At 43.0% G+C, this 72,089-nt stretch overlaps 5 protein-coding genes across 5 annotated transcripts in view; 2 read left to right on the plus strand and 3 right to left on the minus strand.

Annotated features, from left to right (window-relative positions):
- Window positions 1-14,592: 14,592 nt before the first annotated feature.
- LOC133897167 (uncharacterized) lies at window positions 14,593-23,116 on the minus strand. The gene is made up of 5 exons (XM_062337781.1): window positions 22,702-23,116; window positions 22,524-22,584; window positions 17,829-17,936; window positions 16,099-16,408; window positions 14,593-14,827 (listed from the first exon to the last, which is right to left on the minus strand). The coding sequence occupies exons 1-5, from the start codon at window positions 22,840-22,842 to the stop codon at window positions 14,806-14,808; spliced, it is 642 nt and encodes a 213-aa protein (XP_062193765.1). The 5' UTR covers window positions 22,843-23,116; the 3' UTR covers window positions 14,593-14,805.
- Window positions 23,117-25,045, plus strand: LOC133897168 (cytochrome c oxidase copper chaperone 2-like). Its single transcript, XM_062337782.1, has 2 exons — window positions 23,117-23,303; window positions 24,370-25,045. The coding sequence occupies exon 2, from the start codon at window positions 24,439-24,441 to the stop codon at window positions 24,661-24,663; it is 225 nt and encodes a 74-aa protein (XP_062193766.1). The 5' UTR covers window positions 23,117-23,303; window positions 24,370-24,438; the 3' UTR covers window positions 24,664-25,045.
- Window positions 25,046-29,024: 3,979 nt separating this feature from the next.
- On the plus strand, window positions 29,025-31,211 carry LOC133897229 (ubiquitin-NEDD8-like protein RUB1). Its single transcript, XM_062337873.1, has 3 exons — window positions 29,025-29,240; window positions 30,492-30,751; window positions 30,946-31,211. The coding sequence occupies exons 1-3, from the start codon at window positions 29,148-29,150 to the stop codon at window positions 31,052-31,054; spliced, it is 462 nt and encodes a 153-aa protein (XP_062193857.1). The 5' UTR covers window positions 29,025-29,147; the 3' UTR covers window positions 31,055-31,211.
- Window positions 31,212-31,463: 252 nt separating this feature from the next.
- Window positions 31,464-36,708, minus strand: LOC133897227 (BTB/POZ domain-containing protein NPY1-like). The gene is made up of 4 exons (XM_062337872.1): window positions 36,320-36,708; window positions 34,206-34,275; window positions 32,521-33,690; window positions 31,464-32,353 (listed from the first exon to the last, which is right to left on the minus strand). The coding sequence occupies exons 1-4, from the start codon at window positions 36,379-36,381 to the stop codon at window positions 31,802-31,804; spliced, it is 1,854 nt and encodes a 617-aa protein (XP_062193856.1). The 5' UTR covers window positions 36,382-36,708; the 3' UTR covers window positions 31,464-31,801.
- A 27,944-nt stretch (window positions 36,709-64,652) lies between these two features.
- LOC133897523 (kinesin-like protein KIN-7I) overlaps window positions 64,653-72,089 on the minus strand; it is a 9,783-nt gene continuing 2,346 nt past the window's right edge. Inside the window, exon 3 of the mRNA XM_062338286.1 lies at window positions 64,653-64,868. Coding sequence (XP_062194270.1) covers window positions 64,798-64,868 — 71 coding nt within the window. The 3' untranslated portion in view covers window positions 64,653-64,797. The remainder of the gene's footprint in view (window positions 64,869-72,089) is intronic.

Below are 72,089 nucleotides of genomic sequence, written 5' to 3' on the forward strand. Positions count from 1 at the left end.
ATGAGCAAATCAACAAAAAACTACCACCCAAATCAGGGGGATTCAAAGTAGCAGCGAAGAACTACTCTAAAACTACCCTAAAGTGTAGAAAAGTAAAGTAGAACGAAAAGTAGATGCAATAATTGCGATTGGCTGAGTTGTTGCAATCAGCCTCCACCTCCTCAACTATATATAGGGTGGCTTGAGCTTTACCATTATGGAAATAGGGCTATCAACCCTAAAACCTATTGTCATGTCCCAAATCCTTAATCACGTAATTAAGCATAATCATGTTTTTAAGCATTATATTTAATTTTGCGTAATTGTAATTGGGAATACTAATGCACTTCGTTAAAAGTCAATTGGATGAGAGAAAAGAAATTAGGGAGGAAAAAGAATGAAATTCGCAGTCAAAACGGACCCTTTTCTCTAAAAATATGGGCCCCACATGTGGGCCAACCACCCCTCCCTCTCCCTCACGTGCAGCCACCTGCTCCCACCACCTCTCTCCCGTGCCCTCACTCCCAACCGTGAAACAGGAGTTGTTGCTCCTCCCTCTCTCTCCCTCCCCTCTCAAGCACTCTCTCCCTTCCTCCCTCAAATCCGCGCTCTAGGAGCCGAATCAAGGTGAGCATGTGATACTATTGCGATCCTGAGCTCATAAGCTATCCATTCCTCCAATTCATTTTCGTTTTCCTGGAGGATTTGAGCCGGATTTGGTGTCTTTTGGTGTTTAGGGTTGAAATGTGAAGAACACCATATTTCTTTGTCTCCCGAACGATTTCCTCCATTTCCTTCATCCCCCGGGGGTCACCCAACTTCACAAGCACTTTGGATAAGTCTCTTAGGCTTCCCATGGCATGAATGCAAGATTTGTTTGATAGATTTCGAGTTTTAGTGAAGTTCTTGAGTTCTTGATGAAATTAGAGCAAAGGAGGGTTTTGTATGAATTTGAGTTAGGAATTGAGTTTCTAGGTTGGGTAGTGAGTTCTAGGACTCTTGAATTAGCTCTAAGATGTTTCCTTTTGGTATAGAGAAGTTCGCAAATCATTTTGGCCAAGTTTCCCCCTCTCAAATAAGCTGTTCTAGAGCCACCCGGGAGAATCCGGGTTAACCCGAAGTGTCTGGGCGACTCCCAGCCAAAAATAACAGAGAGCTCCGCCCGGAGGGTCATCCAGAGACTCCGGTACCCGGAGTACTCGGGTTGACTGTTCATCAGCCTTTTTTTCTTTTGTGCTGATAACTTGTAAAATTCATAGTAAATTCTCCGTAGGTCCAAAAATTATGAAACCAATTTTGTTGGTTTGCTGATAAACTACTCTATCTACTGCAAATATCCCCAGCCATTAAATGTTGAATTAAATTTCTGAGATTAATTAATTATGTTAAAGCTTCATTAATTCACCGATAATTCTTCACAAGTCCAAAGTGGGTGAGTCCAATTTTGCTAGTTTTCTTATGACTTGTTCTAGCTAGAAAAAATATTTTCATGCATTGTAAAGCATATTTTTATGGCATTTCATCTTGTGCATATTGTGGCATGCATTGTTGCACTTTATTTATACTCATGGCATTACACGCGTTATTCTTTTTAGAGAACATCGAGCCGGTGATCCAGGAGAGCGAGGGAAACTTTGGGCAGCCACCTGAATTGCAAGGCAAGCATCTAACATATTGCACCTTGTCAGTTGAATTGAATGAACTCTAGATATTGATAAATTATGCTTATGTATAGGTTTGCATGTATAGGGAGTCGATGTCGGGAACAAATGGGTAGAACCTATGCCAATTATATTCTTCTACCTCGATGACTTGTTCATCAACGTTCCTTGTAGCTTTGACATGATGTTATGTCTAGGTACAACTTCGACTTATATGCTTAGCCATGCTTAGGTCTTTCAGTATAAGTCGAACGACGGCGTTTTCCATTGTTCGCGAGCATAGGATTTACTTTTGTCGCACAAATACAAGATTGAGGTTGTTATGGTTGGTTGAGTGGTGAGTATGAGATGAGATGTGGGCGGTGTTATGGGTGTCATTTGCGCTCAAGAAAAGTCCGGGGGTAGTTCGGGAAGGGAACCCGGACACTGTAGGCCGCTTGCATCGTTTAAGACCGATCGTCGGGGTAGTTGGCTTTAGCACTTACCTTACTCACCACATGCTGATCTAATGGTAAGGCGAGCCGAATACCTTCGTAGTTGTGGCTTTGTGGGGCCTAAACATCGACAGTGTGAGTGGGCGGGTTTGTAAGTGGTACTAGTTTGCTATGGGAGTAGTTCTAGTACCGCCGCGTCGAGCGATGCATGTCACACACGGTTGGGGCTAGTTGGGAAAGGTTGACACGGGTACCCTCTTGTGTACACTTTAGCGGGTTGCACAAGCCGTATGGTCCCCGAGTCGTGTGGGTCCAAGAGTATCCCCCTACAGGGTGTATAAACAGTTCGAACTGCCGCGCTCTCGGTCATGAGCATGATATTGTTTCATTTGCACCTGGTCGTAGAGTTCTCGTGGTTGGTTCGGTTATGATGGTTCGGATATGTGGTTTGTGGTTCAGATATGTGGGAGGTGGTCGAGATGGCACTTGTTATACATTGATACTATTATGGTTACAGTTTTATATGATCAGTTGGTAGTTGCAGGGTAATTTTATATATGTTGGTTAAGTTAGTTGCTCACACATATGTCTAGTTTGCTTACCGCTTTAATTAACTTAACCGCATGTTTATATTCTTGCTCACAGCTCAATGCATAATTGTTGGAGCCAGGGTATTAAATACCCATATTGTGTAAGTCTTACGGGTACCTTCGTACTCAGGGTGCTGCCCTTAAGTTGATGCAGGTACTCCGGCTGCTGAGGAAGGGGCAGTGTTCGGCTACTTTGTGCATGCCGATCAGGGTGGCGGGCAGGAGTAGTGCATGCTACTCCGAAGCTCGAGCTTTTGGAGTGGAGCCTAAGGGCATGTGGCTCCACTCTCTTTTGTTGTCTAGTTTATTCTTTCCACTGCGTAGATCTTTGGATAGTTAGGAGTTGAGGGGTTTCTGTCTCCTCCTAGCTCGCTTTTGTTATAAATTGTTGGAATCAGTTGCATGCTTAATTTTTGTAATATAAATATTTATTACTTGCTCTTTATTAAGCTATGTTATGATGTGCTATGTTAGAGGTATGTGTTCTGATTCTTGGCACAAAATACGTACCGGGACAACTGAAACAGGATTGTGGTTAATTGTCGAGGTTGGATTATGAATAATGATCCTCCTGATGATTAATTAGAATACTGTTTGGACGGTTCCTCACAGCATGGTACCAGAGCTTGGTTTAATTAAGTAGCCTAAACACAATTAGAACGTTGTTTAGTAAGTGTGTCAAACCCACTAAGCAACCAACTAAAGTTTACTTATGCATTTTCCTGTCAATATGTATAAATCTACTATATTATGCCCCTAATTGTAGATGCATTCGAGAAAGATACGTGTAGTTCAGAAGCGAGCATACTTTCATATTTCATTGCTCATTTTGCATCATATCTTAGGACATGCATTTTCATCAGTATATAGTATACGGATCCAAGTAAACGAGATCCTACATAGCAAAGTAGCATTAGTTGGAGTTTGATTTTTCACTATGTCAGAAATTAACCTTTGCCTCTCTTTCTTCTCATCGTCACAACAGGATGAGAACCCGTGGTAGTTTGGGAGATCTTCTCGAGGGTTCTAATGAGAACAACCCTCTGCCGCCTCCACCGTCGAGCATGGCGGAAGTGCTCATGTGAATTGAGCAAAATTGCCAAACGAATCAGGCGCTCCTTGAGGCCCTCGTGCGCAACACGGCTCCTCATGGAGGTGGAACCGGGTGCCAAGATGACTTCTCGAATTTTCTAAGGACTCAGCTGCCTACCTTCACGCGTGCTAAGGACCCGCTCGACACCGACCATTGGCTTTGCACCATCGAGTAGAAGCTCGCTCTCCTTCGATGCGAGGACCACGAAAGGGTGCTCTTCGCCGCTCATCAACTTCAAGGTCCAGCGGGCGCGTGGTGGTCCAACTACTTGACCATGCACCCCGCCAATCATCGGGTGTCTTGGGCGGAGTTCGCCAGGCATTCCGGGATTTCCATATTCCTAAGGGCCTTATGGAGATCGAAAGAAGGGAATTCATGGACCTCAAGCAAGGAGGCAGATCAGTGATGGAGTACGTGCAGGTGTTCAACCACCTTGCACAATATGCTCAAGATGAAGTGAGCACCAATGAGCGGAACAATACCGCTTTGTTAACAACCTCAATTCGAAGATGCAAGACCGGTTGTCGGCGCACGAGTTCACCGATTTCAACAAATTTGTGAGCACCTCGCTCACGGTAGAATTCAAGTTGAAGAACCACCAAGAGGAGAAGAAGCGCAAGAGGAGTCCGTCGCCTTCCGTGGGTGGGAGTTCTCAACGTGCCCACACGGAGAGTCAACCTCCACCATCTCATGTGTCGGCACCGACTACTCCACGACCGATGTGGTTGGTGCAGTGTCCGGCTTTCTCTGCCCCACAAGGGTAGCCTGCAAGACCCGTCGACTCTCAAGTGAGCGTGATAGGTGGTCACGACAGCCCGTGCTACAACTACGGCCGTGTCGGCCACTATGCGCAGGATTGCCCGTACCTGCGGCCGGGAGCCGTGGTGACCGCTTCCAGGCCACCGCCAGCTCAGTTTGTTCCATAGTCCTCTCAAGCGACCCACGTCCCCAAGCGTGGCCAAGCACACCACACCAACGCCGACGAGGTTCAGGAGGGTGATACCATCCTGATGGATACGTTGAGTATGAGTTTCAATTATGTCGTCATTCCTGCATTGGTTCTGTTTGATTCCGCAGCCTCTCACTCCTTCATAGCTATGAGATATACCTGGCAGCACGGGCTGAAAGTCAATTCCACCACTTCACCGTATGTCATCGATGCACCCGGGGCCAAGATTCTAGTGAGTCAGTGTGTGCCCAGAGAGTCGGTCATTGTCAATGAGACGCATTTTGGTGCAAACTTGCTGGTGATGGACTCAAAGGGGATAGATGTCATTTTGGGAATGAACAGGCTCACCAAAAATGAAGCTGTCATAGATTGTGCTCGGCAAACCATCACCCTAAATGGTCCGTCCTGCACTAGGATTCAGTTGAAACTTGAGGGTGTCGGTTCTTGTCTCTTTGCTTTGAAGGCTGTCCTCACCATAGACCTGTTGAGTATTCCTGTGATGTGGGAATTCCCGGATGTCTGTTCGGATGAATTGCCAGAAATGCTGCCCGACCGAGCAGTTGAGTTCTCAATTGATCTCATGCCTGGAGCGGCTCCAATTTCCAAGAAATCTTACAAGATGTCGTCAGTTGAGCTAGTTGAGCTGAAGAAGCAGCTTCAGGAATTGCAATCCAAGGGATTCATTCGTCCGAGCTCCTCACCCTAGGGATGTTCGGCACTCTTTGTGAAGAAGAAGGATGACACTCTACGGATGTGCGTTGATTACCGCCCACTGAATGAAGTCACAGTGAAAAACAAGTATCCTCTCCCTAGATTGATATCTTGTTCGATCAGCTAACAGGTTTCCGGGTCTTCTCGAAGATCGACTTGAGACTGGGCTATCATCAGATTAAGATCCGACCGGAGGATATCCCAAAGACAGCTTTCTCGACCCGCTACGGGCTATATGAATTCACCGTCATGTCCTTCAGATTGACACTGGGCTATCATCAGATTAAGGTCCGACCGGAGGATATTCCAAAGATGGCTTTCTCGACCCGCTACGGGCTATATGAATTCACCGTCATGTCCTTCGGATTGAAGAATGCACCGGCATTCTTCATGTACTTGATGAACACGGTGTTTATGGAGGAATTGGATAAGTTCGTTGTGGTTTTCATTGATGACATTCTCATATACTCCAAGACAGATGAAGAGTATGTTGAGCACCTCCGTATTGTTCTTGGCCGCCTCAGAGATCATCAGCTTTATGCCAAGTTCAGCAAATGCGAGTTCTGGCTCACGGAAGTAGCTTTTCTGGGTCATGTGCTGTCAGAGAACGATGTTGCAGTTGACCCAAGCAAGGTGCAGGATGTGCTCAATTGGGTTCAGCCCAAGAATGTCACTGATATCCGAAGTTTTCTTGGACTTACGGGTTATTATCGCCGGTTCATTGAGAATTTCTCCAAGATAGCCAAGCCGATGACTGAGTAATTGAAGCAAGGAAACACATTTGAGTGGTCAGTTGAATGCGAGTCTACTTTCCAGACTTTAAAGAAGCTACTCACGGCCGCTCCCATTCTCACTCAGCCAGATATGAGCAAGAGTTTCGATGTCTATTGCAATGCTTCTCGCATGGGCCTCGGATGTGTCCTTATGCAAGAAGGCAGGGTTGTCGCTTATGCCTCACGACAATTGAAGCGCCACGAGGAGAATTATCCGACACATGACTTAGAGCTGGCTGCAGTCGTGCATGCTCTGAAGATTTGGCGTCATTATCTAATGGGGAACTTGTGTCGTATCTATACGGATCATAAGAGTTTGAAGTACATTTTCACTCAAGCCGATCTGAATATGAGGTAGCGAAGATGGCTCGAGTTGATCAAAGATTACGAACTGGAGGTTCATTATCATCCAAGCAAAGCGAATGTGGTCGCCGATGCACTAAGCCGAAAGGCTCATTTTCATTGCCTTAGAGTCGAGCCTGGAAATGCCGCACTTTGTGATGATTTTCGCTGACTTGGGCCCAAAATGGTTCCGGATGGCTTCCTTGCCAATTTGGAGATCAAATCCACTCTCCTGGATAATATCAAAGCAGCTCAAAAGGATGATAAGGGCATGGCCAGAATCCGGGTTAACCTGGAGGGTCCGGGCGACTCCCAGCAGAAAATAACAGAGCACTCCGCCCGGAGGGTCATCCGGAGACTCCGGTACCCGGAGTATCCGGGTTGACTGTTCATCAGACTTTTTTTCTTTTGTGCTGACAACTTGTAAAATTCATAGTAAATTCTCAGTAGCTCCAAAAATTATGTAACCAATTTTGTTGGTTTGTAATAAACTAATCTATCTATTAAAAATATCCCCAGACATTAAATGTTGAATTAAATTTCTGAGATTAATTAATTAGGTTAAAGCTTCATTAATTCACCGAGAATTCTTCACAAGTCCAAAGTGAGTGAATCCAATTTTGCTAGTTTCCTTATGACTTGTTCTAGATAGAAAAAATATTTTCATGCATTGTAAAGCATATTTTTATGGCATTTCATCTTGTGCATATTGTGGCATGCATTGTTGCACTTTATTCATACTCATGGTATTGCACGCGTTATTCTTTTTAGAGAACATTGAGCCAGTGATCCAGGAGAGCGAGGGAAACTTTGGGCAGCCACCTGAACAGCAAAGCAAGCATCTAACATATTGCACCCTGTCAGTTGAATTGAATGAAGTCTAAATATTGATAAATTATACTTATGTATAGGTTTGCATGTATAGGGAGTCGATGTCGGGAACAAATGTGTAGAACCTACGCCAATTGCATTCTTCTACCTCGATGACTTGTTCCTCCACGTTCCTTGTAGCTTTGAGATGATGTTATGTCTAGGTACAAGTTTGACTTATATGCTTAGCCATGCTTAATTCTTTCGGTAGAAGTTGAACGATGGCGTTTTTCGTTGTTCGCGAGCATAGGATTTACTTTTATCGCACAAATACATGGTTGAGGTTGTTATGGTTGGTTGAGTGGTGAGTATGAGACAAGATGTGGGCGGTGTTAGGGGTGTCATCTGCCCTCAAGGAAAGTTTAGGGGTAGTTCGGGAAGGGAACCCGGACACTGTAGGCCGTTTGCATCATTTAAGGCCGATCGTCGGGGTAGTTGGCTTTAGCACTTACCTTACTCACCACATGCCGATCTAATGGTAAGGCGAGCCAAATACCTTCATAGTTGTAGCTTTGTGGGGCCTGAACATCGATGGTGTGAGCAGACGGGCTTGTAAGTGGTACTAGTTTGCTCCGGGAGTAGTTCTTGTACCGTCACGTCGAGCGATGCATACCGCACACGGTTGGGGCTGGATGGGAAAGGTTGACACGGTACCCTCTTGTGTGCATTTTAGCGGGTGGCACAAGCCGTATGGTCCTCGAGTCGTGTGGGTCCTGGAGTATCCCCCTGTAGGGTGTATAAACAGTTCGAACTGCCGCGCTCTCGGTCATGAGCATTCTATTGTTTCATTTGCACCCAGTCGTAGAGTTCTTGTGGTTGGTTTGGTTATGATGGTTCGAATATGTGGTTTGTGGTTCGGATATATGTGAGGTGGTCGAGATGGCACTTGTTATACATTGATACTATTATGGTTACAGTTTCATATGATCAAATGGTAGTTGCAGGGTAATTTCATATATATTGGTTAAGTTAGTTACTCACACATATGTCTAGGTTGCTTACCGCTTTAATTAACTTAACCGCATGTTGGTTAAGTTAGTTAGTCACACCTAAGGGCATGTGGCTTCACTCTCTTTTGTTGTCTAGTTTATTCTTTCCGCTGCGTAGATCTTTGGATAGTTAGGAGTTGAGAGGGTTTTGTCTCCTCGTAGCTCGCTTTTGTTATAAATTGTTGGAATCAGTTGCATGCTTAATTTTTGTAAATAAATATTTATTATTTGCTCTTTATTAAGCTATGTTGTGATGTGCTATATTGGAGGCATGTGTTCCGATCCTTGGGCACAAAATACATGCCAGGACTACCAGAACAGGATTCTGGTTAATAGTCGAGATTGGATTATGAATAATGATCCTCCTTATGGTTAATTAGAATATTTTTGGACAGTTCCTCACACCTATGCAAACACGTCCTATTCGGCCAAAAACACGAAAAGAATATGAACAGATCTACAAATCTAACTTGATTCGATTTCGGACTGAACACCAGATGGTCCGATAAAAACAAAAATGTTAACATCAGACCATCCAATGATTTCAATTGGCTGGAACCCTATATTCTTTCCTAATCTGCACCGGATGTTTCGACGTGTGAATTGTACTCACCAGAGTCTCTCGCTGGACTATATTTCCTAGAGAGCAAACTCTCTGCAAGAAATTGATTAACCTCGTCGGATGGTCCGGCACTACCACGGATAACACACCGGACTAGTTTTTCTAGAGAGCAAACTTCTTTGCACAAAATCATCTTTACATTTACCGGATAATCCGATGTATTCTCTGGAACATGCGCCGAACTGATTTTTTTTCCAGAGAGCAATTCTCTCTGAGAAATCGTCCATACGCTCACCGGATAATCCGGCGTTCACTACATACCTCACCGGACTAATTCTTGCAGAGAGCATGTTTTCAGCAAGGATTAAGCTATGAGCACCGGATAGTCCAGCGTCTGTCAGACTAATTTGTCCAGATAATATGTTTTCGGCACAAACTTGAGCTACGTTGACCGGATAGTCCGACATTCCCTTCATGCCTCACTGGACTATTTTCCAAAGAGCATTTTTTTGGCAATAATAGACTTAACTCACCGGATAGTCCGGCGACTTCAAATTCTCCACACCAGACTATCTGACATTCACACAAAACTTGGGTCATTCCATTTTTTTCTATCAACACATGCCCCCTATTTTTTGGTAAAGTTTGCGTACCGAAAACACTCTTATGCACTATAATCATGAATATCTCATTATCTACCTTAGACTATGACTTAAGGCGATACAAACAATATATCGGCTATGTACATATGTTTTTAGGGCGATGATGACTACATCGGCCATGCACATCTATATTTCTTAGGATGATAGATTATATCGGCCATATACACTTACCTCCTCAAGCATTTTCCCTCGAATAATATTTCTTTATGTACTTCCCATTGAGAGCTCTATGAAACATGTCTCATTGTAAATATTGCAACATATATGAATTTCCGAGTATGATTCCTGCAATCTTAAAAGGACCTTCCCAACTAGGAGATCACTTCCCAAATTTATTATCTTTGGACCCAATAGGTAAAATCATCTTTCAAACCAAATCTCCTACTTGAAACAATTTTGCCTTCACTTTCTTATTGTAGGCTTTATCTACTCTCAATTTATCCTTCTCAATTTCTCTCAAAGCTCTAAGCCTTTCATCATTGAGATAATCTATCCTATCTACCATAACATTATAATAATCCACGGCCGACAAGTCATTTTGTCGTGCCACTCTCAACGCTCCAAGATTTACCTCAACAGGCAAAAGAACTCTTGTCTGTACACTAACTCAAAAGGAGTAACTTTGGTATCACTATGCTTAGATATGCGATGAGCCCACAATGCTTCACTCAAAACCTTATGCCATCTTTTTGGATGTTCTTCTATCTTCTTTTTTATGATCTTAATCAAAGTTTTATTACTTGACTCGGCCAGTCTATTGGCCTGAGAATAATATGGAGAGGAATTGAGAAGCTTAATTCTAATTGATTCGGCAAACTCACGTACTTGATGAGAAATAAAAGAAGATCCTTGATCAATAGTTAAAGCTTATAGGATACCGAATCTATAAATGATATACTCCAAAATAAACTTGATTACCTCCTTATGTGTCATGTTCTTCAATGGAACAACATTGGTCCACTTTGTAAACTAATCCGTAGCAACCAAAACAAAGCGACGACCTTTGGAAGATGAAGGATGAATTTGGATGATGAAGTTCAAAGCCCATCCTCGAAATGGCTATGGTTCGATGATATGATTCAATATAGCAGTAGGAGCTAATTGTATAAAACCAAACTTTTGACATGCTTAACATCATTTGTAATATATAGAGCAATCATCAAACATAGTCAGCTAATAAAAACTAGCTCTCCTTAGCAACCATATCATTTTGTGAGCCGACTGATGCGTACTACAAATACCTTCATGTACTTCACCCATAACAATTTTACTTTGCTCCGAACCCAAACACTTTAAAAACAACCCATCTATGGTTTGGCGATATAATTCACCATCTAACATCACATATTTTAAAGCTTGTCGCCTAATCTTTTTATCTACCGATGAACTAGAATTTTCTAAATACTCAATCATCGGCTTTCTCCAATCACTAAGTGTAGGAAAATCTGATTTTTGGGGCAAAACCGAACTTCCTTCTTGCTGTTCGGCCAAATGAATACTAGCACAAGCCAACAATGGTCTTTCTAACACAAAGAACATCCCTCTACTTACTCTATAACTGGATGTTTGCTGCGCTAAATTATTTACCCTCATATTCTCTTCTCTAGATATGTGAGTGATGGTGAAATCATCTAAATTTACTATGATATCAAAATATTTATCCAAATAGCTATTTAGTGACCCATCAAAGTATTGAAAAATCTTAGAAATCTGTTGTACCACTAATAATGAATCACCAAATGCTTCTATATGTTTAACACCCATGAAATCTAAAATTTGCATACCTAACAAAAGAGCTTCAAACTCGGCTTGATTGTTCATAAAAAAGTATTCTAAACGAACCGATGTTTCAAAAATAGCACCTCTAGGTGAAATTAAAATAATACCGACACCTTAACCTTCTCTACAAGCCGAGCCATCAAAATATAGTTTCTATAGACATACACTAATAACACTAACTAATGCATCATTATCAATGAAATGATCAACAATAAAATTAGCAATAATTTGGCCTTTCATATATCTTAATGGTTCATAAACCAAATCATATTCAATTAAAGCATACGCCCACTATCTGATTCTACCACTAAAAATCGGTTTTTGCAACATGTATTTAATATCGTCGTTTTGGCACGTAACCACACAAGTACTAAAAAGCAAATAATGTCTCAACTTGGTGCATGTATAATACAAAGACAAACATAATTTTTCAATAAACACGTACCTCATTTTCGCATCCAAAAGACGCCGGCTTAAATAAGTGATAACATATTCTTTCCCTTCACTTTCTCGTGTAAGAACAACACCCATCACCGTCTCTTGTGCCGCAACATATAGCCGAAATGGAATCCTAGCTTTGGGCGTCCTCAACACTGGGGTAATGACAAATATTTTTTGATCTCATTAAAGGTTTTTTACTATTGTGCCCCCAAGTAAAATCGGTTTTTTACTTTAATCGAAGTATACGAGTAAAGACACTAATCTTGCCGGACAAGTTAGATATGAACCGCCTCAAGTAATTGACTTTTTCTAGCAATTTTTGGATATCCCTTTTTGATTTTGGCACCCCCAATTTTTCTATAGCTGGTATCTTATTGGGATCTATTTCTATGCCTCTCTCATATATTATGAAACCCAAAAACTTGTCTGTTGATACACCAAAAGCACACTTAAGTGGGTTCATCTTTAAACCATACCGACACATCCTTTTAAAATCTAAACGCAAATCGGCTAAATGACTACTATAGCATCCGATTTGACAACAATATCATCAATGTATATCTCTAAGATAACACCAAGTAAATCATGAAATATGAAATTCATAGCTCTTTGATAAGTAGCACCGATATTCTTTAAACCAAACGTCACAACAACCCATTCAAATAAACCAACAAAGCCCAGCCAAGGAAAAGTTGTTTTAGACCTATCTTATTCGACCATAAAAATTTCATTATAACCCACATTACCATCCAAAAAACTAATGACTTATGGCCCAAAGCATCATTAATCAACATATTGGCGATAGGCATAGAATATTCATCTTGAGGAGTAGCTTTATTTAAGTCTCTAAAATCAATGCATACTCTCAACTTATCAGTGTTTTTCCTCTCAACCAAGACAATATTGGATATCCATTCAGCATACATACAAGGATGAATAAACCCGGCAGCGAGCAACTAGCTTAATTCTTTTTTGATCCGCCCATGCATGTGTAACACCCTAAATTCTCAATTTTCTCAATAGTTTAAAATTTTGTTAGAATTAAATAGGAGTTTTAGATTTTGTTTAATTTTAGAAGAAAATTAATTTCTAAATTTAATTTTCCATTGGTTATATTCATGTTTGATGCATTCATGCTGCAGTAGTTGTAATAGGATTTTATGTGTGGAAATGTTGGCAAAAGTTCGCTAGAATGCGTTCGTTTAAAAATGGTTTGCGACAATGGTTCAAAAATCAAAAGAAAAGAAATTTCATAATTCCTAAGCCTAATCGGGTCATTTTTCCTCTCTCAACTCGGCCTAAACCCCTCTCTCTCCCTCTCATTTTCCCTCTCGGACCGTCTTCCCCTCCCTCCCCGCCTAGGCCGAAGCCGACCTTCTCCTATGCGTTTTGGGCTAGGCCCATTTGGTCAAGCTGGCCTCTTTTCGCTCTTGAGTTGACCGCCTTCCTTTGCCTCACTGGCCCATGCCAAGCAGAGCTGCCGCGCTGAGCAGCAGCCGTGCTGAGCCGCCCAGCCGTCGGGTCGCCTTCTTCCTCCTCCCCTGGCTCATTCCCCTTCATCGGCCTCCGCGATTCCCGCGCCTCCCTGCACGTTTTCTCCTCCTAGAAACGGCTGGATCCGAGGCATTAATCACCCTTTCACCCTCCTGACTAATCCCTCTCATAAATCTCCCGCTTCATTGCTCGAATCAAAGCGGAAACCACCAACCATTATGGCCATTGCCGCTGCCGCTTCACCTCCGAGCCTCGGCTGCTCTACTCGATCTCGCGCCTATTTAAGCCTCCGTACACCTTCACGGCATTGTTTCGCACGTTTCCACCCTCTCATGTCTCGTGTCCAAGCTCGTAGCACCATCGCCGCTTGTGTCTTCTCCGTCTCCGGTGAGGTTGTGCTGCCGCCGCCATTCTTCATTTTCGTGTCATCTCAGGCCAATTTAACCCACTCTTCGGCACCACAAGCGTGTTGAAAGAAACAACCCTTGCATATGATGGGTATGTTCTATTGTTGTACCCTGAATTTTAGGATCGTTTAGAATACAGGATAAATTTTGGTTTCTATAAGATCCTCTCAGAACCACTGCAAAACTTTTACACCGACAAGACGATAGAAGTATTTGTGATCAACACTTCGATAGACAATCATGTGGTTAGTGAGACATGAAGAAGAATACAAGAAATGTTGAGTGGAATCAGAAAATACAATAGTGTGTCACCGTATTTTTCCTTTTTAGCAAATGGCCAGAGTTCAATTTTCACCAACTATATGCTGACTGAACAGTTTTTTCCCCAGCTTTTCGTTATTCGAGTCCGACAACCTGCTGTATATATGGATTAATTCTGGCCCAATCGGAATAGAAGTTCCGTTGGAAACCCCATGTAGAGCAATCAGTGCATATTTCTAGCGACACTGAAAAATCAAAGCAACAAATTATCGTCTTTGTTAGAGGCTTGGAGCAGAATCAAGTAGGTCAACCCTTCACATCAGTCTTACTAAGGCGGCTCACATGTGTCCAGTATTGTGGAGTCTGCACGCTATCATATCATTTAATTTATTTATTTTGCGACTAGCATTGTCATATCATATGACCGCACATGGACGGGATTTTGTATCCCTTTTGAGGCAAACTATCATTTGAATAGATAGTTGGCCCACATATTCCAGCTTTTTAACTTCTCACGTTCATCAACATCTTCCCACGAAGAAAAACAGGCAAGCAAAATTTCAAGCCCCTACGCATAAATAAGGAACAATGTAAGAAGCCAAAATCCCAATTCTCAACTAAGTTAACATGGTATACCTGGTGTATTTCAAATGCTGCCACAGGTAGAATAAGTAAACACAATAAAGTTTTTTTAATATGTGCACACATTCAGTTAATTTAATTTCGGTGCTGAAATGTCACTTCTGCTAGAGCTGTTTCAACAGGTGCAAACATGGACCATCTCATCCTCCTTAAGAATATAAGACCTTCATAGGATTCGGAAATGGCATCTGCAAGAACAAGAAACCAACTTGCAGTTAACATGTCATCCACAAAGAAACAAGAATCAGTTAGCTCATTAACAAGTAAATTATAAACCTGCCAGCTAGAGATTGTATATTCGATTCCAGGTGGTGTGCCATTGGCATCAAACGAAGAAAATAAGTACAACAAAACTAACAAAGAGCAGACATATGAAAGGCCCGCACCAAATTATTCATGTGTGTTTTACAAACCATGCACATGAACAGTATTTGTTGGACGCAATGCTCGAAAGAGGAAATCAGTTAACTACTTAACTTGGCATGGACTTTTACCAGAGTAGTACATATCTTTGCTACTCAAATCTTAAAGCCTTACTGTAGATATTGTTTGGTGTAAAGACAAAATATTTCGAACTTGTGTAATACCCGTGCATTGTTCACCATGTTTTGAGTCCACTCCAAAAGATTATTTCCTAATTGCATGTTATAAATTTGAAACCATAACATGAGACTTGGAGACACATATTGAGGTGCTGGCCCACTAAGCTAAAATTTTGTTCAAACTGTGGCAATAGATTGATAGCAGCACTTCTCTGCAGTTTGCTACATCTGTTCCCATTTCTGGTTATTTTGATTCCCTCCATAAGCCTCTAAGGATGTAACCGAACAAGTTTTGCAACAAAATTACGTTTTCAATCGATATTGAAAGAAAACCATAGCACCACCCTTGTACGGTGCACCACAGGTGGCCATGTCACATCTGAGACATTGACGTGTCACAATCAACTGTGACATTAAAGAGCTGAGATACTATATTTTCATTAATATAAACTTATTAAATCAAAAGGCAGCAGACTTGCAGCTTTCGCAATTGTAAAAGCCAAACAAGTTATGTGAAAAGATTACATTCAATGATACTGAAAGAAAACCATAACCATAACCATAACACCACCCTTGTATGGTGCAACACAGGTGGCCATGTCGCACATGAGACATTGACGTGTAACATTTATCTCATATCAACTTGGTGACATTAAAGAGCTAAGCTACTATATTTTTCATCAATATAAACTTGTTAAATTAAAAGGGAGAAGACTTGCAGCTTTCGCAATTGTATTTCTGAAACATGTGGACATGAGTAACTGGAGAACCTGTGGTGGCCATAGAAGCAAGCCAATAAAACACAGCTAAAAGATTAACGTTCATAAATTTCTTGGAAAGGGATGTTCAGCTACAAAACTTTTTATTGACTAGAAGGGTAATAGGAAGATTGATACCAAGGTTTAATAAAAACATACCCCAGAAGTCCTCTTCCATGCCATTTTCTTGGTGTAACTGTTATATCCATTGCTGATCCCTGACGAATGATGACTAAAGATACTTGACTGTCCTCATTGGAAAGAGCTTCAGAGACGAGCCTTTCTTGTAATCTGTCACCAGCTTCAACATTTCCAAACTTTACTATCTCATCTCCAAGTTGCAAACCATCTGCAGCTGCAGGAGAACCATCTGCGATTTCATCAATCATGGCAAAAGGAAGTCTGGTCACCGGATCCTCTTCCATAGGTTCACTTTGAGATAACCCATTGTGCGATGAAGCTGTTGTACCTGCAAGAAATAAAATATCATAATGTAAAGATCAGCAATTCTGGTCTCATTGTTATTCCAAATATTATAATTTAAGACTATAGTTATCACTTGATTATTATATATTTTTGTCCTTAAAAGTCATTCTCAAATTGCTAATTCTTTTTTTTTATCAAGGGCCACCCCTAGGCGCACAGCGAGGTGAGCCATACACACATCCTAGCCTACATTGGCTCTAGATTTTAGTAGCAATGTAGCACATACACATACCTTTTGCTGCCAATAATCTGACCTCAATTCTCTTCCATTCTCTTCTCTTCTGACTAATAAAGCAAAGCAGAGCAGTGGCGCAGTGCACAACAAACTAGCATAGCAAAGCCAAAGGCACAAGACCAGAGCAGCACAGAGCACAACACTATAGCAGAGCAGAGCAGGGAGAGGGAAGACCGGAGGATTACCTCCTCTCTTGTTCAGCCACCATCAAACAGAGCAGAGCAGGGAGGGGATCCAACGCCGAGAAGAGATGGGATCCCGCTGCCAAGCAGAGAAGAGAATGGATCCCGCCGCAGAGCACATCAGAGCAGGGATTGCGCTGCCGAGCACATCAGAGCAGGGATCGCACTGCCGAGCATATCAGAGAAGGGATCCCACCACCGCCGAGCTGTTTTTTTCCTCCCTCTCTATTTCTGAAGGCACCCTAAGATCCCACTGCTCCACCGTCGCTGTCAGTTTCAGGTTCAGCCGCCCGCCGCCTCTTTCCCTTCCTCTCTGTTGATATGTTTCTATTTCCCTCCCTCTTTCCATGTGGCACACCCCTCTTTTCCCACGCTCACCTACTAGCTCGGCTTCATTGAATGGTGTCCGCCCCAAGCCGTTGGGCGCCAAAGCGACGCCTTATCACGCTTAGGCTATGCCACAATGCTCAAGGCGGATGCCATTTACTCAGATGGCAAGGCGACGCCGATGCCTAGAGCCTGAGCTCGCCTGGACGACTAGGCGACGCCTTAAAAAGCATGACTATTAAACATGTAGAAATTATAAAGATTATAGGTTTTAATCTAGCTATAGTAATGTTTGCTGAAAAAACAATATCATAATCGAGTAGAGGTACGAAACTCCCTCCAATCATGAAACTTCCTGTTTTTGACTTTTCATTATCTCCAAGACACAACTTTGACGATATTTGCAAAGTTATAAATTCATATTATTATGGAAGTATGTTTTATTATTTTATATAAAAAAGTCATATCTGCTCACATTATTTTCATGTTTCCAATCTCAATATTTAAAAAGATAAAATGGCCAAAGATCTAACAGTTTGGCTGCACACTTCCAATAATGACAATTTCATTTCATAAGATAGCGCCTGAAGACTTACCAGACCTACTCACACTTCCAATAATGACAATTTCATTTCATAAGATAGTGCCTGAAGACTTACCAGACCTACTTGAGGTTGATTGCTCATTCCTTGACAACTTTGCTGAGTGTAAAACCTCCAGATTCTTATCAATTTTGTTAGTAATATCCGTGTGATCATTTCGCAATTCTGCAATAAACATTTAACAGTGTAAATGCCAAATACAGTATAATGAGCAAAACTGTATTGAAGCATATACATAAGACACAAACTATCATCATAAAACTGAAGGCTCCAATCCACATTTTTTAATTTAGTCCAAGCAAAAACCTTACTCAGTTCAGGCTCCGGCGCTCCACACACTTACAGAAAACCTAAGTTCACACCATTTGTGAAACAAACTCTAACTGCATTCTCTTCGCCTACCACAGCTCCTGCATTCTCTATCTTATCTTTTGTAAAATGGCTTTCTTTTCCTCTGCATTGTATACCCATCAGTCCAGCACTCCCTACCCTTTAGCTCAAAATACCTTAGTCCCCCTGTGTTCCCTACATTTTCTCCAGATCACAAGTAACTTTGTAGGCCAAGAAACCAAAATTCTCTCAAGTAAAAAGAAAGGGGATGGCGCATAAGCAAGGATCTTTCCCATATTGAAAATAAAACATGTGGGTAGGGATGCAAGTGCGTAAACAAACAGACAAGCAATAGGTGAATTGGGTTTCAGGTCGACCCACCTTGCATCCCTACATGTGGGAGTTTGAGCACTATCTGTTCACTACTGATGCCAAACCTAGAAAAGAGGCATCCCAATATACAGTTCCCTAATCACTTGGCAGCTCTAACTAAAGGAAGAAAATCCTAACATTTTCAAGCTACAAAATTTATGAAACTTCAGCTTTGGACAACGACAAGAGCATCACACTGTGTACTCATACCAGAGCTTGCATCATAAGACCACATGCAGACTAGTGCCTTACTAACCAGAAACCACTCTTGCCGCAACTCAATACGCAATATAAACACAACACCACCACTCAGCGTTCAAAAAGGCGTAGAGAACGCTTCATTGCGCCGAGCGAACGGGCGCCGCAACGCTTTAGGGCATAAGCTGCACCCTAGGCGTCGCGAGTGCTTACGCGGAGAAAAGCGGGCGAGAAGGCAGGCGGAGGCGGAGGAAAGCGTAGAAAAGCAAAGCGAGCGCACTAGCGGCTTGGCGGGAAGATGGATCCGCGAAGCGCGCGAGTGAGCAGCTTGGCGGGATTTATTTCACGCTTCACCGCGGGGAGGGGGGGGGATAAAAGGTCGAGCTGAAGCCGAACCTGAGGGGCTAGGTTTAGAGAGCGAGCGGATTGCCGTGTCGTGCCGCCGAAACCCTTGTCGTGCCATCGGACCTAAGGGTTGAGGTCAACCTCGTCGTCCTCCTCCTCGTCATCTTGTTGCGTGCCTGTGACCCCGAGCTCCTCCATCCCCTTAATCTCGCCGTCGCCGCCTGACCCCTGCGCCCCTCCTCTCCGCTCCCAGCGACGCGTCCAGCAAGGTGAGCCCTCATCCTCTTCTCAGCTCCTCCCTCCTCCTTTCTCCGCTCCTCCATTCTCTACTCCTCCCTCCTTGCTTCTCTACTTCTCCCTTCTCCCTCCTCCCTTCTCTGCTTCTCCCTCCTCTCCCTTCTCCCTTCTCTGAGGTGCTCTGATCTAGATGTTTGTGTATGGATGTGGATTTGGCGATTTGCTGATGTGCTCTGATCCAGATGTGCTTGTAGGTTGTACCTTGTAGTTCGTAGATCGTGGCGCATGTGTGCTTGTTCCTCTGGATTGCCACTTGTATTTGATTATGTGTGCCTCTGAATTGCAGCTTGCTTGGTGTACAATACTATAATACGATAATACCTTGCTCTGCCTCTGGATTGTAGCAATATATACTATAGTGCCCTGCATAATATATTGCTACTTGTATAGCTTAATAGTTGAATAGAATATTGCCTAATTGTGTGTAATATATTGCTATTGTACTTGTGATCTGGTCCATCTGGACATACTATATTCCTCTAATTAAGTGATTATTGATTAGTGATTATGATATTGTATGTTGATTGGTTGCATGCTTGCTATGCACTTGTAGGATGTCAACACCTGAATCGAATGTGACAGCAGTAGTGGAGGAAGAGTGTGTCCTCAAGAGGAAGTCAGACAATGTAGGATGGGAGTATGGGGTTCTAGTTCATCCTACAGCAACAATGATGAATGCAACCTTTTGGAAAGATGTGAAGATGTGCTTGAATGTTTTTGAGCCTCTGGTAAAAGTTCTTCGTTTGGTTGATGGGGATGTGAAGCCATCTATGGGTTTCCTGTTTGGAGAATTAATCAAGGCAAAGAGAGAGATCAAGCAGTCATATGGCAATGTGGAGTCCCGTTACAAGGATATCATGGCTATGGTTGGCAAGAAGATGAAAGGGTGACTTGATTCTCCACTGCACTTGACTGCATAGTTGCTGAATCCACACTATAGTTATGCTAATAGTTCAATCTTCGATGAAGGCACAATAACAAAAGGGTTTATCATTGTGTTGAGACCTTTTATCATGGTGATGAAGACAAGCAAGATCAAGCTGTAAACACTGAGCTGAGGAAATTTTCAGAATAGAGAAGGTTCCTTTGCAAAAAAGCTTGCGAGAACTAGTCAAAACTTTGATTATAACTCGAGTAACTTAATTCTCTACCTCAGCCCCTTAAATATTGCTTCCAACATCTTGGTGGAAACTAATTCTCTATTCCTTTCAGCATCTTGGTGGAAACTCTATGGAACCGACATGCTAGTTTTACAAAGGATGGCTATGAGACTCCTCTCATTGACTTCAAGCTCTTCTAGTTGTGAAAGAAATTGGAGCATTTTTTAATTGGTTAGTCATTTAGTCCCTATTCTCAAGTCTGAATATTCACTCTTGTTGCGCCTTTGATATTCTTTCAGTTTTTGTTTATTTTGTAGTAATATTATTTACTGATGGTTTGATGGGTGATATGAACATTTTTCTTATGTTGTTATCTGAGCAAATGTTACAATTCTAGAGATAAATTGTGGCTCTCTCACAAATCTTCTTATGATTGCTTTTGTTTGGCGTATCATTGTCAGTGTTTGACAAGTAATATCACATATACAGCCGAAAATGCTACAGCGTTCCGTTCTGTTGCTCTTATGTTTTCAAAGTTGCAGCCATTTGTTTGCTTATCTTGCTTAGAGTATCCTTGTGCAGAAAAATATTGCACTGGAGCACAAAGTATTGTGCTTTTTCTTAAGGCTACTTATTCAATAATGAATAATCAATTACTCAATCTTAGGTTCTGATGTTTAATTTGTAGATGCATACCAAGAGAAGAAATAGACTAACTACAGAACGCCTCAACTCTCTTGTCTTTATACAATTCAATTCCAACTAATGACCAAGGAACAAAAGATCAAGTCAAAGGAAATCAGTGATGTCCTCCTATCTACTGAAACTTCTGAAGCTCAAGGTTTTATGTATGAGGGTGAAGATGATTGTGCAATCGTTGTCTATAGGGATGAAGACGAGGAAGAAATGGCCGGTGCGGGGATACGATGGTCTGTTATTGGAGAAGCAATGGGAGCAAATGAACAGCTTGAGCTACGTAGAAGTGCAAGACTAAGAGGGCTTTTTGAAGAAGAGGAATTCGAGTCCGAAGAAGAGGAGTTTGATGAAGGTAATGAGGATGACATGAATGAAGATTGAGGAGGCTGGAATGATGGCAATGCATCTTTTGTTATGTCTATGGCAATGGGACTTTTATGTGTGTCATCATGTGATGTTTTATCTTTTATGTGTGCTATGTGTGGGACTGTGTTCATTTTGTGACTTGTGAGAGAAGTCTAAACTAAGAAAGGACATTATTTATGAACTTGTTATTAATGTTCTTATGATCAAAAGTTGTTACTTGTTAGTGACTATTACAGCGTGTCTATAACTTTTTGTGTGTTGTTTGTGACTTACAAGGTGCTAAGAGTTACGGTCTTGGATGGTTGGACCTGTTATGGGCGTATATCTATGAGATCATTCAGATGAGTTTCTAATTCCTTACTATTATTATTCACTTATTTAGTTTATCAATCAGTTAATGAGTACTTATTTGATATTTCTCATCTCTGTTAGGAACAAGAAGTCAAGAACTGCTCAGTTGGACAGTGACAACTCTAGAAATAAGATCAAATGAGGTATGCTGCTGTCTATTATTCATAATTAGTCAATTACAGATACAAATTTACAATTTTGGAACTGCTATTCTTCATTTAAATTGCTTCTCCTTAAGTAATTTTACAATCGGCTATTTATTCATGCACAAACTGGTTGCTCTATCCAACTTTTCCCATTGGATGCACCATCTTTGCATCTGTCCTGGGATTTAGCCTTCTTGACCTTGAACTCCTGCCTGCTACAGTACAAACCGCCTAGGCGGCACCTAGGGAATGCCTAGGCAAGCCTAAGCTCTAGGCGAAGGGTCACCATCGGCTTAACGCCTAGCGTCTTTTGTAACCTTGCCACCACTAGACAAAAGCTATCCTAGCATTCCCCTTCCTGGCCCCCCAAAAAGTGCCCGAATCCTAGTCATAATCCCGAGTTGAAAAGATCGAAGAATATCAAACAATCCCCGATGTACAGTAAAATGAGAAACTAATCAGCTGGTTAAACGAAGCACGTTACCAGTGAACATATAATTAGCTAAATGGTAAGAAATTACAATAGCTGCGAAAATCGAGCATAAGCGTACCAGAGAGCCTCCGGCGCTGGGCGAGGACGTTCGGGATGTCGATGTCGGACCTGGGGAAACCCTAAGGCAGCCGAACCAGCACAACAGTGATTAGCAGATAATAAACGGCGAAACGAAATAATGACGAAACGGGGGGAAGAAGGTTTCGGGCTTAGGCTAGGGTTTTGGGTGACGGTACCTCGGCGTCGACGAGGCCGCCGGTGATGCCCGGCCCGCCGGGCGCGGTGAGGCGGGCGATGATGGCGTCCATCTCCGCCTCCAGCGCCTCCCGCCGGTCTATCAGTCCCATCGTCTCCGCCTTCAAGTTCGGCGCCACCATGTCTCTCTCTCTCTCTCTCTCTCTCTCGTCTGCAGCGGCGCAAGGAAGGGGACGGGGTTTGCGAGTCGTGCTCCACCCTGCCTCTGAACTCGTGTCCAAAGTCCAAGGCGGTTCGGTCGAACGGTTGTGCACTGTTCGATCTGAGATCAACGACGGAGATCGGACGGTGCCCGATCTCTTCTAGAACCCTCCCGTCTCTTCTAGAACCGTGACGGCAGAGGCGGCTCGAGCTCCAGAATTCCGCGCCGCGCCGGCTCTTCTAGAACCCTCCCGTCTCGCGTGCGGCGTCGCTGAGTCTTGCTTCTTCCCCCTTCGACTTGGAGATTGTTGTGAAGTCAGACCCGAATCGCGGATCTGAGTTTGCGCCCGCGCCCCCTGAGCTCTTCCGCTCCAAGCTACCAACTCGCCACCTCCACACGTTAAGCTTGTTGAGCTACTACGCCAGGCGGGACTCCTATTCGGTAACCCTAATCCCTTCCGCAGTTCTTTGCGAGTTGCAAGCAGCTCTGTTGTGATGCTTGTTCTTAATGTGGCGTGTTTTCCCGTTGCTAGTGAGTGGTTTGAATACTGGTAGAGAGTAGTATGATTTCGATTTCGTCTCCAGATTGTGCTATGAGATTACTTCTTGCTGTAGTGAAATCAGTTTAAGCCTGAAGGATGCTGATCGCCGGTGAACCCATATAAAAGCTGAATTGCAGCATCTAGATGCTATGAGAGATTGCAAATCAAACGTCTAGGCTAGATTGCGCTTAGGAAGTTGCAACAGGCCCCTTGCCAACCAAACACGTCTGCGGATTCCGAGTGCACGATTAACCAAACTGTAGGAAGCAAAATTCTCAACTTCTCGACCCCGTTTCTCATCTTTTTAAGCAGCCAAATCAGAGGGACGTTCTTTATGCGAAGCACATACTGTATTGCGCCCCATCAGATCCTAGCTCCCTTCCAATTCCATGAAGAGGCACAACCCGACTAGCAATACAAGAAGTACAACAGCATACTGTCCACGTTAAGCATTGCAAGATACATGCCAAGGTATCAGGGTCTTAAGATAGCATACCTCTTTTACAAAAAAGATTGTCGAATCATGGAAACAAATATAGATTTGTAGACCAGGGTGGAGACCCTTCTGAACTAATTGTAACTGGATACAGATATATTGTTATTTTCTTTTATTTTCCTGGTTACAAAATCTATCATTGTTTGCCTTAGTTGTTGTCACTTGTATGTTTCAGTACTTTTGACCAAAACTCTACTAGCTCATCACATCGACAGCTTGAGTTGTGTCGCTAACGCTGTTGAGGTACATAGCCAATTTAGGTTTGTTTTCCCAATGGTCCTTTTTGGTGACCATTTGTGTGCTTCTGAAATTTTGTTATTGCTTAAAGGAGCTATGTTACTATTACGTGGGTGCTGCTTTATGAATACTGTGTGCTCTGAGAGTAATCATACAAAATTTATCTAGAAATTTCAATGATCTGAAACATGTGCGATATGAATTTTCTATTCATCAAAACTCTCTTGTTGTAGAGAATCCAACTGTTGATTGTCCTGTTCTATTTGGAAAGTGTTCCATTGCTGTTTCAATTCATCTCAGAGATGGGGAACACTCCATCTGGGAAATCGGAGGCTTCAAGTTCATCAGAGAAACCTGCACCACCTGCTCCTGCAACCGAGACAAAACTGAAAAAGAAGATCTGCTGTGCTTGCCCAGATACAAAGAAGTTGAGAGACGATTGCATCGTGCAGAACGGCGAGGACGCCTGTGGAAAGTTGATTGAAGCCCACCTACAATGCCTGAGAGCTGAAGGGTTCAACGTCTGACGCCTTGCCCCATCATGGCGACTCCACACTCACTTCTGTGATAGTCTGATTTTGATCATGAACTACGTGATGAATAAAAATATCAGGTAGAGTGATAGGGAGAACTCACTGTTCCATTTTTCAGATTTTAAAAACACTCACTAAAATATGCCAGTTTGCAAAAGGGTATATGCCTTCTTAGACCATCTCCAGCAGCTACCTCAAATTTTCATCCTCAAAAATACTATTACAGCATCCTCTATCACTATTACAGCGTCCCTTATTTTTTCATCTCCAGCAGCTACCCATTTCCTATCTTCTACTCCTCTTTTTCTCTCTCTGGATCCGTATGTCAGCCTCTGTAAACAGTGTTGCTACAGTGTTACTACTGTAGCACTGGATACTACCTTTGCTAGAGTTGGTCTACTAGGCATTCAACACCATACATATCTGCAATTTTTAATGATACTCTATGGAACTTTCTATATGGACATTGCTTCTGTTGGTCCAGTGGTTGGAGATCCAGTTGTTACTGGCTGCAATGGTACTGCCTACTGGCTAGAGTTTCCAGTCTCCTGACACCGATGTAGTTTTGTTGCCAGCGCCTGTTACCTCCATGCTCCATTTACCAGCACCACACGGTTTACTGGTGACTGCGCCATACACAATGCAGTGGTGCCTGGTGCTGGTACCTGTGCTCTTATCGTGTGGATGCCGTTGATTCTGCACGCAGAGACTTTCTTTTTGGTTGCGTGGCATGTAAGCACTCACTTTGGCGCGAATCTGCAACCTGCAGCTCTCTTCTTTGTTTTTTCTCTCCTTTTGTTTCTCCCAATAATTTGTGTTACTGGTAGTGGACTGCTGGTTCTTTTATGATGATAGATATGATCATCAGGTCACGCGCTAGTTTTCAAAAATAAACCATGATGCTCTCAAGCGTCAAGGGACCAACGGCTAGTGAGGCATTGGCACGGCGACTCCTGCCATCGATGGCATGTGGGGTTCATTCGCCATGCCACTAACAGCGAAATGGCACACATTATCCATTTTTAAACTTCGAATGTGGCTAACAAGCGAGGCCTAACGTGCTTCTAGTCTCCTACGGCCACACTATCATCATTCACCTCTAGCACCTCCTTGGATAATATCCTATCCATCTTTATCATGTATGTCAGCATTGTTACCGGCGTCAGAGTTTCTGATTGACCCCTTGTCGCATGATTGCCTCCTTCCAACCCCACCCTTCCACGTGCTCCAACCCTGCCATCACCTACCGTGGCCCCAGCCTACTTGTCGCATATCGTACATCCAACCTCGGTCTAGCCTTCTAACAGGATACGAAGGCGGTGTGTGTTTGACTTATACTCTCTTAAAAATGGGATAGAGGAACACACCCTTCCACCCACCCCATACGATCTCATACCTAATTATTCTCATCCTCAATTATTCTCATCCTCCACTTGTTGATACAACCTTATCCTTTTCGAGTAATTAAGCAACAACTAGGAGAGAGCTTGCATCAACAGATCCATCAGGAGTAGCTCCTACATCCCGGGCACACTTGGGCTCCAAGTCCCTCGCCCTTTGGACATGGAAGAGAAAGAAGAAAAGAAAAAAAGAGAGCGAAGAGAAAGAAAAGGATGAAGAGCCTGACTTCTTGCTCTTAATCTCACTATGAGCCCGCTTATTTTCAAAAGTTTAAAATAGGTTTTTGCAGTACTCATGAGGTGAAAAAGAACAGTTGCAAACATCACTATAAAACAATATGGTTTTCTATAAATAATTTGGAGAGATATATTTTCTCACACCCTTGATTCTCAGAAGAAAAGAAAATAAATTATTTTCTCTCTCCCTCTCCCTCTCTCTCTCTCTCTTTCCCCCCTGACCCGATGCCGCCCTGCCCTGCGCCACGTCACGCCACACCGTCTCGTCGCCGCGTGTCACAAGCAGACCTTGTGCCCCGCGCCACCTCCTCACGCCCCGCGCCGCCTCGCGCCCTGCGCAGTCGTCGTCGCCCCTATAAATGTGAACAGTGTTCTCTTATTGCCCTATCAGCACCACACCACCCTCTCCTTCACCTCTGCCGCCTCCCTCTCTTCCTCTTCGAGCGCCGCCACCACCACCGGTGAGCTCCACTGTTTCTCTCTCTCTCTCTCTCTCTCTCTCTCTCTCTCTCTCTCTCTCTCTCTCTCTCTCTCTCTCTTTCCCCCAGAGGAGCATACCTAGGCCTCCTTCGTCATCGCCGACCGTCGCTTTTCATCGCTGTCGATGCCCTCGCCCCCCCCCCCTCTCTGCCGACCAAATCCGCCCCACCGGGCCGAATCCGGCCACCGTCGCCTCGATCCGCTAGCCGGCGGAGCCCACCGCCACCCCGTCTCTCTCTCTCTCTCTCTCTCTCTCTCTCTCTCTCTCTCTCTCTCTCTCTCTCTCTCGTTCTCCCTGTCAAAATATCGAGCTGGCTCCCCTCTCTTTTCTCCCTCTCGCCATCGCGACAGGTGGGCCCCGTCGAGCCAAGCCGAGCTGCTGAGCCGACTCCAAAATTGGAATATCCAGGAATATTCCTCCTTTTTCTTTTTTTTTATTTTCTCTCCCAACAAAACTTCAGAAGCTTGTTTCTCCTCCACCCTAACTCCGTTTTCAACGATTCTTCCACCGATATTCATCTAAATTCGAGATCTACCCAATCATGTCAATTTCAATTTTTTTTAATTTATTTAGTTTTTGTTATAATCATTTGATTAATTGTTTGTGTGTGCGTTTTTGTCGTATGTTGCGATTGTTAGACGAAGGCGTGTTCGAGGAAGATCCAAAGGATCCGGAGTTTGAAGAAGGAGCGAACAAGAACTTCAACGAAGGCAAGTCCTACACTGTTGATCATATTAATCCTTTTCAAATACAACCCGTAGAGTCATTGTTTCAAACGATATGGATATGCATACTTAAGTTAATGACTGTGATTTTAAAGAATATGTTAATATAGTTATGACCTAGCTTGTTTATGCTATGCCTTGATATTATTACCTTTATTCTGTTGAAACCCTAGAAGGTCCCCAACATCAACTATAATGATTGTTTGGATTAATATTTGCTTACTAGCATGCTTAGGATTGCTTTGCTCAAAAGAAAGAAAGAACCAGGATATTACATATGTTAAGCATGCCTTTTCAAAAATGTAAGTGTTGTGTGCTTAGTGTGTGGACGTGTAAGACTTGTGTTCCTGAAAAACTCTAGAGTATTGTTGACGAGGGTGAGTAAGGTACCCCACAAAGGTGGGAACTACCTTGGAGCAAGATTCATCTTTGTGGTGTTCTTGCTGGGAGACACTTGCCTCGGTTGTATAAGGACTGGTTCGCTGTGACATCCTACCTAGTATCCATTCATACAACCACATAGTCTGAATAGGCAGGACTTGACCTAACCCCTCCAACTTAATTCGGTACCCACCCGAATGCCGGTAGTGGTAATAGAGACTAGGAGAAGACTTGGGTGTTACGTAGCCCAAGGTCCGGCTGATGATATTGTTAAGGTTATGTCAGAGCATTGGGATTGCAAAGTGGTCCTTCCCGTGGATCTTCCAAGGTCCCTGGTATCTTAGTACCCCATGGGTAGATATTGTGACTATGTTGTGAGGTTGTTGCCTCTCGTTATGGCAGCTCCATCAGTTGCTAAGGTAAGAGTCTGTGCATATCTTGTGGGTAAAGTGTACAACCTCTGCAGAGTGTTAAACCTATCCGGATAGCCGTGTCCTCGGTCAAGGACATACTATGGTTCGATCACAATGATTAACTTTTCGGCGTGAGTACCTCCTTGATGTGTGAGTGGGCAGTGTGCTCGTGTTTTCGAAAAGAAGGGGTTTGCTATGTGCCTTGAGTATCTTGGATTGTGTGTTCATCGAAAAAAAGTGTGAGAACTGGTGGGATGAAAGTATCTCCCAAAAGCAACCCCTATAAGGTCGACTTATATGTTACCCTCATAAATACTTTTAAGATAGTCTTTGCAAATTAAATCTTGCGTCAAAAACTAGCTTTCTGCAAAACCTAAAGACTCTACAGCCTTATACTTGATTTACCTATATGCATCTAATGTCTTCCCTTCAAGTAGGACTTGTTGAGTATCTTATTTATCTAGATGATCTAGATGTCGACTTTGTTGAAGGAGAAGATAAAGAATAGAGAAGCTGATTTCGTCTACACTTAAGTTGCTTAAAGGGCATATGTCTGTTTTTGCGTTATTTCTGTTGTGTTATGAAAATTTATTTAATTATATCTACGAATACTTATTGTAATAAACTCTATAATATCCTTTAATATCGTCCTTAATCATTATATACCTGTAATATCGGAGTAGCGGAGCGCCGCTACACTCCTATAAATCCGCCCAACCCGAGTAGAAACTCAAGAAAAGAAAAAAGAAGGTTTTTTTTTCTCCTTCCGCTTCGTTCTCACGCATTTCGAGTTCGGCGCTCTCGAGAGTCGAGCCTCTCGACCCATAGCGGAGAGGAGAAGATGCAGATCTTCGTGAAGACCCTGACGGGAAAGACCATCACCCTCGAGGTGGAGAGCAGCGACACCATCGACAACGTCAAGGCCAAAATCCAGGTGCGCACCCCCCCCCCCCCCGACTTCCGCTTCTTGCTCAGGATCCTTGGTAGGCTGTTTCCTGGCTGCTCCCCGATGAGTTGGTGTGTGGAGGCCGTGCGCTAGCTCCGCGCCGGGTTGAGGATTCGATCGATCTATCCGCGCTGCTGGTTCGATGGTTTAAGTTTACCCTAGTTGTTTATCTATGCGCGTTTTTGTTAGGGCTCTGGTTGAGTTCATCCGGCGTTTCTTGGATCGGTCGATCAGATTTAGGTCTAGGTTTATTACGGGGAAATTATCTGGTGAGGTTTGGATTGCTCGTGGGAACGAGAGTGCTCATACATATGGCATAGTCGCTCTCAGGTTTCGTGTTTGACTGCTTAAACAAACAAAGCTGTATAATAATGTTCGGTTCCATATATAATTTTGTTATGATAATTTCAGTTGCCCCTGAAATTTTAAAATTTTGATATACCAAAAAAGGGTAAACCTTAAGCACAGCTAGATTTGCACCCAAACAATAATGCCAGTCGCTCCTTCTGAAATTATTAAGATTCATTTAACCGAGTTTGGTCGGTTTGATATATTTCTCGAAATGACTCAATCCTTTTTTTGCTAAGACCTTCATAAAAATATGCCGCTGATGTGAGTAAAGCTAAAGCAACAGCAAGTTGTGTAGTTAATAGTTTAGTTACTTGTGCTCAAGTCACAGCAATGTTTATGAAATCCGATACGACTGGAGGAAGAATATATTCTCTTGTTTTATTGGGATTTAGATGTTTTGTTATCTTCTAAAAGAATAGATGCCTTTACTAATTTCACGCATAGTTTTGTATTACTTACTAGATAGAGTGGTCATCTTGATATGCTGCCTATGATAGAGTTGAATATTTCCAAAGATAATGGTCAAATGTATAAGCCTCTTTTTTTCCTGGTTCATTTTATGTAGGTATCCTTTAGTTGATTTCCCTAGAAATTTCCTGTCTTTTTGCCTTCATTCAAGTTCAGGTCTCTGTATTGTCTGTATTCTTTTTCCCTAGAAATTTCGTGTCTTTTATCCAATCATTTTCTATTGGAAAAGTTTGTGTCCAGTCATTATCCTTGCACATTGAGATTTAGATCATTGGTTCATATAATTTTTTCCTAGTGCGTCCAGATTCATGCTCCTAATTTTTCATTCGGAAAATAGCCATATCTAATGCAACGTGGTGGCCAATACATCTGGCAATTGGATACTGAAAAGCTGACATATTAATTTGTTCACTGTCACAGGACAAGGAAGGAATTCCTCCGGATCAACAGCGTTTGATATTCGCTGGCAAGCAGCTGGAGGATGGACGCACCCTGGCTGACTACAACATTCAAAAGGAGTCAACTCTTCACTTGGTCCTCAGGCTCAGGGGTGGCACTATGATCAAGGTTAAGACTCTCACTGGCAAAGAGATTGAAATTGACATCGAACCCACTGACACAATCGATAGGATCAAGGAGCGTGTTGAAGAGAAAGAAGGAATTCCTCCCGTGCAGCAAAGGTATGCATACTGTAAAGCATACACATATTGGTTTTGGATGACACAACTGTTACCCCGTGTTCTCAAATGCATCTATATTCTGCTTGAAATCAGTTATCATCGTCGAATATATGTAATGATACTTCATATCAAGTAATATCCCTAGTTGTTTTGGATCATCCAGACTAATTAAGCCAATTTTTTTCTCCTTGCAGGCTCATCTATGCTGGTAAGCAGCTTGCTGATGACAAGACTGCAAAGGACTACAACATCGAAGGCGGCTCTGTCCTCCATCTTGTCCTTGCTCTGAGGGGTGGCTACTAGTAAAGCTAATGAACTAGTCAGATAAATCTGTTATGTTAGCTGCAAAAAGTCGACCTGGTGGTGTGGAACTTGCAAAGAGATAATAACATATTCGCTTTGCCCAGTGGAAGGGACTGTCTTCCTTGTTATAATCTGATGATTTGACGGAATTGCTCCAGATTTATCTCTCAGCTTTTACCCACTGTTATTATCTGAATCTTTTGTGGTATTCACCAATTTTCGTAGTCTGGATATGTTGCGTCCGCTAGGAATGATTGCGGAAAGGTTGTTAATGAAATAACAGGAGATGAAACCTGATATGTCAAGTATTGAATGGTCTGTTGATTTCAGTCATAGCTGCAGGTTTGTTGATTTGCTCGGATCATATATAAGATTTGAGATGCCAGATATCACAAATGAAACTTTTGGCAACATGAAATCCATTTGTCTTTCGCAATCCAGTGTTCTGATCTAAACAGCAGTATGTGTTTAAACACAGATATCGTCTACTTCTTTACCTTTAGTTGCTCACTTAAGAAACATTTTCAAGAAAGAAGATCCTGGCAAATTTTTGCTCCAGTTGAAATTACCCTACAGTAAAGCTACAGCGTGGATGATTTTACATAGAGAACGGCATCTTGATCTGCTTCCTCTTCATTGATAGAGCAAGGAGCAAACAAAAAAGGATGAGCAGCAGCTGTTTACCTTCCTTCTTCTGTACAACCTAACCCAGAGCTAAACTAGGAGAGCAAAAAAGTGAGAAGGGCCCTATGAAACAGAGTACCTCCTGTTCCTAAGAGGGGGAAGAGGAGAGGGCTTCACTTCCACAGGCTTCGCCGACAATGGCGGGCTCTGCGAGCTGCCAGACGTCTCCGAACCTTTGCCGTTTTCTCCCTGCCCCTTGCTGCTCCACAGCTTGTCGAATATCCTCCTGGACCGCGACTGCAGCAGGAGACCTCCGAGTTGGTCCTTGAAGCTGTTTCTCCTGCCCCTGTGCTCGCTGATCCGGTGTTCGCTTTCCCTTGCGCTCAGGTTTGTCACCTGCTTATTCAGCGAGTTTGGATGCCTCGGTATCCGTGTTTCGCAAGGGTCACATTGATCCTGCATAGGCCTTGCACAAGCATGTGCTCCATCATCGGTCAGAGCAAGTTCTTTGTCTGAGCCTGCCCTCAGCTGCTGGAAGAAGAGGACCTGCACCACCAACCGGAGAGGCAGGCGGTCGTTTTGTGTGGCATGCATAGATGCATCTATGGAGAGCTTCTTGACATCTATCAGACTGCAAATCTTCTTCTTTTCAGCTTTACTTATGTCTGGATGTTCCTGATTAGAAAGAAGCAAATGATAAGGTTTAGTTCTCACATTTATAGAAGCTGAGTACTATACACAAGACTTGTAAGGCATTCATACTACCAACAACCAAGCAATGTATAATATAAACCATTAAGCATATATCTAGGTACATGAAGTGTTTCGATTTTTGAACATACCTTGAGATATGCATCAACTGCATTGTACAGGCTGTCATGAACAGGTCTAGCTGCTTCTGGCATGGCTGTCGCTAGTTCAACAAACGTAGACAATGAAAGGTCTGGATCTGAAGCTACTTCAGACAGATAGCCATCAACAAGTTCTCCTAACGACAAAGTGGATTCTTGTTCAAAGTTAAGCTCAATCATCTTTTCATCAGATTTCTCGACAAAATCACCATTATGAGACAATGCGGTTCTCGCAATAAATCTCTGGACAAGATTATGGACCAACCGGACATCATATGAACCATCATTAGGTGAAGTAGCAGGTAATAAGAGATCCTTAACAGTAGCTTTGTGCAACTGGAAACTAACCCTTCTCATAAGTTCTTCTTTCACATGCTCCCCAGCTCCAACTAATATAGCAACTTTCAACAGTTTCAAGAGAAATCTGCAAGAACAACCCGAGCTCTTATCAGACGGCAACAACCATATTATCGTTTCGACCAAACATTGATTCCTTCTCATGTAATCCTCAGACACCAAAGCATCGTAGGAATCTGGCAGCCATCTAACTGCATAGGATTTAAGGGCCTCTCCTATCAATTCAGGTGACATTCTCCCCTTAGATTTGATAGCAACCATAACTCTCTTATAGAGGTCAACAGCCAATTCACACAAGTCCTCAACCCACCAGTCTTTGGGAGCTATTGATGTTTTTCTTGTTGACTCGACTATTTCAGCACAAGCTACTCCTTTCTTGCTATTATGACTGTATGACCAGGTTACATTGGCAGGATCCACAGATGTCTTTGAAGCAATGGCATCGATACATCTACCCACAACCTTCAGCTCTTCAGACCAAGGTAACAGTGCCTTTGTGCTCTGTAGAACAATGATGGAATCTTTCCAGCTACGAAGGATGCTAGAATTTATAAAGACCTCGATTTTAAATATCAAGTTTCCCTTTTCCATATCTTCAGTCATTTCAAGGTACTCCGCTGCGCATCTTGTTGCGACAACATTGTGCGGACTGAGGGTGACAACCATCCCATAGCAGAACTTTGCACATATTTCAAATATTTCTGCTCCCCCAGGAAGGTCATGGATGTGAAACTCATCAGTCCCCACCTCAGTGGCCTTAAGAACTAATCTTTGAAGCTTGCTGCTCTTGGACAGAAGGGGAAACTGTATATGACAACCATATCAAACATAATAGTTTCAGACTTTTAGTCATGTTTGTAATAAAAGGCAACCACTAATCATATATTGTTACACATATGAATTATATTCAACAAGGAGGTAAAAATATCCAAAGTGAAACGTAAGAGAAATGCAGATAAGATGCAGACATTGATGGTTGGACTATTTAGTCCCACAATACCAAAGATTTTTCCTTCATTAGTTTTTTCAGTTGAACAACTCCCACAGAAATATAACAAATGTCGTGTCGGTAAAAAAAGGAATCTGAAGCAGTATCCAGTAGATATGAAAGAGACTCAACAAAAATCATAAGCTAACATAAATGTTGAGCGTGTCCTATTCTTAAAGTATGACAGATAAACCCTCAAATTTAAACATAGGCCTCAGGAAATACCTAAATATGTATCTTGTAACAGTACCTACTTAGACCACCTTCGTTGTTATTCTAAACAGATACTGTTATACATCAGTGCAATCGTGGAAAATACTAGGGCACTGACCTTGTGTAAGTAAAATTTCACTTCCTCAACATGCACGACAACATCTGTTGCAAGGTCAGAGACCACATATCTGCATGCATCAGCAACAAATTGTAAGCAAAACATATTGCAGAATAATACACATATGTTTTTGTAATAGTCAGGAAAAAGATAAATATTTTGGGAAGACAAATAGTTTCTCTAACCACTTATCATTCTGATGGCGAGTTCATTTCAAATTACTAACATCAGTCGCTTAAAACCTCAGATCGATGCAAAAACTTTATGAGCCTAAGAGCCATCTCAGATTAAGACTCCATAGTCAATTGCGTGTCGGACAAATGTAGTCGCTCTCTCAAAAAATACCGTCAACAACAATACACATCAAGCTTATCTTCGGTTATAAAGATCCGTCAAAGACCTGCACTATCGATCAATAATGGAGGCAAACATGCGGTAGCTGTTTACTAGACTGTACAGGTCGCTTTCCAGTTATTCCAGTTCAGCAAAGAAAATCAGGACAAAGGCACCACTAGAGTTGGTAAACAGGGCACGTATGCAATGGGTCAGCCACTACAATAAAAAATCTCTCATGTTCGCTTGACCTTAACACTATCCATTTCTCTCTTTTAAGGAGCATCTAGATTGCTTGTAATTTCTTCATGTGGTTAACCGACTACTAAAGCATATCGCTGCAAGATCCCGAATCACATTCTGCTTTATGCCACTTACTACTGGCACTTTGCACTCATCAGTGATTCAGTGGTACAAAAATACTGGATTGTTTCAAAAGACAAGTCGTGATGAAGCAACTTACGGCAGATTATTTAACTGAAGGTAAAGTGAACACAGATCAATGATTAGGAAGATGGTGAGATGACCATCGTTTTCTACTTTCCTTAACAATAAATTAACCCAGCTAACTTTACCAAGTTGCCCAAATCAAACAGCAAGACATAGTGGTATCTACCAATATAATAATAGCACAGTAAGGCATAATGCTCCGAACCCTCAGATCTGTTCTGCACTAGCCACAAAGAGGAGAGAAAGCAAGTACAAGTTCAGATTAAAAAGGCCACAACAAAGCCATGCTTTCTAGCCAGGAAATAGCCTAGAACAATCTATTCAAACACAAGCACAGCACTAACGGATACCAAGAAACCCAAGAAAAATTGAAGAATATTGCAATGAACTTTGGCTTCAGTTCAGTGAACCAATGATGAACCGCATCTCGACAAGAGTAATTTTTTAATCAGATGATTGCCCATCACTGTAAAATGAATCGCTTAACAGCTAGCAAGTAGTATCGCGACAAGGAGATGGACACAAACAATTAATCCCAAGAGAAACAAGGAATGCCAGCCGAAATATCAGAAGGGAAGAAAAAAAGTTGATTCTTTGATGGATATAGTTCAGAAAACCGCAGCATTCAACAGATAACAGAATGCAGAGAATACTCCGAGACCAAAAAATAGCAGAAACCAGTAAGGGAAAAAAAGAAGAAAGAATACAGCTTAGCGCGTCCCAAGAATCCATAGTCAACTCAAACGGCGACTTCAGATGTAATGACCATTTTTTGTAGGAAAAGGAAAGAACGAACAAATTTGGTACTAACAATCAAACAGGGGCTTGTAACCAAAATCCAAGTACAATGTCACGTCCAAATCAAGGAACGAGCCACGAAAGGACAAAAGAGTCGGTTATTCTGAAACCAAGACAGTCCAAATAAGAACACGATGCAAGAAACGCTAGTTTCAAGCAATCCCCATGTTCGCACCCGCCACCTTCGCTATGTCAGAAAACTATCTAAACACAGACAACCTAGCAAGTTGAATATAAAAAATTTCCTGGAAAGGAACCCCTCCAAAAGATGAAAAAGATGATATTTTGACGGCACCCAATCGAGAGGGAACACTGTTGCATCAGTAACCCCCGCCGGAGTTCAAGAAGAAATCCTAAAAGCACGAGCACGAGCACGAGCTGCACAACGTTCCTATTGGACACCTCGCACCAAAGACTCGAACGGCGCAGAAAGAAAAGCACAGATTTTGACATGAGCCCAAGAATCAGTGATCCTAGCTAGCAGCGTTGGTTGCCAGAGAACAGAGTCTAAAAGAAAGAAAAGGTTTGCTCACCGGACGTTGGCGCCATCGGACTGGAAGGCGTCCGGCTTGGAGCCCAGCTTCATGAACTTCATCTTCGTCCTTCCCCCTCCCCGGCCGGCCCCTCTCTATCTCTCTTCCTTCTCTCTCAGAGCCGTGTTCCCATGCACCGCACCACGAGAAAGCAGCGGGAAGCAACCAGCTAGCAGTGCTGTGCTGCTGCTGCTACCACCAAGGAAGGAAGAAGCGGTTGGTGAGGGGATTAAACGTGGAGGGAGGAGGACGACGGCGACGAGGACTGGAGGCGTCAATGATGCCGTGGCGTGTGAACGATGGGATACTATTAACTCCTCTCTCTCCCTCCCTCTCCACCCAACTCTCTCTCTCCTCTCCTCTGCTGCTCTCTGGCCTCCGCCTGCCAAAGCCGCCCTCCTCCCAATACGGGTATCTCTCTCTTTCCCTTCCTCCCTCTCTACACTGTGGCGTAGCCTTTTTCTCCCTCCCTCTGCAGCTCTGTGCTCCTCTTTTTCCTCACTTCAACGATCTCGAATTCTCAGGACTCACCAGCCATTCTGTGTGGTGTTATATATTGGGGCGCTTACACCACGATTAGCTGGGTTAATCGCCCTCTTAATTTAAGCGCCTTTGGGCATTGTATTCGTCACAGCTTTATTAATAGAGTAGCATTTCAGGGTGCGCGAGGTGGGGGTCGGTCGGCTGTGTCATCCGTGACTCTTTGCGCGAGAGTGTGTTCAGAGGAAGAGGCTGGGTGCAGCACGAGCGTCAGCACTGCACACCACACCACACCAGAGGTCGCGTTCCGTGTGCGGCGCCCTGAGGAGTGACCTTTTTCTTCTCTCTTCCGAACTTGGACCAGTAGGAAGGTTGTATTTTGTAGATGCTTAGGTCGATCTAAAATAAAAAAATAAATTAAAGATTTATCGCCATCCGATTAAGTTAACAAAAAATGAACTAAGTGCTGACACAGAATTACAAATTAGGTATCCATTTGTATCCCTAGTGGCAGACATAACGAGCAGTGACATAAGGTGTGTTTGGCAGGGTTACAAATTTTTTTGATAGCAACAAAATTCTTCAGGTAAATATTTCTCTAATGAATTAGAATCACTTTATAAAAGATTCTTCAAGTAAATTCTCTAATAAATTATAATCATTTTGTGAAAGTGTTTGGCTCCTACCGTGGATTTTGAGATGATAGTAGTTGAAATGACCAATGTACCTTTGTGTGTAAGTATAATCCTAAGTGCCCCTAGTAAATTATATATTTTTCTAGAAATTTTTTGCCATCGAAAAACTACTGGAATGTGCTCATGAGTAGCCTAGAAGTGTGCACCTAGCAGTTATATAGGAGTACCATGCCAAGCCACACCTGTACATCATTTCTTCTTCTTTGTCCACGCACACAGGGAAAAATAAAAAGAGCAAAGCCACCATTGCTGCTCTGGTGGAGCTCGCCTCCGCCGAGGGGAGCAGCTGCTGGTCGTGCGAAACAGCAAAAATGGGTTGGGGAGCGAGAGAAGCGGCGAGACCCGTGCCAGATCCGGTCGATCACTGCAGGAGAACCGGCCAGCGGAGGTTCCAGGCATGGCGGCACTGGCGAACAGAACGCTGGCCTCGGTCTTTTTTCCCCTTGCGCAGTGCAAAATCAGAGAAACGGAACGTTTCTGGTTAGGAACGATCGCGAGATGATGCGTTTGCAGCGATATATTCTACCATTTCTGGAGAGAAACGGGTGGGACAAACGCTCCCAAACGCAGCCGTAGTACACTGCAGCAATATCCTCTATCTCCGTATTTTTTTTAAAGGACGATACAGGTGGTGTCGATATTATTAAAAAGAAGAGAGTTAATTCAGTTTAAGAGATACGTGGGATATGGAAATTATTGGTGTATAGAATAGGGTCCTTTATTCTATAATTTCACTACAAGTGACTCCGGCTGCTAGAAGATTTTTTCTGAAACAGAGCCCACCATGCATCTAGTCAGCGCTCCCACCACCAGGTTCCTTCCCGCAGAAGAAAATCCCACGATCAGCTCTTGCTAAACTAGTATATTCTCATTAAATGCTTTTCACTTAAGTGTTTTTTCCCTAGTTCTTTCTTCCGGGCCAACAGAGATGTGATCAGCTCAGTGTTGTCGTGTCACATCCTGTAGCATTAATGCTACAGGATGGCCTGACAAGTATGGCAGGTGGTTTTGCAGGTGTGCAGGCGGAGCGTGGGGACGGGACAAGGCAGGTGACAGGATGACGCAGGCGTGGGAGCGATGGGACAAGCCTTGCAGCATCGCCAGAGCTAGAGGGGCTTGCACGCCTTCCACCAGGAAGGGTTGCGAATAGGCGGTTGTTATACCCGGTTTCAAAAGAATAAACTAGATGTATTTCGCATGTATGTCATGATCAAATTTCATGCATACGGTGACTTCATAAGTGATAACATAACAATGTCATTATATAACGATAAGATTCATTACAAAAATACCCGTAGGTCTTAAAGAAAACACTAAGATAACTTTTAGTGGTAGCGGTATTCCATCCATCCACAAGCATTGTTCGGGGGAGCGCCAGCCTAGAACATAGTCTTCAGGTCGAAAACTTCATTCACCTAGAACTCAACTCCATCGGCCGAGATGTCCTCGAAGTCCTCATCTTCTGAGCAGCATCAAGAGGTTTGGAGAATACAAGCGTGAGTACATGAAGTACTCAGCAAGTGTGGGAAAACATGACATAAAAGCTTAAGGCAATAAATGCTTGACTCAGGTTTACTGCAGCTATGCCATCCTAATCTAGCACTAAAAAATGACTTTGCAATCCTATTTACTATGTGTGATGATACTAACATTAAAGGAATAACTCATCAGATTCCATCCGACTACCAGACTCACTAGATATCCTATATCCGGTTACCTACTCATCGGGGTACTACCACTCGACTACCCAAAATCAACCATCCAAGATCCTCACTAATCATGAAGAAGTCCAAGCCCTCTCTTAACCATGAGCATGGCTGATCGATCAGTTTTATACTTTATAGAGTCTGTACACTTTACCCACGAGTCGTGATCAACTCTTTTACCGGTACCCATCGGTACCTTACACACTTCCGAGGTGTGCGCCAAGAGATCACTACAAGGCCTTTGCAAAGTGTCTCCAAATCAGTAAACACCCACTAATGTTTCACTGCTAACAGAGATTCCATTCACTGCAGAGGTCTCCTCTTGTGCCACTCAACCGTCCACTGGTGTGTACAGAATAAGGAGTACATCCAATTAATCGGCCAGGCCGTACCATATAAGCCTTGTAGTTGTACTGTTATGCCAGGTTATATGTCCATGAACCGGTCCTTAGGATCTAAAGCAGGTACTTGCATATCGTCCAATGCGCACACAGCAACCATACTAACCAAACCAACATGTCTAGATCCTTATGTTCCATGTTGCTATAAAAGATTACCTAAATCGGTTCATGTTACATAGACCATTAATCAAATTAACACTTATCCCAACCGACTTGATAGCACAACTAAGCATTTAGTGGAAGCCGGAAGTCGGAGCAGCTCTGGTGCTAATTTTCTCTCTTTTTTAAATGGTAACACTATCGGATGGTCAACAGGCACTGATAGTAGTCGATTATCACTATCGAGTAAAAAGTGCCAGTTGAAAAACCGATAGTAAAACTATTTTTCAACCAGTACTGATACGTCTCTCAGTTTTTGCCTCTTCTTGATAACAAAGTTACGAGGAAACGTAAAAGGGATCATCAATCTCTTTCAACCTTACCTTTAAGGACAAGCAATATATTTTTGCTTAAATCACTGTGTTATAGAACTCACCGCATCAGCTAGCAAAAGGCTTCTATGAGCCTATACCCTAGAGAGCGTACGTGCAGATCGATTGATCGATCGAAGCCCCGATTTGTTCATTTCACCTTACTCGATTAGCTCAACTGAGAAGCCCCGATGGAGAGCACATTGATCAGGCTTTGAAAAGATAGGGAGGATCATCTGAAAACAACAAAGTTAACCAAAAGATTAGTACTGGCTAGCAACGAAAAGTAGCATGATTTGTGTGCTTAATGATATTTTATCTGTATCAGCCGGCCCTTAGCCCATGTCAAGTCGCCCGACGTCGATCGGTATAGATGTCACGTGTCATGGTCAGACGCCGGTATCAATGGTGTACTAGCAGTGTATCTGACACAGATTAGTTTACAAGTTTCAGAGTTATTTTCTAATTCGGTTATCTTCTTTTGACATATTAGGAGTTTGTTAGATTACAAGTTGGTTAGTATCGGAGTCGGATTATATTAGGCTGGCTATATAAGTCAGTTGTATCTTCACGTTGAAAGGCAATCAATATACAAATCAATCTAGTTCTCATCTCTAATTCTATTCTCATCCCCTGCTAGTGTATGACAGCTCTATCGGCGTCAACAATGCAACCACGGACAGGAAGCCGGCCAAGGAGCAGCCGGTGACTACCCACAATTATCCTATTCGCTCACTGCCACACGATTGTAACAACTTGGTATCAAAGATAGTGTCTGCATCCATGGGATATGGGCCCGATCACAAGTTGTTCAAAAGGCTCCTCGCGGAACAGGAGGACCTCCTGCGCAACGAGTTCCAAACCGACTTCACCGCCATCCAATCCACCCTGAACGATGTCACTAAGGCGTTGAACGGCGTCATGGATCGATTGACGCGGTTGGAGAAAGCCAAGGGCACGGAGGAGCCGAGTGACACGATTCAATCGGATGTTATCTCTAAACAAGACGACACCGATGCCATCAAGACCATGGCTGCATCGGCCATCAGAAGGATACCACTAGCTAGTATACCCATCCTCGGTGGTCCTGGCATCCTGCAGCACAATGGTAAGGTGCACCACGGCAATGACCTCCTATCCAAGCAGCTGTTCGTGGAGCGATCGCAGTACTCACACCACAATTTTGACGACGAAGTAGACGGTGTCGCTAGCAGCATACCCAAGTTTTTCAAGTTGGAATTTCCAAAATATGATGGCAAAGAGTATCCCCTACTGTGGCTTAATCATTGCGATATGTTCTTTCGTGGCCAGCGGACGGAAGAACGGCATAAGGTGTGGTTAGCATCGTTCAATATGGATGGCGATGCTCATCTTTGGTACACCCATCTAGAACACTCCCGCGGTGAGCCGTTGTGGGCAGAGTTTTGAGATCTCTGCAATACACGCTTTGGGCCACCAATCCGAAGCAATCCATTGGGAGAACTTCATCTCCTCCGCAGGACCGGCTCAGTTAACAACTACCAATGTCGCTTGCTGGCTCTGCTCAGTCACGCCGATCCTTTGACGGAGAATCAGGAGAAACAACTCTTCACGTCTAGCCTTGCTGACAATGTTTGCATCGATGTAGAGCTCCAAGAACCCACAAATCTCAAGCATACCATGAGTTTAGCGTGTGCATACGAGAAGAAGGCAGCACGTGAGAGCGTCAACAACCACAACAATCGGTGAGAGCGCCCAGATAGAGCACTCAATCAAGCGTCTCACGCCATCTAAGATGGTTGAACATTGTCGTTTAGGCCTTTGTTTCAATTGTGATGAGAAGTTCACGCGTAGCCATCGGTGTGCTCACCTTTTCTACATTGAACTTGACGACACCACAGTGGACGGGACGACGGGGAGGATCATGAAGCTTCGGAAGAACCTCACATCCCCCTCTATGCGTTGGCAGGCGTTCAGTCCTCGGACACGGTCCGCCTGCGGGTTTTTGTGGGATCACGCTCTCCTTGCCCTTGTGGACTCAGGCTCGTCCTGCAATTTTATCAGCAACGAGATGGCAACATGTCTCGGCTTGTAGCTACAACACGTTCATGCAGGTATGCGCGTCACCGTGGCGAATGGCGACCAATTGCGCACTACAGGTGTTTGTCGGGCCTTATCAATCTGCGTGGGACAGGAGGTGTTCATGCTGGACTATTTTGTTGTGCTTCTCAGGGGCTGCGATCTGATCCTTGACACACATTGGCTGCGTGCACTCGGGCCAATCTTGTGGGACTTCAACAAGCTGACCATCTCTTGCATCCTTCACAGCCAACGTGTGACATGGCGCGGGGTGTCGGGGATGCCACCAATAACCTTTGCCATTCATCACGATGACAACATACTGGAGCGGCTGTTGGCTGAACTTAACGCTTTGTTCGGTGAACTTTCTGGGTTGCCACCGACGCGTGTACATGATCACCGCATCCATCTTCAAGCTAGGGCGATGCCGGTAGCAGTGCGCCCTTATAGGTACCCTCAACTTCAGAAGGATGAACTGGAACGTCAATGTGCCGACATGCTCAACCAGGGCCTCATACGCCTAAGCACCTCAACATTCTCATCACCAGTTCTTTTGGTCAAGAAACGAGATGGTTCGTGGCGTTTCTATGTCGATTATCGCGCACTCAATGCAATAACAATCAAGGATAAATTTCCAATGCCAGTGGTCGAGGAGCTATTGGACGAGCTGTGTGGAGCTTGCTATTTCACTAAGCTAGATCTTTGTAGTGGCTATCATCAAGTTCGTATGCACGCCGCTGATGTGGAAAAGACAGTGTTCCACACGCATCAGGGCCATTATGAGTTTTTGGTGATGTCGTTCGGTCTGACGAATGCGCCGACAACGTTCGAAGCGCTCATGAATGATATTCTTTTACGGTATCTTCGTCACTTCGTCCTTGTCTTCTTTGATGATATATTAATCTACAGTTTGTCCTTGGCTGATCATCTCCGCCATGTCCGAGTTGTTCTGGAGATGTTGCATCACCATAAATTGGTTTTGAAGAAGTCCAAGTGTCTATTTGGAGTCTCATCGGTGTCTTATCTCGGGCATGTGGTGACCACGGACGGTGTGGCCATGGAGAGCCAGAAGGTTCACGCGGTGTCTGAGTGGCTAGAGCCAAAATCAATTTGGGCGCTTTGTGGTTTTCTGGGCTTGGCTGGCTACTATCGCCATTTTATGCATAATTACGGGACTATCGCTGCTCCCATGATGCAACTACTGAAGAAGGACATGTTCGCCTGGATAGAGGACGCCTCCCAGGCCTTTCTCGTGCTCAAACGCGCGCATTCTTCTGCTCCGGTGTTGCGGCTACCTGATTTTTATCGCAATTTTGTGGTTGAATGCGATGCTTCAGGATAGGGCATAGGAGTTGTGCTTCATCAAGGAATAGGTCTAGTGGCATTCTTTAGCAAAGTTTTGGCACCACGTCACACCGACCTGGCCACTTATGAGCGTGAACTCCTCGGTCTGGCGCATGTCATCAGGCATTGGAGGCAGTATCTCTGGGGTCGTCACTTTGTGGTAAAAACATATCACTACAGCTTGAAATTTCTCCTTGACCAGCGACTTTCTACAATTCCTCAACATCCTTGGATTAGTAAGCTGTTGGGATTAGATTTTGAAGTGGGATATAAACCAGGTGTTACAAACATAGTGGCAGATGTGCTCTCGCGCTGCAACACCGAGAATCTAGAGGCGTGCGCTCTATCAGCGCCAATGTTCATACTCTGGGATGATCTTTGTTGCAAATTGGCTACTGACCCGGATTTTTAGCATCTTCATGAGGATGTTTTGGCAGGGAAGAAGGGACCGGCTTGGGAGGTCCATGATGGTCTGGTCACAATTGGTCACCATATTTTTGTGCTGGCCCACTCCTTGTTCATACTTCAGTTGTTGGAGCAGGCGCACTCCACAGGTCATGAAAGTGTCTAGCGAACTCTTCATCGTCTTCGTGCTGATTTCCAAATTCCGGGAGATAAGAAGTTGGTGTAGGACTTTGTGAGAGATTGTGCAGTTTGTCAACATAATAAAACAGACCATCTTCAGCTGGCTAGACTGCTGCAACCTCTGCCTGTTCCAACTCAAGTATGAAGTGACATTGCCATGGATTTTGTGGAAGGTTTACCGCGGATCAAAAACGAGTCTGTTATTTTAAATGTGGTCGATCGTTTCTCCAAATTTGCTCACTTTATTCCTCTGGGGCACCCTTACACTGCAACTTCTATGGCCAAGGCATTCTTTGATGAGGTGGTGCACTTGCATGGCTTACCAGAGTTGATTATTAGTGATTGAGATCCTATATTCACAAGTAATATGTGGAAAGAGCTCTTTCGTCTCTCCCGTACTTGATTGCACATGAGTTCTGCATTTCATCCTTAGAGTGATGGTCAATAGGAGGCAGCTAACAAAGTAATTGTCATGTATTTACGTTGTTTGTCGGGGGATCAGCTGAAGCAGTGGCTCTGATGGCTTCCTTGGGATGAGTATTTTTATAATACGACTTATCATTCTAGTCTTCGTGAACTCCCTTTCAGAGTGTGTATGGTCGTTCACCTCTAACATTGTGTGCCTATGATAAGGGAGAAGCTAAAGTCCCAGTCGTGGAACAGTCCTTGTTGAAACGCGATGAATTTCTAACAGATGTTAGGGAACATCTTCTTGAGGCAAAGGAACATGCTAAATAATATTACAATGCTAAGCGCGCAGCTGTGGCCTTTGGTGTTGGCGATTGGGTATGGCTAAAACAGCTTCATCGGCCAGCTGCGTCGATACAGACCTCCAAGGGCAAGCTAGCTCCATGTTTCTATGGCCCTTTTCAAATTCTTGCGCGTATTGGTGAGGTGGCATATCATCTCCGCTTGCCAGCCGGTGCCAAGATTCATGATGTTTTTCATGTGAGCGTGCTCAAGAAGTTTCATGGCCAACCACTGCAAGAAATCCCTCTCTTGCCACCAATTCTACATGGTCGAGCCTTACCGACACCAGCTCTTATTATTCGAAGTCGTCTTGCTTGAGGCATTTGGCAAGTTCTAGTGCGATGGCAAGGCCAAGATGCTAGCGAGGCAACTTGGGAAGATGTGGACGCTTTCAAGAAGTGCTATCCCAATTTTCAGCTCGAGGACAAGTTATTTCCCAAGGAGGGGAGAGATGTCATGATTGGACACCAGTATCAATGGCGTACTACCAGAGTATCCGACACAGATTAGTTTACAAGTTTTAGAGTTGGTTTCTAATTAGGTTATCTTCTTTTGACATATTAGGAGTTTGTTTAGATTACGAGTCGGTTAGTATTGGAGTCAGATTATATTAGGCTAGCTATATAAGTCAATTGGATCTTCACGTTGAAAGGCAATCAATATACAAATCAATCTAATTCTCATCTCTATTCTCTATTCTCATCTCCTTGCTAGTGTACGATGGCTCTGCCGGCGTCAACAATGCAACCACGGGCAGAAAGCCGGCCAAGGAGCGGCCGATTACTACCCACAATTATCCTATTTGCTCACTGCCACACGGTCATAATATCACGTCCGTCACCAGTGGTGGATGATCACCAAATAGGGGACTGTCCTCTCCTTTTTTTCATTCTCCTCCCCTCATTATTATAGAAAAAGTCATTCATGCTCCTCTTTCAATGTCAGTTCAGAAATAACCACTAGTGATAAAGTATTAATATTGGTTTTTACAAAAAAAAAAACCAACAATAATAATTCATCTGGCAAAAACCAACACTGATAATTAAGTATTATTACTTATTTAATTAAAAAACCGACAATGATACTTGATTATTACTGTCATTTTTAGCTATGAACCGGCAGTAATAATGGAAGTATTATCACTGCCGACTTGTTATATTAACGGGGAGTGACAATAAAATGTAGTTTATTTTTGAAAATATATAATTTTTTCATACAGAGTCTGATGGAGATAAAGTTATATGAAAATTGTAGCTCTCTACAAGATCTAAAACTTATATTTGATAACTTTACTATTTGAAGCAATATAAATATCCAAAGAATCATCTAAAGATTTGTGCAGGAAAAGTCAAAAGAATAAAGTACCCCATAATCATCAACTAAAACTGTGAGGTGAGATAGTAAAGAAGCTTCGTGTGAGGGGTGAGGTCGCAGTTCTATAGTCAAAAACTCTCTTTTTGAATCTCAGAAACTCACTCTACAAAACCATGGAAGAAAAAACCACACACTGAACCATAAAGTAAATTATCGGATCTGGTGTAATACTATAGACAGGATTGAAAAAGTCACACCCAGGGTCACAAAGTTGAAAAGTGCAACTTGAAAGATTTTTGTCGCTAGTTTGGTAACTCAGATTGATGAAATGTCTATACAACACTGACTTTCAGATGTAGCACTATGTCTCTAAAAAATTTCATACAAATTGGAGAATGTCAGTTTTCGACAAAAACATCAGAGATTTTGTCAACGTTATTATGAGCTTTCTTTGGGGTTAAGAAAGGTACCGGTGTACACACCGTATTTTTTTAGATGCGTCTCTTTGTTAGCTTCGAAAGTAGAGATCGAACATTAAAATCGGACTCCGTATGCAAGATGTATGGTTGTGTTTACCAAATAGTGCACGAATCGGTCAAAAGAACAAATTACCCTATAGCCATCAACTAAAACTACGAGGGGAGATGGTAAATAAGCTTCGCACGAAGAGTAAGGTCACAGGTTCGACTCCCACATATTGCTTGGGTGCGTAATTTGCTATCTATGGTTTCGACTCCCACAAAAGTCATAGAGGGTTTGTCACAAGTCACAAAAGCCGTGAGTGTTCATTCGTCAAGTGTAAAAAAAAAATCAATCTAAAAAATATCATATTTGGGACCGACTATCCCTGCTAGTTCGTAACTACCGAGTACCACTACCACTTAATCTCTATCGATTCCAAAACCAATAATGATGATTTTTATATAGCATAGTCTTTTCTTTCTCTTACATGTCAAAAATTAATGGAGGCTTTTCAGATGCATTTGGGATACCCTCCTTTGCGGATTCGCCCATGCAGGAACAGAGCTTAGGGCAGGCCAACATAGGCCATCGCCCTAAGCCTTTTGCAAAAAATAAAATAAAATAAATAAAGGTATGCAACGTTACTCTCTTGGCTCTGTTCCTCTCTGAACTCTTACTGTCCTTGAGCTCCACTCCAAGTCTCCAAGACCAGATAACGTCCATACTCTTCACCTTCACTAGACCACCAAATCGAGATCCTCAATACCTGAATTGACCTTCTAGCTCCCTTACTATCGAATCCCGCGCTAGATTAACTTCCTGGTTGCCCTCTCCTCTCAATTTGTTCTCTCACCACTAAATCCAACACAACACGGAGTTGTTTCTATGTATTATAATATATTAATCTCACTTGAATATGCATTGTGAACAAAATATGAGAAATTTCAATATATTGTATTGATGGCTATAAATTATGATATATATTAGTTTAATGGTTTAGTACTTAAATATTTTTGAAGCTACTCTGTTCTTTGGGCCCCATTGAAATTTTGATCAAACTCCTGTCACTGCACCGCTGCCCGCCACCGCCTTTCGGCGACGCTCCATTTCTCGCCGTCGACGGCCGGCAATCGACATGGTTGGTGACGGTGAGGATCATGCTTGCATCTTACGGTCCACGCATCATCCGTGCGCTACGCACGCACGCGCACGGCGCTACGCCTGCACGCGCGTCAGATCGATTCGAGCCGGGGGTTTGTTTAGTGGGGGAGAGAATCTTGGTCAAACGACGGGCCGGTGAACTTTGTGGCTAAACAAATCTGCGCCGGTCAGGCTTTGCGAAAAGGTCGTACGATTAGATGCTGATACTCTAATGCATGCAGATCGATCGAGGTATCTGAGTGCGAAGAGAGGGATGATATATATGTGCAGTTCGTGCTGTGTATGCATGCATTTGGGTTTCGTTGATGGGGTGTAACATGGGAGCATGCTGAATGCATGCGTGCATGCATGCATGGGCGATCGATATATGGAGTCAATAAGCAAGGGGTGTGTACTCTATAGTTTTTAGTGACGAGACACCATGCATAAAGCTTCAGTAAGTTTAGATCAAGATTCGAAACCATCTCTCGCTGGTGTAGTGGAATTATGCGAGTACGACTCACTTGTCACGCTTGCTAGTGCATGCCCATGTTTCGCTCGCACGCGAGTGTTTCATTGGTAAAGCACGTCTCAAAGCTACGTGAGGCATACTGGCATATGTGCAAGTATGGTGTACGCGTGTTTTGGCGGTGAAGGTGTGTAGTCTTAACGCAAGCGCTGAAAACTCGTAAGATAATTTGGTAACCAGGTACTGATAATCAGCTGAGCTCTGGTGCAAGTAACAAGTGGTCCAGTCCCTATTAATATAATTAAGGGCAATGTTAAAATACAGATGCCTGTTTTTTTAGTTTTTTCTGACGACGCCTGTGAGTATTGAATGGCATCTAACGGCTCACGGTTCTCTTCAATCTTCTGCCCGCATTTGACCTGGCCTCCATTCTCAACCGCCGATCGACTCACAACCACGCATTACATGAAAAATAGACAAAGAAGACACATATAAATAACGGTTCATTACACGACCTGTCACTTATGTCGTCTCAGATCGGGATTAAGTATTTACCCATCACAGATAACAAATAATAGGTGACGGATCGTAATACTACCCGTCACATATAACATGAATGACAGGTAATAACTAAACTCATCACTTATGATTTGGTTATAAGTGACAAGTCTTTCTGCACCAGTCATAAATGACTGGTCACTTATAACTTAGCAAAGGTTACACGTCACCAATGACTGTTCAGGATGTCCATAACGGGTATGACCCGTCACTCATGGCTATTTTTCACATAGTGATGCTCGCTCCCCTGCCTCCTGCTCTCTTTCATCGGTCTCCGACAACGCTCCACCCACCGGATCAGTCGCTGCGCTAACCTAACTTCATCATACCATCTCTGCTTACCCCCTGGTACTGTCCACCGGCTATCCTCCATCACCCGCAACCAATGGCATCCCTGTCGCCTCTCTGTTCCGCCTCACACCAGCCGACTCCGCTGGACCGACCTCTCTCTCCCCTAGAGCTCTTCTAAATCCAACTACAAAGTACCCCACCCCCAAAATCAACCCTTTCCCTAACCCCAGCAGTGTTCTTTGTCACATGATGGATGCATCTTATTTTCAGGCCCGTGAAGATTAGGAGAAGGCTGTATAATTAATCTCCCGTTCCACGTAAGCAACAGATGATTCAAGTGTGGAGGACCAGGAATATAGGCCAAAGTGGCCTGTCAAGGAGTTAATGAAGAGATGCTCATCATTAACTGCTAATGATTAGCTTATAAGAAAGGTGACACCTCACTGTTGCCGCCACCAAAGATAGGTAACATGCATCTCTCCATCTGGAGGAAGGTTGTATGCTGTCACTCGCCAGCAAAAAAAAACTCAAGTAAATGTAACCATCCTTGAAACTGAAAGCACAACCCTTTGATTCCTTTTGCAGGGCTAAAATGCATGCATGGACCACCCCTTTCTCACGACACGCTGATTAACAATTAATCTTGATCGATCAAATCAAGCTACAGTTAAGTTGCCACTGCAATGATTAACTTGGTCATGCAAAGCAAGCGTACGTACGATGGAAAGCTGAAAATTTGCTGGATTACTGTATAAGAAGGCCCTGGTACGAATTCCAGACCGACCAGTTCGTGAAGGAAGTATAAAAGAAGATACTACCAAATATAGGTAACATGCATCTCTCCATCTGGAGAAAGGTTGTATAGTACCTTTATTTTCATTTATTTGTCACTAGTTTTTCACTACAATAATTTTTATCTTATATTTTTTCTAGAAAAGTTTATAAATACCTAAAACTTTTAAATCATTAGATTTATCATAAAATATACTTTATTAGTGTAGTATACTTTTAAGTTTTCGTAAATTTTTTTGTAAAAAATATATAATCAAAATTACTATAATAAAAAATAGAGACAGTACTACTAGTTGCGTACCGAGTTGTACGTTGGAGAGACGACACTGCGTCGACAGATCATGTTGCGAAATGCGTTTCACCGGCAGATGGCCGGGTTTCTCCTGTGCAAGCTCGAGCATATTCACCGCGAATCACGTAGGTCTCGGAGGGAAATGGAAGAGCGCGATTTTGCCGGCCGATGATTGGCCCAGTTGCCCAGTTGGTCCCTTGCACACTCCAACGAGCTTACCAACTTGACCCCAACCAGACCTGCTGACTGGACTAGACACACTCACTGACACACCCCATGCAGTTGCTGCGCAAAGTCAACACGAGCATGCATGTCAACCCTTGTCCACAGAACCGGAACGGAGCCCAACACGCAAGAGGCATGAGCAAATGGAAAATTCCCAAGAGGCATGCAACTGTACCCGGCGTCCAATCTCCATCCTCCGGCGTGGGCATTGTCCATGCATGCCAGGGAAATGCCATGCAGGTTGATCGAGCAAACAGCCCCAGAGTCTTCTCCTGGGAGCTGGCCGGTCCCCCGCTCTCCCTGACCAAATTAAGCTCGCCGATATCTGATCTGACAGCGCACTACCCGTGCGAGACCGAGATCAGCACGCATGGGCATGCATGGCAACGACGAGGATCGAGAGAATCGCCTCCTTCTCCTCCTCCGTCGTCGTCCACTCGTCCAACGAGAGAAAACCGCACAGGCTGGCCGGCCGGCCGGCCGGCCGCGTGGCGCGGTGATTGCACGCGCGACTCGTCCTCGGATTCGCTCGGCAGAGCCCGCGTTGCAGCGCTGAACTGGTGGGGTGGGGTTGGGTTGTGTTGGGTCGGGTCGGCTCTCGGCCTCGAGGGACGTGGGAGTAGGCAGCTTGCTTCGCGTAGACGCCAGGCTATAAATGGGGGTGCTGGCGGTCTGCGGCGTGGAAGCTAGCTAGCATGGCCGCGTTGGGTGGCGGTGCACGCAACGATCGAGCTGGGATCACCCCCGCTGGGGCTTTTTTTTTAAGCCTTGACACCAAGGTATAAGTTGTAATATTTAAAACTCACACCACATTTTACATATGCATACCCCACATACATACTAGATCTATAACATATACATACATATGTCTACTGAAGAGGATTATGAAACCTTTAACTCCATTAGCGACGGGCGCGTCGCGATCCCATTATAGTCCACAGGCGCTTGAGACCATCCGAAAGAAATCAACTCACAAAGGAAAGCCCCGGTACAACGCCATGGGCTTGAGCCCAAGTGGGTAGCCTCCACGACATAAGGAGCTACTAATCGAGCGGTTCACACCCCCGTGGGGCCTATCTACCCTCCGACGCCCCTACGCTCCCCTTCTAATCTCCAACACCGGAGGAGTTCGTGTTCTATGACAACTTAAATTCTTAAAATCAAGAAAATTTAAAACTTTTTCAAAGAAGATAAAAAGAGTTTTTCAAAAACTAAACTAAATTTCTAAGTATGTGTGTGTCTTTATGCATATACACATATATGAGAGTATATGTGTATATATATGTGTGCGCGCACGCGTATTAGTGGTTTATTTGTTTGTTTGATTGTTGATTAATTGACGGTTTAAGTGAACCAATATAAGGTTTACTGAGAAGAGTATAGGTTGTACATGTATATGTACACGTATATACTAGTATTTGTGTGAGAGAATAGAAATAGAAAAGATAGGAAAATAGAAAGGTTGTCTTGGGTTGAAACCCTCCAACCCAACCAATCCAAGCCCGAGCCGGCCCTCTTTTCCCCTCTCCCTGCCTAGGCTAGAGCTAGCCCAACGCTCTCTCTCTCTCTCGGTCGCTCTCGCATGAGCGCCTAGGCCCGTGCTACCGCACCCTATTCTGTTGCCACCGAGCCGTTGACATGCAGGGCTCGCATATCATGCCCTTCTCCCACCTGAAGACGGAGTACAACTCCGAAAGAAATCGAGCATGTGTGTCGCCATGCGCAAATCCACACCTAATTCGAACGAGAAACCATCTAGAAGCTCCCCAAGTCGAGTCCATGCCATCTTCACGACATGCTACCACCTTATCCCCAACCGAATCGTGTTTAAAATGAGGAGTTTGAGTTCGGGATTGAGCTATCGCTGCCCTTTCCAAATCCAAGCAAATATAGAGATAGGGGAGCCCCTGCCTATATATATCCACCCTTACACCCTCCCTAGAGCATGTCGCACATGTTGCCTAACAAATCGGCAAGTTTCCGCTCTCGGGAAGACCTCTCCGACGAGATCCACAAGCCGCCGCCGCCCTTAGCTGCCACCAGCCCTCTACAGCCATCACCAACGACGACGTGCACCATAGCCGAGTCCGCAGTGAGCCCCTAGTGTTGTTCTGCCGCTCACCGTTGACCGTGGTCCGCCAGAGCACATGTTCCGACGAGGTTCTAAGAGCCTTCGTCACCCCTCTTGTCGTCAGCCCGTCCTGCCGCCTCCCGGAGCCAATCGACACCCTAGGTGAGTTTGCTTCTATCCCGCAATGCTTGTCCGCCGCTCACTGTCGGCGTCGGCGAGTCGAAGCTCAAGTCCGGCGAGATTCCTGCCAAGCGTCGTCATACCAAGCCCCTTTGCCGTCGTCTCTTCCCTATCATCAGCGCCATCTATTCTCAACCACTAGATCAAATCTAAACGGTCTGGATTAAAAGATTCCATACCCCTTCGTCAGTCAATAGCAAAGCCACATGGCTCATATAATCTCAGTCAGCTCCTAAGCCATGGCATCACACCACCTCAGCCTGCCACATCAGCTGTTTTGCTGATGTGTCATGCCATGTCTTAGAGTGCTACATGTCAAGCCCAGTCATTATTGTTTTTCTTTTTAATTGTTTTAATTATGTGATGATGTCATAATTAATGTATATTACACAATAATTAGGTTTTTAATGTAAAAATAATTCTAATAATAATAATAAATTAGGAAATTAATTTCTAATAATTTTTGATAATATTTTATAGGTTTAATTAATTATCTTAATACTTTTATAATTCTATATATAATGTTTCATTAGTTGAATAATTCCAACAAATATATTTTTCACAATAAAAATAATTCTATATATAGGATAAAATCTGAAATAGTTTAGTAATGTTTAATAATGTTTTTGTGGTGTTGTTTAATTATTTTTAATGCTTTAATAATTAGAGTAATGCTAGTAAATTCCAGAAAAATTCTCGGAAATCATAGAGGACTTTGAAAAATACTAGAAAATTCTAAGCAACATAATTTCATCTGTAGATAATCTTTTTAGTTCTATTTTAATCTTTAGAAAATCATAACTTGTTAACTGTAGCTGCACTTTGACATGTTTTTTCGTCGGATTGTCCAGAAAAGAGTGATCTTATTTGTGATGTTGTTTGTTATGTGATATTTGGTTTTTTTTTATCTTGGTGTTTATATGTTGCCTTTTTTCTTATTTTCACGAGTAGACGCCAATGTTACGAAGGAGCTAGAAGGACTTGAAGAACAAGATTTCGCTGAAGAACTAACTGAGTTGAGTGAAGGCAAGTTGTGTTCTTGAGCATATTTATCTGAGTTTTATAAATATTTTATTTTACAAACATGCATGATAATAATATGTTGGGAATCCCAAGTGTTAGGTTTTACCCTAGTTTTCTCTTATCATCTTTGTCATCTTAGTCCTCAAATCTAAGGACCGATTCATGGGGTGATATTTCTGTGTTTACAGTATAAACAAGCCTGGTATGGGACGAACCTAGCTAAATAATTTGCTTACTCTCAACATATTGTAGACCAGGCAAAATAGCGGTGAATGGACGATGTCTTGGGATCCAAAAGGCGCAATAGGGGGCTTCCGTTATTGAGGTTGAATCACGCGGCAGTGAAACTTTAGCGGGTAGACATATGCTAAGGGTGCATTGTATAGGCTTTGTAGTGATCTCCTGGCCACATACCTCGGTAGTGTGCAGTGTGCCTGATCAGCACGGGTGAAATGGAGACTTAGTCATCTGTTTGTGGGTGATGAAATCATGACTTGTGGGTAATGTACAATCTCTACAGAGTTAAAACTGAATATTCAACCGTGCTTACGATCATAAGCGGCATAGAAAACCAAACATGATTATAGCTTGATGGTTTGGTCAGTAGGGTCAACTGTAGTAGTGGGAACCATAGTTGAGGTATGGGTCAGTCACGATGGTAGGAATCATGGTTGAGGTGGTTTGTCTGTAGTTCAACTTTAGCGATGGGAGCCATGGTTGAGGTGTTTGTTGTTCAACCTTGGTGGTTAGAACTTTGGTTGAGGTGGTCAGTTGGTTAGGTCAAGATGGATGGAATCTTGAGGTGGTTTGTTATTCACTTAATTATTATTGTTTTTAAATTATTTTACTTAAATGCTATTTTATGCAAAAGAACTATTTAGTCATATTCTTGTTAAAGTCTTCATATGCATACTATTTTTTTCACAACTTGCTGAGTACGACATGTGCTCACACTTGCTATCACTAATCACTCAGTTGGGCAAGAATGGGAAGACTTCATGGAGGATGTATTCTAGGGAGGTGTTCTTACATCGATTTATCCTGTGGAGTTATTGGTGAAGATGAAGACTATGCTTAGAATCCGCTGTAGTGTTTTGGTTTTTCGTCCTCTGGAGGTATTTTGTAAGACGATTTGACGATTAAGGTATGAATATTATAATAATTATCATCAATGAAGTCACTGTGTGTTGAGATTGATTCGTGGGCTCAGTACATAAATGAGATTGGTTTGTTTCTTGAACCGGTCTAGACATATTCACAACACAGCGGCCAAGCCGTGCCATGGGAGGTTGCGCGTGCATCACTCACGAGTCTATGGAGGAACAACAGGCGCAACAGAAGCCTAACTACATGGTGTGACTTCGTCGCTGACATACGAGGCCCACTGAGAATTAGCTCACGTGTCAATAGCCACATCATAGTGTAGTTACGTCAGAGGATCTCTTCGCAGGCGGAGCCGAGCTTTGGGCTTGTTGTCCGGGAGGCCCACGCATGTACTGCAGCCTGCGGGCACAAAGCCAGTGACATGGGTCGACCATGCCCAACCGTTTCCCTTCGGGGACCAAAATCCCATCGTGAAGGAATTTTTGTTCCCTTTAGCGTTCCAACAGTTCCTTTCACGGTTCCCGTCACGAAGGGATTCTCAAATTCATTCCCTCTAGGACAAGATTCTCTCTAGTTTCCTTTCGCGATTCCCCTCGAAGTGAAGTTGTTGAAGATGAGAGAAAATAAAGGGAATGAGAACGGGAAAGGGAATTGGAAAGGAAACGAAATAAAGAGAATATGGTTGGAGATGATCTAACCAACCAGGTGCGAAGTCTTAGGAATTGGTGCAAATTCGTTTAAACTCGCACTTAAAAGCTTTAAAAATGTGGAAATTTTTAACAGCCCTAGCCCTTGGTGAGGTTATGTTATACACCCGTGCAAAATTTTAAATTCAAATTCGATATGATTTGCAAGATATAAAAAAGACAAAATTTAGAACTTTTAAGTTTGTTTTTTTTTGAAAATTTGTCCTGCAGTGCTATTGCACCTGAAAAATTGTCTGAAATTTTTAGAACTTTTAAGTTTGTTTTTTTTGAAAATTTGCACCATTACCAATACTTGTGGCATTTTCACCTGAGTTGCCCCGTAGCGGGTGCATTTTGGATAGTATTAGAGAGGGAGAGAGAGAGACTCGTTGACTTGAACTCGTTGGTTCTGCATTAAAGGGACATTTATATGTTTAGTATCTATAGCAATCACATAAAAAGCAGTCTCTTAGACCCCATTTGGAATGCTGAACTTTTTTCTCGATCTGTGAAAGAAAACGAACCGTTTCACGTGAAATTCCAGAGAAATTCATATAAACTTTCTGCATCTAAACAAGACTGGAAGGAATGGAACTGTTTCACGTGAAATTACGGTGGAATCCATAACAAGCTCTGCGTCTAAACAAGACCCTAACGAATATCATCACTTTGCTTCGTCGGGGAAAACCGAGTACCGCCATGTCACGTAGATTGCTTTCCACGGTTTAGACTTTGGAAACACACAGAGCAGCCATGACACTGTCGTTGCACCCGATCGCTAGCTGCACAATCTTCTCCCGTTCCAAGCGAATCTTGAAGTGGCACGTCAAGCCAGCTGCAAGGGTGCAAGCTAGCAGAAAGGCGTCGTGTCTCAAACATGGCGACCTAAATCCAATCCCAGATGGATGGCGACCTCACCTAGCACTTAACCAGTAGAAAGGCGCATAGGCCACAGATCGATGAGATACTCCTAGAGGCATGGGCGGATCCCCTCCTACATTTGGCAGTCCATGAGCCTCCTCAGCCCCAATAATTTTTTTTACCATAGATGAGAGTAGGGATTTCAATTTCGTTCTATATTTTTTCTATTCACCAACGAAAAAGACTAAAATTTGTAAAATTTTACTAAAGTTTTAATTATTATTCATCATTTGCCCTGGATGAGAGAGAAGGAAAAAAAGAGAGAAATAGAAGAGGAAGATAGAGGTGGATGAGTCTTCTTACTTGCTTCTCTGTATCCGTCAGAGATGCTACCCTGAGGCCCGGCTCGAACACATCAGACACGCTAGCTTAGCTCGTTTGGGGTCGAGACAAGCAGAAGGCAACATTGTTGGGTGGTCACTCGCTTGGACTGGCTCGACATCGAAACTGTTGGACGGACGGGAGGCTTGATCACGCCGGCCGTCTTGGCGGGGACCTCATCACCTGGCTGCGGGAATCTAGACTCGGATCGAGCCGAGTGTCACGGATGACATCCCAGCAGAATGTTGCCCCCACCCCCACACACGCGCACTGGTCCAGCACACACAGTACATCGGCAGCTGATCATTACTGCTTTCATCCCATAGGAATCTGGAAAACTTATCACGTTCCAAACGGAGTCTAAACAGAAATGTATATACTCGATCAGTCAGTCTCAGTTTGATCGATCCAGTGTGGAAAATAGTGTCGCGTAGCCACGACGATTAATCATCTGCAATCGATCGATGATTTCGGGTACAACGAAAGCAGAGAGTTCTGGAGCAACGTCGTTTCAGGTACTATACAGCTTGGTTATGCACAGTGAAAGCAGAGCGTACGTGATCCATCCATGAACAAATAAGGACGTGTTTGGTTGCTCGGTTGCTCCGCTCGTACAAGGTGCAGTCGCTCGTGCTCAGTCACGTATTTGGTTGCTCAGATCGGTCCTCTCGTCTGCACCCTCCCGTGCATCGAGCGAGCCTGTCTCGCCGAGCTTAGCTCGCCCGGAGCAAAAAATATTGTACATAATATATTTTTATTTAACTTTAAATTCTATTTAGTACAAGAGTGATTGAAAATTCTAAACGTTTTTTAAGCAAACTAGAGCTCACTAGCAACCCATTTTAATTAGTTTAATCTAAAAAATATAAATTAATATTTAATTAAAATTCTTCAAAAATTATAAAAAATTCAATAATATTTTTATCCTGTGATGTACTAATTTATAAAAATATTTTCAACCCTATATTATTTGGTAAAAAAGTGAGTTTCTTTGTAATGCAATATATACTCATACAGGTAACCAAACATAATCTCTTCTCAGTCAGGCTGAGCACATACAGCCAACCAAACAGACACTACTGCATTTCTCCAACCTATCTCAATTCAGACTGCATGACTCATACAAGTCAAACTAAGGGTATACCAACAACCAAACAGACACTAAACCACTTTACCTACCCCTCACCTCCCCACCCCGACTCCCAGCCCGAACACACACGTGTGGCGGACTTCGCAGGGGCTGTCCATGTCGACGGCCGGCTACTAAACTGTGTGTTTAGTTGTATGTTCATCCGTCCTGTATAAAGCCAGCTCGAATAGATATAGATGATAATAGATTTACCTAGTGTCGTAGGTGTGTAGAACACTAATTAACTTTTTATTTTTCAATAGACTATTATATATAATAGTTTGTACGACATTCTCTAGTTTAAAAATAGAACACTTTAATCTTTAACAGGTCAATTTAATATCTGATTTGTTCTAGCAATTTAATATCTGATTTGTTCTAGATCTGTCACAGTGGGTGGGAGGTGACCGTCCGTCGCTGCGGCTGTGCGACCCACACGTGCGGTGTTGAGATTAGTGTGTATATATACACAAGCAATTACTGTCACGGTGTCACCCCGTGTGTCTACAGCTTACGTGCATGCTGCATGCACATCAACGTGTATGTACCCGAGCGTTTGGAACTTTGCGGTCCGCACGGAGCGGCGCGTCACGCCATGCGAGCCTTCTTGGGACGGGACGGGCAACCAAACCGAAGTCCGGCCCGCCGGATCACCTCGTCTCGATCGGCGCAACCGAACGAGCAACCAACTTGATGTGTGGACAGTGTGGTCTCACCTATTGCCTCGGGAAAGGGACGGTCCAACGCCTACCGGACCAGGATCAGCCTCGCCACGCGACGTGCTCTCGAGCAATGATTGCCGGCCGGCGGTCAAGCTAGAGCCCGACCTCGATGGCGGATCGATGACCCTCGCGCCTCCACCAGATTCTCGGGCTCGTGAAAGGTTTCAGCGGAGTGCGCGAGGCTGCAGCGCTGGCCGGCGTCATGCGCAATCATGCATTACATTGCACCTACTTCAACTTGAGCCCCATGAATCTTGCGGATCCATCGTCATTTCACTTAGCATCTAATTGGTTACCGTATAAGAGTGATTCGATTCGGTAGATGACTATAATTTAGACAGAAACGTATTTAGTTATCCATATACTGTTATAGTCTAATTTGACTAATGTAAATATATATTCGTAGTCTGATCCTACGGATACAAGCCACTTTATAGGTAGATCTATTTGTTAATGTTATAAAATCAATTACATACGAGAAACCAATTATAATCTTAATTATTACATCTGTCCATACAACCTTAATTTCGATCAACTAAACAAAAATTTAATTCAACATGTCTAGATAAATACAAATAATCATATATTTTTATTCTTAATAAATTTGACTTCACTCAACATTCCTCTCCTCCGCTTACGTATACTATCAATACGAGTAAAACCTATGCGGAAAACATCTAGGCTCGGTTTACTTTTCACTCCGTTCGTTGCACCGGTGGAACAACACAACTACAGAAATGCGGGCTCGGCAAGGCGCTGCAAGTGTCAACCTCAGCTGAATCGTGCAATATTTGCACAGAATCTTTCTCGTACGCGCAATGATGCTGCTGGGATTGAATCGAATCGTGCCGTTGCTGGTGCACCGGAGTCGAGCCCCACCGCCGCCGACACTGTACCGGCGTCAGGCCTGGCCGGTTTCCCCGGTACGGTCCTGGCCGCCGACGCCATATTGGACGGCCGACGTTGCGCGGGTGTCCAGCATGCACCGTGCGGTGCAGCCTCGCGCGCGCGCGGTCCCTGATTCCCCTCGCGTGCTCGTCTATGATTGCGCGCCGGCGCCACTCGCGGCTGAAAATCTGCTCAGGATCCAGAGGGCGGGCAGGGCCGCAGGGGCAAGCATGCGTGATTGCACGGAGCATGACCATCCACCGGTCCGCCCACGCTCACGGATACCGACGGCCGGCAGCTCCCTTGTGCTCTCACCCTGCCCTGTTTTCATCCCGTTCATCGACGAGAGGCGATTGGATAAGCGCGGTGACCTGGCGTGCCGTGTGACTCGTGTCCCCAAGGCAGGCTCTCCGGTGGCCGCACTCTCGCTTTACGCAGGCCATATGTTTCAGCTCCAGGATCTTGATCACAGTGCACTCTGATCTTGCTCAGGGAACACATTTTCTCGCCACGTTTTGTTTCCCTGTTGGTAGAGAAAATAATCCTGGTCCACATATTTCTCTTTAGAATACAGAACGAAACTTGCATCTAAGTAAATATAAGCAGCTGGTCGGATTAAGGCATCTGATCCTAAATACTACATCTGTTCTTAAATAAATATCATCTTAAAATATATGTAATTAAATTTTTAAAACTTTGATCATTAATATACACAAAATTATTAGGATTTAACATATAAAAATGATAGTAATGAATTGTTTATGAAAAATACTTTAATATCATCTAATTTTTATCAATTTTTACTAAGAGTTAGTTGTCAAAAGTAATAATCAAACGTGCTTATTGGAGACCGTGTCGATGTATAAAAGACAAGTAAAAGAGAATGGAGATAATAGCACTAGAACACAAGTGTGAGCACAGCAAAATAAAAAACCCCAAAGCTCTCTTAGGGTGTGTTTATTTGCCTGAATTTACCTTAGTCTGTTACAATGGATGCGTATGATCTTAGAAAGAAGCGTGTTTGGTTGCTCGTAACCACTATTCTAGTCTGACCCAGTGGATACAAATATACACCTTCAGCTATTATTACAAAAACTAATTTTGAGATACCTAGAGTGTCTTTCCACAGATGGTTCATATTACAAACTGCCTGAGAAGTAGAAAAGCCCTTTGCAGTTTCGGGCCACCCGTGCAAACACATTTCCACATGCGACTACTTACAACAGCTGCCTGTGAAAATCTTACCATTTCCAGAGGCAGTTCACATAAGGCACCACCTCTGAAAATGACCTTCTCCAGACAAAAAAACTCATCTATAACCAGTCTACAAACTCTGACAATAAAATACACATGATGTAGAGCTATTATTCTGTGGGAGACATGAACCAAGATAATCCTTTTGTTCATGGATTCATCACACAAAAGGACACCGCAAGCGTTGTTCACACGCCCCTCGACTGGTACACCACAAAATCATTATCAGAAACTAACCCTCGACATATTATCACATCTAAATAACGATTAATACACACACCTATATATAATATATAACTCAATACATGATCCATATAAGAGTTCCATTTCATCTTTATTCATTGCCTCCATGTTGCTTATCACATGTAGCTCAAAATGGAGGCATATCAGGCATCCTTGACATGTTTTATTTCTTGAATTATTTCTAGGTAAATAATAATCTAGTGGTCGATTAAGTACCATGGGGTAGAAGAGGACATATATCTATAAAAAAACATAAGCATAGAGGATGTTCATACTAGAGGACACCTCAGCACAAAATGAGGTGGATGCAAGCAGGAGGTCAGAATAGGAGCCCAAGCCCGCACTCATTGTCCTTTGATAGCAGCGAAAGCGAGCTCTCGTGGCACAACCCAAGCCTTGTTCCGTGCAAGTGCGAGATCCGACGTCGAGCAAGTAGCCCTGACTATGATCCCGCAGAAGAGGTATTGATTTGAGTCAATGTATTTTATATTTCTTAAATAGAGGAATATTTTTTGTTTATGTCAATTCCTCTTATTTTCTCTCTAGAGGGTGAAAAGATCTTCACCTCGATCATATGCACCACAACCTTTTGTTCCCTCTGTGCTCGAAACTTTGGGTCCCACTAGGAATACGCTGAAACAAAAACGGGGCGAGCGAAGAAGAAACAAGTTGATGTCTGGAACTTTTACACTAACGCAAGTCGGTGTTGAAGTGCAGCCTATTGCACTTCGTGAGGCATATGTCAAATTCTGCAACAGTTGCGAATTTCTTGTCAAGGAGTACGTCTCAATCACAATAACTGATTGGCGGTTGGTGCATGATGAGACGAAGGAGTTCCTATGGGCAACATTGCAGAGAATCATCTGATTCCCCTCAAGAACAAAAGAAGCCACCAAATAGAATGCATTTAAAACTATAGGAAAGAGCTTTCGAGACTAAAAGAGTGAGCTGAATAAGGACTTCATGAAGAAGAACATGGTACAATTCAGTAAATACGAAAAAATTAAGACTGGCCAATGGGCGAAGTTTGTTTGGCAGAAGACCATACCTGAAGCCATCAACTTAGGTGAATCGTTCAAGAACCTTGCGAAGAAGAAAAAGTACCACTATCACATGGGCACGGTTGGGCATGCCCCAAAAATTATTTAATGGAGAAGGCAAAAAGAAGAGTTTCCCGGGCTGGGAAACCTAACCCATTGGAAAATTGTGATGAGCGAAGCAAGAATTGGGTCTACACTCGGTCAGAATGAACCGAGGATTGGGACTTTGTCGGAGGATTAACTCCTGTCGCAGGGATCCCGAGAGACCCCTTTTTAGAGATTCGGCCGGGGGGATGATCCTGAATAAGTTCGTCGGAGAAGTAAATGGGAATGGATGCAACGACTGGTGGGGGGGGGGGGGGGTGTTGACCTAGTGCAAAAAGGAGTAAATGCACCGGAGTTTAGACAGATTTGGGCCGCACGGGGGCGTAATACCCTACTCCTGTATGGATGCTATAACTGTCCTGGGGAAGTCCCTCAAGGATGTTGCTGGTTACAAGAATAATGGCCTATCTAAGAGCTTGGAGCTCCTTGTTCTTCGGTTGGAACTGGGCTCAGCCTTCCTCACAGTGTTTCTTTTATGCTGTGTTCTTCGTATCGGCTCTCGGTCTCTGTTTTTCTTGTCGTCGATCGGTCGATCTTAGAGCTCCAGCCTCAGGGTGGGTCGATCTCTGAGCTCCTGTGCTGCCGGCGGCTTTAAGTACCCGCCGGCCGAGACATGCCCCGAACGAAAAGGAGGGGGCACGAGTTCCAAGACACCATGAATGGAAAGGGTGTCATCATTTCTTCTGGGCGAAATGACTGGGGGTGGAAAATGCGTCGCACGCCCGGTCACCCGTCACCATAAATGCCCTGGCAACGGGTGCCGTGGAGAGGGCCCATCGGGCAACCGCAGAGCAACCCGGCGTGCCAGCCCTGTCTTGTTCCCCTGCCACAGCAGCGCGGCAGACGGAACGCTTTGATCCTTACGACGTTATCCCGAGACGAGCCGGATGGCACGGGACGGGGCCCGTGCAATTAATGACCCCACGCCCCTCTACCAGAATATGGCAGGAACTGACGCTGAGCGCGGCGGGAGCAGTTGGAGATGTCAGGCCACGCACGCTCATTAAATGCGGCCTCAGGCCTTTGACCGGTTGACACCTCGACGGTGGGTCCCTCGGGGGCCTTCCTGGGTCCTCGGGGTACCGAGTGCTCGGGGGTATTGTTTACATCCACGAGCACTCTCTCCCAAGAATGCCTTTCCTTGTCTCCGGGGAGCCGAGTGCTCGGGGGTACTGTTTACCTCCCCGAGCACTTTCTCCCGAGCACTCTTGCACGGACCTTCAGGGAACCGAGTGCTCGGGGACTGCCACGTGCAGCCCCGAGCACTCTTACACGGACCCTCGGGGAACCTGCAGCCCCGAGCACTCTCTCTCGGAACTTAGCTCTTTTGAACGTCAGGGGACTAGGGTGCTCGGGGGTGACCGTACACCTCCCCGAGCACTTTCTTCCCGGTACTTAGACTCCGTGGATCATCAGGGAACTGGGGGACTCGGGGGCCACCGACCGTGGCCCCGAGCACCTTCTCCCGGGACTTGGCCTTTTCTCATCCTACATGAGAGACCTCGCGGGATGGCGCCATGTGGCGGGTGGTTGGCCTGACCTCGGGATTCGGGGACCCCCGGTTCCTGATACACCGACAGACTTAGCCTTCAAAATTCATGAGACAATGGAAGCGACCTAGACCATTCAAGAGGTCACTAATAAAGGGTCTTTAGAGCCCGATAGGGAGAATGAACAACTTACCAAGGCCCTAGGGAACAAGGAACACCTGTCACACTCCAGGCATCGAATCAACAGTAGGCTGGAAGCATGGGTTTCTAGATATCATGGGCCAGTACAAGACCCATAATAGAAATATGAAGACCCTAGCAGAAGAGGTACAAGAACATGTTAAGGTCCAGTTCATGGAAATATGGAATGAAAAGGAGAAGGAAAGAACGGTATTAATAAAGACAAAGCAACCAACCAAGCCAGGCTTTCAGAGTAGCATCGGATTCATGCAAGTCGATAACCATAGATATCATGTCGATGATATCACAGAGGCTACCCCTTGCATGCTACATATTTTGATCGGTAATGGAGACTTCACTGTTAAGGCTGCCATAAGCCAGGCCATTCTAGGTCATGTGTTTCACAAAGACATTCTTACCGGTTACGCCATGGTAAAAGTAGACTCAGTACATCCACTTTTCATAAAGTACAAGCTAGACATCAGCACACCTGAGGGTATCAAGATTCTCAATAAGGCTGTTGGCAACTTTATTCTGTGGCCCAGACGAGATATCATCTTCAGCTGCTAGTAATCAAAATCGTCAGCATCACGGTTGTCCCCGCACCCATTATCTCTACCTCCACGCCCAACCTCTCCGCATCTAGCACCTTCGCCCCCGCGCCCAGCATCATCTCCGCATCCGACACCTTTGCCCGAGCATCTGGCACTTTTGCTTGCTGAGGCATCTTCGCCTCGTGCTTGTGAGGATCGTCCAAATATTATTCCAATTAATTATCTGAACAATTATTTGCTTAATCACGACCATGATGATTAATCGAAATACCATCCCAGTAGTCCTGGTACGTGTTTTGTGTCCAAGTTCGGAACGCATGCCTTTCTAACATATAGCATCACAACAAAGCTTAAGAAAGAGCGAATAATTAAATTATATTACAAGTTCTGAAGCATTCAACAATTTATAATAATTTACAACAAAAGATTCAAGAAACTACGCAGCGCAAAAAGTAACACATATCAACACTAAAAGCTAGTTGAAGCCATATGAGCTTAGGTTCCACACAAGAGCACGCCACACGAGTAGTTTGCACTACTCATTCCCGCCACCTACATCGGTAGGTGTGAAGTAGTCAAACACGAGCTCCTCCTCACCGGCGGTACCTGAAAGAGCAGCGTGAGTAAGAAGGTACTCGCAAGACTTAATCCATAATTGGTACATATAATAACCGATTCCAAGGATTATGCATTTAAGTCATTAGCAAGGAGTATGCCACAAGGTTAAGTAAATTTATAAAGTATAAGCAACCTAACACCTATGTGTGAGATCCTATACTTAACTTGAAGCACATCTATCATGTAACATCAACCTGCATATAAACGTAAAAGGGACCATCTCATATAATCAATAGTCCTCAACAATTAAAGCCAACACACTATGTCATATCCCCAAATTCGGAAACTCTACGACCGATGCGGATGAACAGAAGCATGCTCATGACCAAGAGCGCAGTAATTCGAATTATTCTTACACCATGCAGGGAGGTACAACTTTACCCACATGACACAGGTCCATCCTCTTGACCCTGAGATAACCTTTCTCATACCTAGAACTATCCACTTGCACATACCCCTATGGAACTGGGGTTACCGTGAGAGTGCCCCGGACACCTCTGGCTTTCTGCCACCTTGTTTCTTCTTTATTTTTCTTACACGTCATAGGACGCACGGCAAGCATCAGCATGGCGTATGATACTCAGCTCATTCATTCATTATCTAAATATATGGTTGTACAAAAAGTGTTAAAGCGAATGGCACCGACGAACAGTGCTTGAACGATGCAAACGATCTATAGTATCTGAGTTCCACTCCTGACCTACCCCTAGCACTGCTCACATCTCGCCTCATCTCACTTCTTATAGATCCCACATCATTATCATTATAATTATGAATAATAAGTAAGCCCTAAGCTCACAAAAAATGGTTGAACAATTGCTTATCTTGTACCAAGGACCTATACATTACTAAGCATTTTGAATAATTTGTTAGTTAGACATTAACCATATGATCAAGGCTACAAGGATATGGATAATCAATAACTCAAGATAGAGATAATGCAAATTAATATAGGTTCTACCCATATAAGTCCGACATCGACTTGCTAACCATGCAAATGTACATAAGCGATAACTTATCAATTTAGACTCCATTCAATTCAAATAATGTGTAATATGCTTATATGCTTGCCTTGCTGCTCTAGCGGTTGTCTGATACTACCCGCACAACACTCACAAAACTCCGATAGCTCGGCATTACCTTCACTCGCTTGGACTGTCGTCAAAACGCTCTCTAAACAAATCAAGAACACAAGGTATAAACAAATGACTCTAAACGAATCAAGAACACATGGCATAAGAAAATGACTCTAAACAAATCAACAACACATGGCATAAACAAATGAACGATGAAAGAATGTAAATGATGCATGCTTGGATAATACTAGAGCGTCGTGTTTCGAAAACATTTGCAAAAGACCAACAAATGATTAGGGTTCCAAAGTTTGAAACCCTGGATAAGATAACCTAAGTGCACAAAGCCTTGAAGAGCTGGAGGTCAGACCAACGTGAAAGTGGCGGTCAGACCACGAGCGTGCAGAGAGTTTAGGGCCCTGGCGGTCAGACTGAAGGCATGATGGCGGTCAGACCACCGAGCAACGGTCAGACCGGCTCTAACGACGGTCTAACTCCTAAATTTAGATATTTTGAACCGACCTACTAGCGGTCAGACCAGCCCTAGTGGTAGTTAGACCGCCAGACCCTACCAGCAGCACCATCATGAGGTTGACGGCGAGGACTTCAGCAAAACCTTCGACGACGAAGGGCACCCAAGTACTCTATAGGACTAAGGAACATATTCTATGATTGTTCAGACGACATGCACAGTCCGAACACGTAAAACCCCCAAAATGAGATCTAGACCTAGTACTCACTATGGTTTCACGGTGAAAATCAAACGGCGATCGCCTAGGGCTAAGAAACAACAAAAAAACGGTAGGAGGATGTTTACCTTGGCGTAGAGAAACTTTGTATTGGATCAGAATCCTACGGGGAAGCTTCGATCCACCGATTGGACTCCCGGAGGATGAATGAACTCACAGAGGAAAAAACAGCGAGGAAACCCCTCCAATAGGGCGGAAAGGGGAAGAAGCTCGGGGAAGTCCTTCGGGAAGCTCGTGGGAGTCCCCACCTCCGATCTCTGGCTGTCAACACGTCGATTTGGAGCTCTCTCTAGGGTTTGTTGCAGTGAGAGAGTGAATAAGCGGGAGAGAGAGGGGGGCAAATGAGAGAAAGAAAGAGTGGGAGAGGCGATCAACCACTTAAGGGAGCCTCTGTGCGCCGACAGTCAGACCACGGGAAGGGTCGTTCATACTGCGGTTGAGCCTGGTCAGACCACGAGAAGGGTTTTTGCTGAATTTTGTTCTAATTTCTCCCTCTTTTCTTTCTTTCTTTTTTCTTCTTTTCTCCAAGGTATTTAGGGTCTTCCTATATCTTACTATACCATTTTCACTAATATCCAAAATAATAACTAATCGCATAAAACATACCACCATGATGATTATGCATGATTAGTCTCGTAATTAGCGTTTTGGGATGTGGCAGTGCTTCACCATCTGTGACTCTAACACATCCGCCTCCAGCTTCTGCGCCTTCGGCACCTTCACCTAAGCACCGGAGGGTCCCTATTATGGTTACCACATACAAAAAGACTCTAACATCTTCGGTGAAAATGTGGCTTTTGTCCTCCAAAGCAAAGACATCATTCGCTCAGGAATCTCCAGCGAAGAGCGATGTAGCAAAAGAGACTGACAAAAAACTGAGTACCCATTAGTTGGATTTCTTACCTACACTGGATATTCCTGAGACTTATGAGAATGACAAGGAATTTCTACCCCCAGTTCAACTCCAAGATGATCCAAGGGAGATGAGCAGATTCCACAAATGGTACATGAGGGCATGTCGTGCAAGGTTCTTGATAATCACTGCTTATGTCTCCGCTAATATTTTTTAAGCGAAAACTCTTATCTCATGGTGGATTTCAAGGACATGCATGTTTTGTTCCGTAGCAACAAACTCGACATCAATCTTATAAGCATGTGGTGCCTGTAAGTTCCTACAACCTACCCTTATGTTCATATATCTACCAATATATGATATAATAGCTAATGAATAATGACTTATTTTGTAGAATACAATTTAACGATGCGAAAAAGATGAAGTTACCAGTTTGGTTCTTTAATCTGTAACGAATTTTCCAACCCAATATGGTCGTGAAGTTGAGGAAGGATGCTACATAGATTAAGAGGAAGAGTAACAACGAGAAATCAATGGTCATAAAAGAAATGACCAAATCACGCAAGCTTGATATGTTGACCTACATAGGAAGGGATATGCAAGAAATGCCAGAGAATTACTACATCATAGCCCCCTACAACTTTAAGTAAGTTTGATACATAAATTAATCCTAAATGTTTATTTTGCATCTAACTTGGTCGATCAAAAACCTAATATAAATATTCATGTAGTGACTATTTTATTTGTATAATGTTGATGCTAAAGTGGAGCAAACCCGTGGTCCTTGACTCAGCCAATCTCTCCCAATCTTCCTACCAAGATGTCATCGATATTATACAAATGTAAAGAAAATCCCTATACAACCAATCCTTATAATTCATTTATGAATTGATAATTACTTCTTAGCATTCGAATAGGACTTACAAGTGGTACATGTTGCAAGGTAGGAGACACGATACGGCCAAGCCGGATGAGATATTTATTCGTACACACTTTCCGATAATAACACACTTCTAATGCTTGTATCTCACTATTTATGATAGAGCACTATTGAACTAACGAATACATTGTATTATTATTTGAAGTGCCACAAGTAAAGTTTCGACACCGTTCTTTGTGGATACTATGGATGCCAATTTCTTAGGGTAAACGAGAGGTACACAACGAACCCTGATGACATAAGTCATCATTACGTTTGTACATTCTTATTTGGATCTATTTTTGTTATCACTAGTATTTTAATTTTTTTAGTTGTGTTTTCATTACAGGCACAGAGGATCGAATGTATTAACACCTCGCTCATCGACGAAGATATCCAAAACGTCCAACATGATGTGTCAGTTCATCATGCACAAAATTATCCATAAGAATAGCAGGTTCTTTGACCATGAAGGTGAATTGGTTAGCCATCTAAGGCTTTGTGAGTGGGAGAGAAAATAATACTTTTAAATAAATCATTGTACTTGTGTTGAATATTGTCTTGTGATGTAAACAGTGTGCTGAAATCTCCTGTGTTGAAATATATGTTCAAATACTGTTGAAATATGTGATGTTAATCTGTCTTAAAAATCAATGTTGAAATCTAGATGGAATAAAAATATATATGACTATTACGAATTTAGAATGAATTATATATCATGGACGGATCCTTATGTCACCCGCTTGTAATATTCTATCTATCTACAGACGATGAACGATAGGGGGGCGGGGGCGAAGAGAGAAAATTTGAATCAGTTCTAGAAGATATTAAATTGATCATTGTAAAATAGCGTAATTTTCTCTTAATGTTGGTTAATATATTTTCTATTTTTTAGAAAAACAAAATACGAGTGTTACTATGAATCCATGTTCCATGATTAGCTTAAAATATCTTTTTTTCTTATTCATACACAAATGTACTATCTTTCCTATAATAGATAATGATAGCTATCGATTCAACGTCTCGATATTACTTTTTCTAGTTCAATATTGGTCTACCATAGAAATTACTAAAAAAAACATCTATAACTGAAAATAAGCTTAGGTCAATAAAGGGTAGATCAATGTAACATAAATTATGACTATTAAGGACAAACGCTTTAAAATTGATGAAGTTTGGTAAGAAAAAAATATTTTGTTTAGATACATTTACAATAATCATGTGTAGTAAATTATACTCGATGACATCTAATACCTTAAATGTGTTAAAAAAAGACATAATACTCGAAACATATATAGGAGATAAAATAAATTTCTATACCAATTAGCTCTTAAGTTATTTTGTTTTTATATGCTACTAATCACATACATAAAGACATATATGCATACATATATACATGTATATATACACATGTGTGCCCCCCCTCTCTCTATATATACTGTGCCAGGCCCCTAGACGCCCCCTTGTCTTCACCCTTGACAGCTAGATGCTAAAGTGTGCCGTCTGTGAAAATATATTACTAGAGACGGTTCACTTTAAGAATCGTCTGTAGAAATCTATTATCACATGTGATCCTCTTAAGAAACCGTATGTGAAAATAAATTGACACAGACGATTCTTTAAGTGAACTGCTTGTAAAAATCATCTATTTCTATAGCCCTTCGACGAGAAATAGATGGCTAAACACCTCTGTAAATGTGTTACCACCTGTCTCTGTAAATGATTTCTGTAGTAGTGAGTCTACCCGGCTGATTTAGGCTAACTCCTACATCCACTCATGCAGACGAGCATACTTGTCAATATAACAAGATTGTCTTTATAAAAGTAATTAATCACAATATCAACTTTTACATCTGCTTATACGACTTTAGATTCGATCAAACAAATAAAAACTCAATTCAGCTTGTTAAGACAGATACAACTAATTAAATATTTTTTTTAATAAATATGACTTTGCTCGACGAACTTTAGCTTAGCTAGACTACGATGACGCTCTATGAAACCCAATACACGAAACCAAACATACACTTATTAATTGAGCTAAACGAGATATTCTTTTGTGGAGCTATATTAGAGTTTCATAGATTAATTGCAACTGCTACAATAGACAATATACATCTAGTTGTTATCATTTAATCTATATCGTGTAACTAATAAGACGGTACTTTCTAGACTAACCAGTGTTGTTTATACACCCGTATCGATTTTTTTTTTCCGAATCGGACACCAAATCTGACTCAGATTCTAACACCTGTGTAGGGTTTCAAGTTATATTTTGTGTATTTTTTTTTGAATCAGAATCGGATTACAACACACGCTTCCGTGTTCAGTTAACACTGGCCTAACCAGAAAATTGCTGGGACTATTCGATTAGTCTAAGATTAAAAGAGGCAATGGATGAATGGAGGCTGCAGCTTCATCATCTTTTATGAAAGGGAAAAATGCACAAACCCCCCATAAGTCACTCCATTTTTGAGATTCCCCCCATAAACCATTTTGTTGCAAAAACCCCCCCAACAGTAATTTAGATTTGCAAAAAACCCCAGCAATTGTTTAATCTAGAAAATAGGTTTTCTTTAATATAAAAAATATGTAAATTCTTTAATAATTTAGATAAAGGTTTTAAAAATGATTCCTTTGGTGAAATAAATAAAATGAAATGTTTTTAATTCTATTAATCTTATATATATATATGTCTTTCAATGATAAAATAAATATTTTAATTATGAAAAAATGGTAAATAATTAGAAAATAAAGGGAATTTTTTTTTCTAGGTTTTCTATGTTTTTAATTTTAGATAACACATAAGGCAAACGTATAAGTTGCAATGGTATAAAATGAATCTTCTCTAATTTGTTCGGCCGGCCTACCCATTGGCATGGCACTTGGCCGCAATCCAGCGCTCGGCCTCTCTTCCGTAGATGCAGAGAGTTCGGCAAGATTTAGCATCAGTCTCCATTGATTTATCGTTATTTGTGAACACAAATAATAAATAAAATTATATCCTTATTTCTCTAAAGGACATAATTAAAACATTTATTTTATCATTGAAAAACATATATATAAGATTAATAGAATTAAAAATATTTTATTTTATTTATTTCACCAAAGGAATCATTTTTAAAACCTTTATCTAAATTATTAAAGAATTTACATATTTTTTATATTAAAGAAAACCTATTTTCTGCATTAAACAATTGCTGGGGGGGGGGTTTGCAAATCTAAATTACTGTTGGGTTTTTTTTTAACAAAATGGTTTATGGGGGTGAATCTCAAAAATGGAGTAACTTATGGGGGGATTTGTGCATTTTTCCCTTCATGAAAATGGGTCAAGACAAGCTGATCTACGACCAGCTTTCTAATCCTCCTAGACCCAAGCAGCTTCGGGTTGAACTACAGATTTACCCTGGGAATCTGATTGCCACCTTCTTGTCGCCGACAAGAACCGAACAACAATGGATAGCTACCACCCAACAGTGCCCAGTTAAGTACATGCTTTCAAAACAGTAGTACTCGCCTATTCTAACCTTAGCTGCCAGGCTAAAAATTCAATTGGCATTCGTACTCTGTTCATTATGACTCGAGCAATATTTGGACGGCCGTTCCAAATACATT

Source organism: Phragmites australis, chromosome 17 (assembly GCF_958298935.1).
Source record: "Phragmites australis chromosome 17, lpPhrAust1.1, whole genome shotgun sequence".
Taxonomy (NCBI): domain Eukaryota; kingdom Viridiplantae; phylum Streptophyta; class Magnoliopsida; order Poales; family Poaceae; genus Phragmites; species Phragmites australis.

Coding starts and splice junctions, on each gene's coding strand:
- LOC133897167 (XM_062337781.1), bottom strand. CDS start 22,842: ATGGTGGCGCCGAACTTGAAGGCGGAGACGATGGGACTGATAGACCGG. Junction 22,585..22,701: donor GCGGCCTCGTCGACGCCGAG/GTACCGTCACCC, acceptor CGGCTGCCTTAG/GGTTTCCCCAGGTCCGACAT. Junction 16,409..17,828: donor ATCAACCTCAAGTAGGTCTG/GTAAGTCTTCAG, acceptor TATTTCTTGCAG/GTACAACAGCTTCATCGCAC.
- LOC133897168 (XM_062337782.1), top strand. CDS start 24,439: ATGGGGAACACTCCATCTGGGAAATCGGAGGCTTCAAGTTCATCAGAG.
- LOC133897229 (XM_062337873.1), top strand. CDS start 29,148: ATGCAGATCTTCGTGAAGACCCTGACGGGAAAGACCATCACCCTCGAG. Junction 29,241..30,491: donor ACGTCAAGGCCAAAATCCAG/GTGCGCACCCCC, acceptor TCACTGTCACAG/GACAAGGAAGGAATTCCTCC. Junction 30,752..30,945: donor ATTCCTCCCGTGCAGCAAAG/GTATGCATACTG, acceptor TTCTCCTTGCAG/GCTCATCTATGCTGGTAAGC.
- LOC133897227 (XM_062337872.1), bottom strand. CDS start 36,381: ATGAAGTTCATGAAGCTGGGCTCCAAGCCGGACGCCTTCCAGTCCGAT. Junction 33,691..34,205: donor TGAAATTTTACTTACACAAG/GTCAGTGCCCTA, acceptor TGTCATATACAG/TTTCCCCTTCTGTCCAAGAG. Junction 32,354..32,520: donor CAGTTGATGCATATCTCAAG/GTATGTTCAAAA, acceptor CTTTCTAATCAG/GAACATCCAGACATAAGTAA.